This window comes from Beta vulgaris, chromosome 3, assembly GCF_026745355.1.
Source record: "Beta vulgaris subsp. vulgaris cultivar EL10 chromosome 3, EL10.2, whole genome shotgun sequence".
Classification (NCBI taxonomy): domain Eukaryota; kingdom Viridiplantae; phylum Streptophyta; class Magnoliopsida; order Caryophyllales; family Amaranthaceae; genus Beta; species Beta vulgaris.
This window is the reverse complement of record NC_079204.1, coordinates 32,306,861-32,378,949: the sequence shown is the minus strand read 5'-3', so window position 1 is coordinate 32,378,949 and position 72,089 is coordinate 32,306,861. Positions and strand designations below refer to the sequence as shown.

At 33.7% G+C, this 72,089-nt stretch overlaps 1 protein-coding gene across 1 annotated transcript; it reads right to left on the bottom strand.

Annotated features, from left to right (window-relative positions):
* Positions 1 to 61,874: 61,874 nt before the first annotated feature.
* On the bottom strand, positions 61,875 to 66,925 carry LOC104908110 (type IV inositol polyphosphate 5-phosphatase 7). Its single transcript, XM_010697190.4, has 13 exons — positions 66,324 to 66,925; positions 66,128 to 66,215; positions 65,690 to 65,758; positions 65,418 to 65,502; positions 65,218 to 65,322; positions 64,364 to 65,126; positions 64,052 to 64,245; positions 63,839 to 63,947; positions 63,591 to 63,739; positions 63,176 to 63,428; positions 63,006 to 63,057; positions 62,372 to 62,445; positions 61,875 to 62,289 (listed from the first exon to the last, which is right to left on the bottom strand). Exons 1-10 carry the CDS (start codon positions 66,351 to 66,353, stop codon positions 63,206 to 63,208), a joined length of 1,815 nt encoding a protein of 604 aa, XP_010695492.1. The 5' UTR covers positions 66,354 to 66,925; the 3' UTR covers positions 61,875 to 62,289; positions 62,372 to 62,445; positions 63,006 to 63,057; positions 63,176 to 63,205.
* Positions 66,926 to 72,089: the final 5,164 nt, after the last annotated feature.

Genomic DNA, 72,089 nt, shown 5'->3' with positions numbered 1-72,089 from the left:
ACTTAACAAAACCCCATTCCTTCTCATACTTGTGGTTACCCAAACCAAACCCCCTAAAACTCGTTCCCTCACTCCCGTCAAACCCTCAAACCCTCAAACCCTTCTATGTCTCCCAGTTAAACCCAAAGCCTAATTCTCTTCTCTCGCCTGATGTTGCCGGAATTTTCCCAATCTCGCCGGATTCCAATACCACCCCAACGCCTAGCTCCCCTCTTCCCTTCGCGCGGCGTTTGCTTTGTGTACTACTGCTGCTTCTATTCGGTACTCAAGTAGCTACTCGATCTGAAGCCGTCGCCTGCTGCCATCACCTCATCGAGTGCGCCCCACCACTAGACCGACAACCAGCCTTGCCGAAGCTTCGAGACCCTTCTGTCCCCCTGTTCTTCGCTGCTCTTGTGAGCAGAGGTAAATCATACCTCGCTATTAGTTTGTGATTTCTTTTTGAAATTTACAAATACCAAGCCTGAGTTTCTATTGTTTGTTGTTCTGTTGTGGTGGTTTATAGTTAATGGGTTGTGAATTGTTGCTGGTTTGGTGTTGTTATTGCTTTTATGACTGTTGGTGTGGTTGTAGCGTTGTTATTATTACTGCTTGTGTTATTGTTTTTGTTGTTGGTAGTTTTGTTTTGTTGTCGTTGGGAATGTTGTAGTGGTGGTGTTGAGTTGTTGTTGTTTGTTGTTGTTGCTGCCCTGTTGTTGTAGTTGTGGTGGCTGTTGTGGAGTTGTTGTGATGGATGTTGTTGGGTTGCTATTGTTATTGTTTGTTGTTTGTGTGTTCTTGTTGTTGTGGCAGTGCGTTGTTGTAGTTGTGGCAGTGCGTTGTTGTTGTTCTTGATTTAGGTGAAGGTTGTGAGTTTAATTTAGTTAGTTTGGCTCTATAATTAGAATTCTTATTATGAATTAAGGATTATGGAATTGGGATGCTAGTCGATGTAGCTAATGTCATCGAAGTTATATTTATTAATCAAGGATTAAGGAAATTAGAATGTTAAAGGTTGATAATATCTAAATTAGAATTGGTTATGGTTCCATTTTCTTAGATTAGTTAAGATTGATTATTGATTGGGTAATTCTTTTTCTGATGTATGGGATGTTTGAAGATGATGAGAAGTCTAGCATGAGTAGGAATTCAAGCTTCTCCAAAACAAATTGTACAGTTAACAAATTGGTTGTTTCAATTTCTTTTTGGCAAACTCTTAATGCATGTATAGTTGATTATTGGGATCATTAAGATTGTAGATTTTGTATTACTGAGGTTCAAGACCAATGTTGATTTCGTTCAACTTTGGTGTTTTTTGTTATCTTTGTGTTTTATTTGATTAATGTTGTACTGCGGTTTTTGAGCTTATACTACAGTTTATTCGCTTTTGGTTAATAATATTGCTTAGAGTAAAATAAATCTTTGATTTCCTTGAAATTTTTTGGTTCACATTTGCAATAATATTAAGGTTACTTCTTATGGGTTATCATCCTTGGAAATTTTAAAACAATGCACCAAATTGTTTTTGGTCATATTACATTTGAATATCAATAATTTGGAAAACAAGACATTGTCTCTAATTCTATTTTGAGTTAAAATAATATGGTTGTCCCTAAAAATATTGTTTTTCAGAAACAAATTTTTATATTGTCTCTAACTATATTTCGAGGCAAAATCATATAATTGCCCATAAACATAAATGGTTTTTAGAAGCAACTTATTATATTGCCTCTAATAATATTGCGAGGCAAAATTATATGGTTTCCCCTGAATATATGGTTTTTGGAAACAATGTTTCATATTGCCTCTAATTATATTTTGCGATAAGAATATATGGTTGCCTCTAATTATATTTTGAGGCAAGAATATATTGTTGCCTCTAAATAAAGAGCCATTTAGAGGCAACAAGTTATATCGCCTTAAAAGGGGACTTTTAGAGGCAACCATTAACTAGCGACGGAACTATTAGAAACAACCACTAATTTGCTTTAAAAAGTAATTTGAGGCTACATCTTTGTTTTTAGAGGCAAATTTACCTTGCCTCTATAGACGATTTTTCTTTTAGTGAAATTTAACTTTGACTAAGCCTTTTTCTACATTGTCCTTCAAAAAGTGATGTCTAATATGAATATGCTTGACCCTAGAATGATGTATTGGATCCTTGTAAATACATATTGCACTGCTATTATCACATAATATAGGAACACACTTATATTTTATGCCAAAGTCGCGTATCTGTTGTTTGATCCATAATGCCTGGGAACAACAAGCAGCTATTGCTACATACTCGGCCTCAGCTGTTGAAAGTGCAACAGTGTTTTGTTTCTTTGAGCTCCAAGACACTAAGCTTGTTCCTAGGAACTGAGCAATTCCAGAAGTGCTTTTGCGATTTACCAAGTCTCCAGCATAGTCAGCATCATAGTAGCTAACTAGATCAAAAATGTCACTCTATATAGTTTCTGATCTATAATTTTACCATTTCGATCCTCATCCAACCTTGTTTCTGTTTCTATAGGAGTATGTGTAATACCCCATATTTTTAGTATTTATTTAAATAATTAAATATTTGTTTTAAGGAAAGGGTATTTTAGTATTTTTATTGGGTTTTAAATTATATTGGCGGGAATATGGCGCCAAAATTGGATTTGTTAACTTTTTGGTATTAAATCCTAGTAAAAAAATTTCAGAAAACCAAAAAAAAATAAAATTTTTTTAGGGGCCATATATTCCTACGGGATTTATGGTGATTGGAGGGAGTTTTGTTTTCCTATAACTTCCAAATTTATGATGGAGGTTACAAATCTTGGTTTAATCCCCTAATTTATGGTGAAGGTTACAAACTATTTAATTTTTGAAATTAAGTACTACATATTCTACTCCTATAAATACTCCATACCTTAAGTCATCTTTTCCACACAAAAACTTTGAAAAATCCATAGTTTCTTACTTCAAAGTTCTTCTTTCTCTTCCTATCTATTCTAGTTTTATATTTCTTATTCAAGTTTCAATTTTCTTTAGTTTAAGAAAAAAATATTTTCATATTTTTTACTTAAAAATATCATGCTCATGATAGGTTATTCATGTTTAAATTCGTGATTAAGCTCATGTGGTGAATTGCTTATTGGTTGGTTATGAGAAAGCCCACGTATAAGAATAAGTGAATATATTAGTATACTTTTGTGCAAGATCAAGGTACGTTATGTAGCTAGATCTTTTGAAATATGGTTTTATGTGGTAAAGTTGTTTATTGATTTAATGGTTGGATTGGTTTAGAAATTTGATTTGAAATGGTTACAATATTTTATTATTCACTCTTGAAAGTGAAAAGAAGGAATTATTTTATCAATCATTTTCATATATAGAAGTTTTGTTATCCATTTTTGGAAAATTAAATTATTTTTACAAGGAAAGGTTGTTCAAAAGGTTATTTATGAGGAAAGGAGGTTTATTTATGACTTATAAGTCATATTATTATTTCCGCTTGATTAATATCAAGAGATTCAAAGTCCACTTTTTGGCAATTATAGTTACCCCTTGATATAGCTCCGTGATGGGATGACTAGCTTGGGGGGTGTGCACACTTAGCAAAATAGAAGGGGAGATAAGAAGAGGAATTGTTTTCAGGATTATTTTTCATCCAAAGAGTTTGTTCTTAAAATGTTATTCTTGAATTATTATTCAAGTGTTTGGAAAGAGTTTGTTCTTAAAAGGTTATTCTTGCTTGAATTATTTTTCAAGTGTTTGGAAAAAGTTTGTTCTTAAAAGGTTATTCTTGAATTATTTTTCAAGTGTTTGGAAAGAGTTTGTTCTTAAAATGTTATTCTTGAATAAGTGTTTGAAAATAGTTTATTATTAAAGAGTTATTCTTGAATTATTGGTGATGGAGTTTTCGTAATGAAAAATTGTTACGAACTAACAAACGTGTTACTTATCTACTACATTTCGTACTCAATTTTATACTGACGCGTATATCCTTTTTCCTATTTGGTTTTGCCCTGTTTACCTTTTTGGTAAGCAGGTTTGCAGGTGAATTTTGGATGTGCATGGGAGCATACTAGGAAGGGGATCTTCACCTAGATTAGAGTGTTTCATTTATATTGAGTTTTGAGACATTATTTACTTTTATTAATAAAGAAGTATTATTATCTTTGGTTAAAGTCTTCCGCTGCAAGTTATTTGTTAGTTAGTAGTTGGTTGCCGAAAGCGTGTTAGTCACGTGGTGGTAATACTCCTAAATTACTCAAATATTATTTACTAAATTATTTATTTAAAAGCAAGTAATTTAGGGGTGTTATAGTATGGTTGGTCTTTGCTTGTTCCAATCCATATTTTTTTCAGTAGTTTCTTCACAAAATTTTGCTGATGGATCATTGTTCCTCTTTCAGTTTGCTTGATTTGCAAACCAAGAAAGAAGTTTAACTCTCCCATCATGCTTATCTCAAATTCACTACTCATTAAATCAGCAAATTCCTTGCAAAGAGATTCGTTAGTAGCACCAAAAATTATATCATCTACATAAATATATACTACTAGAATGTTTGTTTCTTTAGATCGGAGGAACATAGTCCTATCAACTTTACCTCTTATGAAATCATGTGAAAGCAAGAATTTTGAGACTCTTTCATACCAAGATCTAGGTGCTTGTTTCAACCCATAAAGAGTTTTATCAAGCATATAGACATGGTTTGAAAGACCATGGTTTTCAAATCCGGGATGTTGTTCCACATAGACGTCTTCCATTAAATATCCATTTAAGAAAGCACATTTAACGTCCATTTGGTACAACCTAAACCTTGTAAATGCAGCAAATGCAATCAAAATTCTAATAGCTTATATCCTAGCAACAGGAGCAAAGGTCTCATCGAAATCAATTATACCTTCTTGTTGATTGTACCCTTTACCTACAAGTCTAGCTTTATTCCTTATGACTGTTCTATGCTTATCCAGCTTGTTCCTGAAGACCCATTTCGGCCCAATTACCTTTTGGTTCTTAGGCTTGGTCTCAAGATGCCAGATCTTGTTCCTTTGGAACTCATTCAGTTCCTCTTGCATGGCATCTATCCAGTCAGACTCTAGTAGGGATTCATTATGATCTCGAGGTTTTGTCATGGACAAAAAGGCTTGGAATGCACATAAGTTTTTGAGCTGAGATCTTGTCTGAGTCCCCTTCTCAATAGCACTTATGATCAACTCTAGTGGATGGGAGTTTTGGTCCTTTCAAGGCTTTGGATTAAACCTTCTTATTCTTGTTCCTTCACCTTGAGGTTCTTCAGTTGATTCATTCTCTGGATGTAATTCTTCTTCCTGTGCTTCTCCATCAGGAGTTCCCTCATCTGCCTGTTCCCCTTGAGGTATAGGATCGGGAACAATCATCTCGTTTCAGGAATACGCTTCTTATCAGTACCTGCAGGTGTTAGTTCCTCATCAAAGTTGGCTGACTCATCATAATGAGTAAATCCAATTTCAAAATCATTTTCATAACATGGTTCCTGCAGAGAGTTAATTTCATAAAAAATGATATGGACGCTTTCCTCAACACACATTATTATTTTGTTATAGACTCTATATGCTTTATTATTTAAAGCATATCCTATAAAAACTACTTCATCAGTTCTAGCACCAAATTTTCCTAGATTATCTTTACCATTGTTGCCTACAAAACATCTACAACCAAATACTCTAAAGTAAGAGATATTAGGCTTTCTTACTTTGAGTAGCTCATAGGGAGTCTTCAAGGTAATAGTTCTCAACATGACCCTATTGATGATATAGCAAGCGGTGTTCACTGTCTCTGCCCAAAAGTATTTGGAAGATTGCTGGCTATTAGCATTGTTCTAACCATGTCCTCCAGAGAACGATTTTTCCTTTCTACCACACCATTTTGTTGTAGGGTACTAGGAGTAGGGAAGTTGTGATCTAGTCCTTCATTGCTGCAAAAATCATCAAACTTGGAGTTATCGAACTCCTTACCATGGTCAAAACGTAAATGTTTCAATTTAAAACCACTTACCCTTGGAATTCTTTTAGCAAAGATCACAAACTCATCAAATGTTTCATCTTTACTATGAAGAAAAATAACCCAAGTGGAAGAGTAGGAATCACACATTGTGGAATGCAGCAGTGAAGCATCCCAGAAACGTGGTGGAAAACATTCAAGGGATATTTGTAGTAGACTTAAAAGCAGTGTGGATATTCACTGGAATATAGAGGATAGAAACTGGATAAATGAGCTTGTAAATAGATGTAATTAGTAGGTTGTCTTCTGGTTGGGTGTGTTTTTGTTGTTGGTGTTTTTGTTTTGTAAAGGTGATGCTTCCATGATTTGGTAATATATACTTACATTTTACCAAAAAAAAAAATAACCCAAGTGTATCTTGAAAAATCATCAACCATAACTAGTACATATCTTTAACTTGATATGCTTTGGATACGTGCAGGGCCACATAAGTCCATGTGAATCAATTCGAGTGGACTTTGTGTACTTAGCATGTTCTTTGGTTTGAACGAGGATCTAACATGTTTCCTTTTGCACACGCGCCACAAACTACATGATTTGAGACCTTGATTGTTGGAAGACCAACAACTAAGTCCTTACCACTTAGCTTATGGAGCAAGGTCATACTTGCATGACCACACCTTTTATGCCAAAGGAGTGGATCATTATCTATCACACTTAGACAAGTAAGATTATTTCTAGGAACCAGGTTCAGGTCAACAACATAATTGTTTTCCTTCCTAGTTTCTTCAGAATCTTGGTACCTGTACCTACATCACTTACTACACAACATGCATTAGTAAACTTCACATTTTTCCCTGTAACACCCCGATAATTCTCTCTTTCTAGAAAATACTTTTATAATAAACCTTAGAGAATTACCCAGGCATTATCGCCCGTGTGATAACGTTTCGTCTTACTCAGAATTTTGCAGCGGAAAACAACTTACTAAAAACAACTGTATTAAAACTTATGAAACCAATAACAATGTCTGAAACTAAAAAACACCAACTCAAAAACTAATGTCTGAAAACACAAGTTCCTACGAAAGCAACTTAAATAATACTAGTAATACAATGAGTCTCTCCATTCCAGATTCCCAATGAGATGCATCTGCAAACCTGTAATGTCAATGCTTTCTCGACTCTGCTCCCCCGAAGGATCACCACAGGGATCAATAGGCAAAGCCATGATCACACACACAACAAGCACGTAATCAGCAAAGCTGAGTACTACATATCAGACATAAGTAATCCTAAACATGATACTACAACAATAACTTGCAGGGATAAATAATAATATAAGCATATAATAATCTGCAGATAACTTTTACTGAACTAGACCCTAAACTTTATTTGTTTCTTTAAATGGAATAGTTATTGGACGAGTTGACTTATCTAAAAATAGGAAATATGGGAGCTACCACATATTCCAAAAATGATCTGCGATATCGAGGAACCTTTGAACTGAAAGAGGGATGGTGATCAATTCCTAGAAAAGCCATGGGCTACCACCATGTACTCCAACCCTTAGTATCCAACTCTAGACGTGCACCAGACTAAAGTCTATAACTTATTCTCGTTTCACTTTACTTTAAATATATTTTATTACTTGTGCTGACACAACAAACAAGCAACACATAACTAATACTTAAACAGTCATAGCAGAAACTCTTTTTATCTTTGGATTAACAAGTGATCACAACTCATCAATCAAGACTCCTTTAACTCCTTTTTATACTTTACTAACTTGCTTGTTGAACCTAGCCAACAATAAACTTTACCTTTATATAGGTAGAACTTGTAACTTACCAAATAAGGTCCACGGTCCTTATAAGATAATAAATAATACTCAAAGAATACATGTAAGACATGATTCACTCTAACTTATATTAATTCACTCACGAATTAATAAATAAATTTGACTTGTCCTGCTTGCATCAATCTTTCATACAAACATTTATAATCATAAACACTTCTAGTTCACATGTATCACACAGGCATATACATGTAAAAATAATTCCAGTAATAATATATATGAACAAATAGAGTCCTATACATGATACTAATAAATAAAATACTCTTAGAGCATGCTTCTAAATCACATAGCACGTAGACGATGTACGTACCTTGTATAAACTAATTGGTAGGCCACTTTTACTCGCTAAAATTCTCCTACAACGAAATCTCCGCCTAGAAAATAAAGTAATGAAATAAATATCTCAAACTAAAAATTTACAGCAACTTTAAAACAATCAAAACCCCATTAAACGTGTTTTAAAATTGTTTTTACGTACCAAACTTTCGTTATTTTCAATCCCTAGTATAGTACAACTATTCTAGTGATTAAAAATCATTTAAAACTCTTAAAATACTTATTTTCTGAAATTACAGCACTTATAATATTTAATAAATCTTCTGAAAATATATTCAATACCTATAAAATTATGTACCAACCAAATCTCATGATTTATACTTTATATATATAGTTTCTAGTAATTAAAAACCCTAAAAACTATAAATTTCATGATAAAAACTAAAATAAACTTAACATATTAAATCTGAAATTTATTATTGATACAGGAGTAGTTGATGCAGGTTTACTAGCTCTTGTACATAAAAGCATTTCATTAAACCTTGGCTCAATTGATGTACATGGAGGACTCTTCATGGGGATGACAACAAAGGTGGTAGCATGCTTGCTAACCAACCTAGGTGGCGTGTGACATGGCACAGAGCATGGAACAGTCATGAGAGTTCTAGTTCTGTTAGGACTCATATCTTTAATGTTTTTCTAGTTCTACTTGTCTTAGGATTCATGGTTTTTGCCTACGTTCTTAAAACGATGGATTTTACATGATTCAAGGAGTCTAGGGAGTATAGGACTTAGGGACTTGTCCTAAGCCTATTAGGGTTTGGTTTGTGTCTACTAGTAGGAGTAGTTGTTTGTTTCCTACTAGGATTAGTTTAATTAAACTAGTATAAATAAGGGTCTATGTAGTTCGAAATATTTACAGCTTTTAATAAGAATTTTGTGAGTTTAGTTTAAACTTGAGTGTTTATACAAATCCTCTTGAGTGTTGGTGGCTTTGCCTTTATGCATTCAAAACCCTTAGTTTTATTCCTTGTGGTGGCTTTGCCTTTATCATTGAATAATCTAAGTCCTATCCTGGTTACCTGGTTTGAATTTTGATTGAAATACTCAGCTTCCGCAAATTGTTATTTGATCTTAGAAGATTAAATACATCAATCATAATAATAATCATAATAACCGAAAATTATTTATATAAATAAAACAGCACTTTAATTCATAAACATGATAAATATCAATATAATAACATAAAAACTAGTATTTTAATGGAATCTTAGAGAGGAAGAAAGAAAACAACCACAACAATGGAGAGAAGGAAAGCGTCGGACAGCACAGCAGCAACAGGGCACCGGCGATCAATGGTCTCGCCTCTTGAAAAGGATTTGTGACGTTTCTTGTTGAACAAGAAACGTTACTTGAAGAAGAAGAAAAGAATTTTTGAGAGAGGAAGATGAAGAAAACGACGCACAAAGAGGAGAGAGAGAATGTCGAGTGAAAGAGAGGGAAATTACGTGAGTCTTGGAGAAAATAAGTGTGTAGGGTAAAAATAATTGGGTTTTTAGGATATTTATATAAAGGCTTTTACTTGTGGGCTTAGGAAAAGAGATTTTAATTAATGAAACTTGATGACTAATAAGATGGGCTATTTAAAACTTTAGTCATCAAATCATCTTTCCCTTTTTATCACTTTTGGGTTTCGATTCCATTAACTTATTTTCAAATATACTTTTAATATTTAAAACTCTTATTAAAACATGCTTAATTAAAACATTTCAAATTTTATTAAGCTATGAAAAATAATTTCAGTTGACTTTTAAAATAGTCAACCCTTTTTAAAAGTCAAATCATTTTCCAAACTCATTTGGATTTAAATATAACTACATAAATACTTTAATATATTTATGAAAATCTTTAAAATTGTGGGGATTACAGTCTACCCCCTTAAAAGAAGTTTCGTCCCGAAACTTAACACAAAACCTCGTACTTTCAAAATTTGAACTCAACATTTCGAAAACTTTTGGAAAAAGTAGTGCCTCTGTGCACTTTCCCATTTTTAAAACACTTGTGTTACTTATGAACACTTTTCTTATGCGGAGACTCTACTTCTTTTGCACTAACATGTGCAAATTGCCCAATAGGCATACATATGATGAAAATCTCATAAAAATAGACAAAACGCGAAATTTATCGCATTCTACCCCCCTTAAAGAAAACGAGTTACGCCCTCGTAACTCACCTCAAGGAATAGGTCTGGATACTTTTTCCATATCCTCTTCGGCTTCCCACGTTGCCTCTTCTGACTCGTGGTTAGACCAAAGAACTTTACAATATGAACATCCTTGTTCGCGTACTACGCACTTTCCTGTCGAGAATCTTGACAGGTCTTTCCTCATATGTGAGGCTACTATCTATCTGCACTCTTCAGGTCTAACACATGCGCTCATCAGGGATATAGCGCTTAAGTTGGGATAATGTGAATACATCATGCATCTTTTCAAACTCCATTGGCAATGCCAATCTATAAGCTACTTTCCCAATGCGCTCCAAAATCTCATATGGGCCTACATATTTAGCACTAGCTTGCCCTTTTTCCCAAATCTCATAACGCCTTTGTGGGTGATACTTTCAGAATACTTTATCACCTACACGCAAACTCATCTTCGCGCGTTTTAATCTGCATAACTTTTCTGCCTATCTTGCGCAGCTTGAATTCGAGCCTGAATCAATTGACATTCTTGACGGTCTCCTCAATAAATTCAGTCCCCAAATATATTTCACTAAAGTCATTCCAGCAAATGGGACTTCTACATTCCGTCCATATAATGCCTCAAAAGGTGCCATCTTATACTCGCATGGTAACTATTGTTGTAAGAAAACTCAATCAAATCTAATTGGTCCTCCCAACTTCCTTGAAAATCATGCACAAGCTCTCAACATATCCTCCATAGTTGATTAGTCCTCTCAGTCTGACCATCGGTCGCAGGGTGAAAGGCGGTACTCATTTTAATGTTGTCCCAAGGTTTATTGGACCTTTTTCCAAAACTTAGATAGAAATCTAGAGTCACGATCCGAGATAATGTCCTTTGGAACTCCATGCAATCTCACTACATGCTTGATATAGGTCTTAGCGAGTTGCTTCTTTTCCATGTCTCCTTAATAGGTATGAACACGGCGGACTTGGTCAGTCTATCCACAATAACCCAAATGGTATCATTTCCACTCCTCGTTTTGGGTAAGGCAGTCACAAAGTCCATAGAAATGAATCCCACTTCCATCCAGGAACCTCTAACGATTGAATTTCCCCATGGGTCTCTTATGGTCTATCTTCACTTTCTGACAGGTTAGACACTTAGACACTATTCAGCTACTCTCGCTTCATGTTGGCCACCAATAGATCACCTTAAGGTCTTTATACAACTTGTCACCCCAGGGTGCACAAAATGGAGTATTATGCCCTCGTCCATAAGACGTCTCTTAAGGTCATCGCACTTTTGTGGTACACACCACCTCCTTTTAAACCTTAGACTCCCATCATCATGAATATTGAAGTCTACTTCCTTTCCTTGCTTCATTTTCTCCTTTATCTTGTCTAATGCTCATCCCGACTTGACCCTCAATAATCTCATCGAAAACTGACACTCCCAAAGAAAGATTACTAAGTCTAGCCTCACTTTCCCCAGGATTTAAAATTTCTAGGTTCAACCTTTGCATATCTCTACACAACTCCTCAGGGACTATCAAAGACTCAGCTATGACTCGATTTCCTGCTCAAGGCGTCAGCAACCACATTTGCTTTCCCCTCATGATACTGGATGTCTGAATCGTAATCCTTAATCAATCTCCACATCTCTTTGCCTCATATTCAAGTCTTTTTGGGTAAATATGTACTTCAACTCTTATGGTCTGTAAATATCTTCAAGTTCGCTCCATAAAGATAATGTCTCCAAACTTCAATGCAAACACTATGGCAGCTAACTCTAGATCATGGGTAGGGTAATTAGCCTCATAAGGTTTCAATTGACGCGATGCATAAGCTATTACCTTACCATTCTGTTGCAACACACAACCCAAACCATTTTTCGAAGCATCACTATAACCTCAAATCCCTCATTCCCATCAGGTAGGGTTAAAGACAGGTGCAGTGGTTAACCGATCCTTCAAGATCTGAAAAGCTTCCTCACACTTCTCATTCCACTCAAACTTGGACTCCTTTTTCATTAAATTGGTCATAGGTCTTGCTATCTTTGAGAAATCTCTCACAAATCTCCTATAATAGCCAGCTAAACCCAAGAAATTCCTAATGTCTGACACACTCTTTGGAGTTGGCCACTCACTCACAGCTTGAATCTTAGCAGGATCTACTGAGACTCCTTCCTTAGACACAAAATGACCCAAAATGCTACTTTCTCCAAACGAAACTCACACTTAGAGAATTGGCATATAGTTGGTTCTTCCTCAAGTCTCCAAGATAATCCTAAATGTTCATCATGCTCGGTTTCATTCCTCGAAATATCAAAATGTCATCAATGAAAACCACTACGAACTTATTCAAAAACTCATGAAAGATCTATTCATCAAGTCCATAAATATAGCAGGAGCATTGGTTAACCCAAATGGCATTACAGTGAACTCGTAGTGACCATAACGCGTTCTAAAGGCAGTCTTAGGTACATCCTTATCAGCTACCCTCAATTGATGATCCTGAACGTAAGTCAATCTTCGAGAACACACTCGCTCCATTCAGTTGATCGAATAGGTCATCTATTCTAGGCAAAGGGTACTTGTTCTTAATGGTAACATTGTTCAACTCCCTATAGTCGATACATAACCTCATACTCCCATCCTTTTTCTTCACGAACAATACAGGAGCTCCCCAAGCGATGCACTAGGCCTGATATAACCTTATCCAAAAGTTCTTGCAATTGCGTCTTTAACTCACTCATCTCAGGAGGTGCCATTCATATAAGGTGCCTTAGATATAGGTGCAGTTCCAGGAACTAAGTCTATGGTAAACTCAACAGCTCTTGCAGGCGGCATACCAAATTCACTCGGAAATACATCCATAAACTCAGTTCATATTGGAACATCCTCAAGTTTTAGTTCAGCTTCCTTACTAACATCTTGCACGCTACAGAAAATAGCTCACACCCCTTTCTCATCAACTTCTGCACTTGCATAGCAGAGATACTCCAAACTTCTTGGTTTTCCCAAACGTCTATATGAGGTCAATTTTCCCAAAGGGTTTCTCAACACTACCTTTTGAACTTCACAATCAATGCTGGCCTTGTAAAGACTCAACCAGTTCATCCCAAGAATCACATCTAGGTCTCCTAAGTTAAACTCAATTAAGTCGGATGGAAAGACACTCCCTCCTATCTTCAAAGGCAGGTTTCCGAACAACTTAGTACACTTTATGACTTCTCCAGTAGGAATACTGATAGACAAGTCAATGGATTCATATTTTACTAACCCCAGACTTTTCAGGACAGAAGACGAAATAAAAGAATAAGTCACCCCCGAATCAAATAACGTTTTAACGAAAACTGAATTAATATAGAAATTACCAGTGACCATATCAGCGGACCTCTCCGCTTCGCTACGACTCATCACGGACATTTTTCCTGCAGGCTTATTCTGGGTAGGATTCTCATTTGCAGGCTTACTATAGTTTCCTTGGTTATTCTGACCTCCAGGCTTAGGACCCTGGTTCCCTGTCTGATTGGACCCTGATCTAACCTGATTACCACTCCCTTGAGTCTTCAGATCTTTCCCGTGCTTGGAGAAGCACTCATACTCTCTATGACCCTTCTTCTAGCAATAATTACAGGTCATTAACTCTCCTTTCACTAGTGGAAAAATAAGGAAGGGCTGTGCTAAAAAAGGCCCTTGAGCTGTGCTTTTTGACAGCAAAGAAGGGCTGCGCTTTTTAGGTAAAAGCGCAGCCCTTCCTACCAAAAAAAAAATTATATTTTTTTTACAATTTTTATATAGAGAAATATTACTAAAAACAACATAAAATTGACATTAAACATCGAATACAAATCAAACCAGAAGCCACAGCAGGAACCATCAACTCAGATTGCTTAAAATCAATCTTGTTTCATACAAACACCACTAAACTTCCAACGAAAATAAACGAAATGAAAATAAACGTCAATGGCAAAGTATCTACCTACTAGAAACGGAACCGCCATCACCATAGGAATTTTTTATATCTCGAGGTATTTACACAAAAAGAAATGAATACAAACCAAAAAACAGAAATTAATATCCTGAAAAGAAAAACCGAAAAGGAACAAAAATGAAAAAATGAACAAAAAATAAACGAAAATAAACGAAAATGAAAAAAATGAAAAAAAAAACCCTAAAATTATAGATCTGAAGTTGCTGCCAATGAACGAACAAAATAGAAAAAAAAGGAACGAAAATAGAACAAAAATGAAAAAAAAATGAACGAAAAATAAGAAAAATAAACGAAAATAAACAAAAATGAAAAAAAAACCTAAAATTATAGATCTGAAGACCAAAAGATAGAACGGCGAACGGGACAAGTTGCGCGGGACAGGTCAACGACGAACAAAGGTGGTTTTTGCGCGCGACGGTGGTGAGGAGACGAACGACGAGAGAGGTGAGTTGTTGCGCGCGACGGTTGTTAACTCGTCGGGATTGAAGAATCGTCAATAAAAATTATAGATCTGATTCATGATTTTCGGTGAGTTGGATTTTCATGGGCACTATAGCCTTTGGGTCGTCGATTATCCCATGCTTGCTCGCAAACCGAAAAGGACTCTACTACGGCTGCTATGCCGATTCTTTGGGTCGTCGATTATGATGATGATTTCGGTGAGTTGGATCCGACGAAGGTTGAGAGAGAAGAGAGAGGGTGAGAGAGAAGAGGGGGGGCGTGTGAGAGAGATAGGGGGCGTGTGAGAGAGAGAGAGGGCTGCATAATTATTTTTTTTTTAAAAAAGCCTATCAGCCCTTCTGTAACAGTAGGGTTGTGCTTTTTAAACAAGCGCATCCCTTCACAAAATAGGGCTGCGCTTTTCTATTAAAACGCAGCCCTACTGTATAGAAGGGCTGCGTAAAGAAGAAAGCGGAGCCCTTCTTTTTTTTCCCCTAGTGTTTGCAATCTTTCCCAGGATGGTTTTTGTCACAAAGCTTACAGTGATGCACTCTCTCAGGTTTCCCTTTGCGACTATCCTGGTTATTCCTCCCTTGGAAATTCCCATTTCTATTCCGGTTTTTCTTAAAGTTACCTTGGTTTCCTCCAGTGCTAACCTCTTTTCTCTTTTCGCCTATTACCACATTCCTCTTATCTCTCCTTGTTTGCAACCCATAAATATGTGAGGCTCTCCCATACACCACATCTAAAGATTAAAGGTTTCACCCCCTAATCCCAACTGGATTTCATCAGTCAACCCTTGTTCGAACCTCTGAGCCCTAAGCTCCTCAGTAGCTACCACCTCAGGTGCAAACCTAGACAGGGTTATGAATTTACTATAATATTTAGAGATAGTCATACTACCCATTCTAAGGTTGATGAACTCTTGAGCTTTCTGTTTTCTCATGAAGGCAGGGTAAAGCTTTCCCCTCAAAACAACCACAAAGGCTTCCCAATTGAATCCCTTAGCAACACTCAATCTAGCCCCGTTTTCTCTCCACCACAAATCGGCCTCATCCTTTAGATGTAATACAGCCTGGCCTACCCTCAACTCAGCAGGGCAATTTACTACTTCAAATAATTTCTCAAATTCCCTAATCCGGTTCTCTAGGAAGGTAGGGTCAGATTGTCCCTTAAAGTAAGGTGATTTCACTTTGGCCAGTCTTTCGAACATCTCTCCAGCAGTCTCTATATGTTCGACCTTGTCCTGATTCATTTTCTCCGCCAAGAGGCGAATTGCATCAGCTAATTCAGTATTGTTAGCCATTCTATTCCGGGACCTAAAATTTAGGTTCCAGAAAACTTACATAGTCATCTAACAAGGCAACACTTGATTTGATCATTAAAGATCGCATCAACATACAATTCCACTTGTTCCAATCATGAAATGTTCTCTAATATTCATATAATTGTTCACGTAAATAAATTCATATCAACATGAAATGGAATTGAGCAAGAAAATATAATCACGTAATGAAAATAAAATAAATAAAAATATTTCCCATCACGTGCCCAAAATAAATTCTTACTCCCTCCAATAAAATAAACAATATCTTTAATCTTCCATAGAAGGGAAAAAAATGTGAAATAAACAAAAATAACATAATAGTATCTATATTTTCCTAAAATGATAACTCTATAAAACACCTTTGTCCTTGTTGGCACACATCCAACATTATTCTTATAACTAATATCTTATGTATATCTATATATAAAAAAAAAAAGTATATAAGTATATATATAACCTATGGCACTACATTACCATCTTTATCCTTATCTTCCTTATACTGCTCAGGTATGAAGGTTTCATCACTAGCTTCATCCTCTTCTTCGTCCTCATAATAATCGATGAACTTTCTCTGGATCTTAGATCTTCTAATAGGTATGGTGTCTTCGTCCTCTTCAGGTTCAGATGCATACCTGAAACATGCATCATAGATATCCTCCCTAGTGGTACCTCTAGCACGGTCCATTTCTATGATGACTTCATCATCCCTAGCGAATTCCTTCCTCAAAATACAACGCATTGTCCAATGCAGGTCTTCATGCTCTCTATGGTAAATGGGTGCATGAAAGTCGTCGGCTTCATCGTCAGGCAGAACGATGGGGTTGAAATAATTTCCTAGATTAGCATCCATATTCGTAGAGCTACAACAGAATAAACCAGAAGGTTTAGCACTCTCTCTAACGTGTTCCCACAACTAACAAGGGGTAAACAAAAAAATAAAGGCATGTAAATATATACTTTGTAGGCAAGAATTATAAATAGTTAGCAGGGAAGAAAAATAAATATTCATGCATCATTAGCAGGGAAGTATAATAATAATGCACTTATCTGCAGGGAAGAAAATAATAATGATGCTGAACTAACTTTTTAATGCAGGCATATAATATTTCTTTTATGCCCTTCTTATACTACCCATTCTCACAATGCAATACTATAAAACTTAAAGGCATGAAAAATAATGCAGATACTTTTATAAATAACATTACTTAAGTGTCTAAAAAAAATTTGAACCTATGAATTTCCGAAAAAAATTTCGACTCAAATAAATAATATAAAAAAAATCCGGACTTAATATATTCGATGGAAAAAAAAAATTCGAAGCTTGTATTTTCCGAAAAAAAAAAATTTCGAACCCTCAATTTTCTAGAAAAAAAATAAATTCGGTGTCTAAAAAAAATTTCTGGTTCTAAAAAAAAATATTTTATGTCCAACTTTCGAAATGAAAACGTAGGAGCTATACTAAGGTTTCCTTCAAATAACTCATAAGCTAGGTAACTTAGTAATTAGTTAGGCGCCTATAAGTCTTAAACTAACCTAAAGCTCCCAGATACCACCTTGTAACACCCCGATAATTCTCTCTTTCTAGAAAATACTTTTATAATAAACCTTAGAGAATTACCCAGGCATTATCGCCCGTGTGATAACGTTTCGACTTACTCAGAATTTTGCAGCATAAAACAACTTACTAAAAACAACTTTATTAAAACTTATGAAACCAATAACAATGTCTGAAACTAAAACACACCAACTCAAAAACTAATGTCTAAAAACACAAAGTTCCTATGAAAGCAACTTAAATAATACAGTAATACAATGAGTTCTCCATTCCAGATTCCCAATGAGATGATCTGCGAACCTGTAATGTCAATGCTTTCTCGACTCTGCTCCCCCGAAGGATCACCACAGGTATCAATTGGCAAAGTCATGATCACACACACAACAAGCACGTAATCAGCAAAGCTGAGTACTACATATCAGACATAAGTAATCCTAAACATGATACTACAACAATAACTTGCAGGGATAAATAGTAATATAAGCATATAATAATCTGCAGACAACTTTTACTGAACTAGACCCTAAACTTTATTTCTTTCTTTAAATGGAATAGTTATTGGACGAGTTGACTTATCTAACAATAGGAAATATGGGAGCTACCACATATTCCAAAAATGACATGCGATATCGAGGAACCTTTGAACTGAAAGAGGGATGGTGATCAATCCATTCCTAGAAAAGCCATGGGCTACCACCATGTACTCCAACCCTTAGTGTCCAACTCTAGACGTGCACCAGTCTAAAGTCTATAACTTATTCTCGTTTCACTTTACGTTAAATATATTTTATTACTTGTGTTGACACAACAAACAAGCAACACATAACTAATACTTAAACAGTCATAGCATAAACTCTTTTTATCTTTGGATTAACAAGTGATCACAACTCATCAATCAAGACTCCTTTTTATACTTTACTAACTTGCTTGTTGAACCTAGCCAACAATAAACTTTACCTTTATATAGGTAGAACTTGTAACTTACCAAATAAGGTCATGGTCCTTATAAGATAATAAATAATACTCAAAGAATACATGTAAGACATGATTCACTCTAACTTATACTAATTCACTCACGAATTAATAAATAAACTTGACTTGTCCTGCTTGCATCAATCTTCCATACAAACATTTATAATCATAAACACTTCTAGTTCACATGTAGCACACAGGCATATACATGTAAATATAATTCCAGTAATCATATATATGAACAAATAGAGTCCTATACATGATACTGATAAATAAAATACTCTTAGAGCATGCTTCTAAATCACATAGCACGTAGACGATGTATGTACCTTGTATAAACCAATCGGTAGGCCACTTTTACTCGCTAAAAGTCTCCTACAATGAAATCTCCGCCTAGAAAATAAAGTAATGAAATAAATATCTCGAACTAAAAATTTACAGCAACTTTAAAACGATTAAAACCCCCTTAAATGTGTTTTAAAATCGTTTTTACGTACCAAACTTTCATTATTTTTAATCCCTAGTATAGTACAACTATTCTAGTGATTAAAATCATTTAAAACTCTTAAAATGCTTATTTTCTGAAATCACAACACTTATAATATTTAATAAATCTTATGAAAATATATTCAATACCTATAAAATTATGTACTAACCAAATCTCATGATTTATACTTTATATATATAGTTTCTAGTAATTAAAAACCCTAAAAACTATAAATTTCATGATAAAAACTAAAATAAATTCAACATATTAAATTTGAAATTTATTATAATAATAATCATAATAACCGAAAATTATTTATATAAATAAAACATCCCTTTAATTCATAAACATGATAAATATCAATATAATAACATAAAAACTAGTATTTTAATGGAATCTTAGAGAGGAAGAAAGAAAACAACCACAACTAACAATGGAAAGAAGGAAAGCGCCGGACAGCATAGCAGCAACAGGGCACCGGCGGTCAGTGGTCTCGACTCTTGAAAAGGATTTGTGACGTTTCTTGTTGAACAAGAAACGTTACTTGGAGCAGAAGAAACGAATTTTTGAGAGAGGAAGATGAAGAAAATGACGCACAAAGAGGAGAGAGAGAATGCCGAGTGAAAGAGAGGGAAATTACGTGAGTCTTGGAGAAAATAAGTGTGTAGGGTAAAAATAATTGGGTTTTAGGATATTTATACAAAGGATTTTACTTGTGGGCTTAGGAAAAGAGATTTTAATTAATGAAACTTGATGACTAATAAGATGGACTATTTAAAACTTTAGTCATTATATGACTCTTTCCCTTTTTATCACTTTTTGAGCTTTCGATTCCATTAACTACCTTTTCAATATACTTTTAATATTTAAAACTCTTATTAAAACATGCTTAATTAAAACATTTCAAATTTATTAAGCTATAAAATAATTTCAGTTGACTTTTAAAATAGTCAACCCTTTTTAAAAGTCAAATCATTTTCCAAACTCATTTGGATTTAAATATAACTACATTAATACTTTAATATATTTATGAAAATTCTTTAAAATTATGGGGGATTACATTCCCCTTGTCACAAAACTGAGAAATACTAAGTAAATTATGTTTCAAACCCTCGATCAAAAATACATTATGTTGACCCTTGAGTTTTGAAGATGACCTAACCACAAAAGACATAGTATATTTTATTTATGTTGTTGCAAGGAAATTCATGCTCGAGCTAAGAGAATAATTGATTGAAGATTAAAGCGGAGAATTAATCAAGATCGAAGTAAAGATGTTCGAGAAATGAAGAATCAAGCATGGAATGAAGATTAGAATACATTAGGGTATTTATTAATCTTCTTGTTAAGGTTGAGTAATAGCTTTATTAAGTTCGTGGTGAATTCTCAAAGGAACTTGGTTCTGTTCCCATGAAAAGAAAAAGACCTGGCACTATAGGAACAATGCTTAGGAACAAGACTTAATAATTAGGGAACAAGACTTTAAAACTAATTTAGGAACTACTAAGTGACTAATATTGTGCGCCAAAGATAATTATGTGCCCAATATAGTTGTTAGAGTTTTTAGGGATAATTTGACTAAGATCCATAATTTTAGGAAGTTAGTTTAAGTTTGTTAGGAAAAGATTTTAAATAGATTTTCTGATTTTAAAATAACTGATTTTCAAATCTTATCTTTTTAAAATATATATTTATCTTTTATATTTTATTTAAAAGATTTATTTTCGAAAATATATTATTTCCGGTTTTCAAAATGTTTCGGATTTTTGAAATACAAAAATGTTTCCGGTTTTTATAAAAGATTTTGAAAAAGATTTTTTCCTAAAAACTAGCTAAAGGATTTTTATTTATTTATTTCCTAAATTCTAGCTTGCTCTACATGTTTATGGAGTTAGTGGATTTAGTGGCCTAAGTTAATTATCCTCCAAGTATTTAATTAAATTAAATAAGATTAATTGTTCTCCAAGTTTGCAAAACCACGTACTTTGTTACTGCTTCTATGAAGTGAAGTAATGGATTAGTGGATGATGTACATCATGGAATAATTAATTTAATTTAATTAATTAATTAGAAATCATGGAGAACATGTGATAATGGTCTAAGTTAGTGGAAATCATGTCTTGTCTTAAAGGTCTATAAATAGGCGCCTAATTCATTTGAGAAAAATTGTGTCTGACTTTTATTAGTCACACCAAACTGTGTCTGACTTTTATTAGTCACACCAAAGTGTGTCTGACTTAGTTAATTTGTCTTAAGTTATCTAAAGTGTCAGTGCCTTTCCTTAAGAGAATTCATACTTACATTAATCGAGTTTTATTACTCTTCCATTGTTTTACAAAGTGTATTTTTGAGAAAAAGGGTTTGAGTGAACTCTTGTAAGTGTGAGAAAGCTTTGAGTGAAGAAAGAGAAAGAGAAAGAGAAAGAGAAAGGAACTTCGAGTGAAGTTTGAGAGAAAACGTCAGTTGTTGGGAACTGTCGTTGGGAACTTGAGTTGAGTGACTTAAGTTGAGAATCGAGAGAAAAGTAATAGGTTGTAATCAGAGTTGTTTTGGCCTATTATAGTGGAAAGTTGTTTAAAATCCCTTGTGGTCGAGGTTGTTTCTTCCTACTAGGCCTAGGAAGTTTTTCCTCGTAAAATCTCTCGTGTTCCCATTGTTTGTTCCCAAGTTTACTTTTAATTCCGCAAAAAGTAGTGTTTATTCTCTCACTATAATTCACCCCCCTCTTATAGTGCTCATATTATACAACAATTGGTATCAGAGCGGGAACTCTAATATTCAGGAAACCCTGTTGAGTTCAAGATCTTGAAAAATATGAATACTAGAGAGAAACTGGAAGAAGGGTACTCTACGCAGAGGCCACCAATGTTCAATGGTAAGTTTTACACTTACTGGAAGAACAGAATGGAGATCTTTATCAAAGCCGACAATTACCAGGTATGGAGAGTCATAGAGGTAGGTGATTTTGAAGTCACTACCACTAATGACAAGAATGAGGTAATTCCTAAATCTATATCTGATTTTGATAAAGCTGATTTCGAAAAGATGGAAATTAATGCTCTTGCTATAAAATTGCTTCATTGTGGTCTTGGCCTCATGAACACAATCGTGTCATGGGATGTAAAACCGCAAAACAAATTTGGGATCTTCTTGAAGTCACTCATGAAGGTACGAGTGAAGTTAAGAGATCAAAAATAGATCTTTTGATGAACCAATATGAACTTTTTCAAATGAAATCAAAAGAGTCTATCCAAGACATGTTTACACGCTTTACTAATATAATTAATGAGCTAACATCTCTTGGTAAAGTGATTACATCTGAGGAACAGGTACGAAAGGTCCTAAGGAGCCTTCCTAGGGATCGTTGGATGGCTAAGGTAACTGCCTTACAGGAAACTAAGGACTTTACTAAGTTCAATTTGGAACAACTTGCTGGTTCCCTCATGACTCATGAGTTGCAATTGGACAATGAGAATGGAGACATGTCCAAGCAAAAGTCGATTGCCTTAAAAGCTGATGAAAGTGAAGGCTCAGAAACAGATGAAGAAGAATCTGCTCTCATGGTCCGAAAATTCAAAAGAATGTTTAGGAACATGAAGAAAGGTGATTACAAAGGTAAGAATAAGAAATATTCTAACAAACTTGTTTGTCATAAGTGTGGCAGTTCTGAGCACTTCATCAAGGATTGTCCCCAATGGGAACAAGAAAAAGGCAAAGGAAGGGAACAGAGCAGAGATAGGAACAAAGAATACAAAAACTCCTATACTCGATCTGACATGAAGAAAGCTATGGTTGCTGCATGGGGAGACTCTGACTCTGAGGAAGAAGATGATCCTCAACCAAATGAGGAGACTGCAAACTTCTGTCTTATGGCTCTTGACAATTCCGAATCTGATGAAGAGATTGAATCTCTTGAGGCAAGTCTAGACACCATCAAAACTCGTCTTAATTCTTTAAGTAAAGAAAAATTATTTGAGTTTATTGTTGACGCTGTAAATGATTGCAAAGATGAAACCATTAAACTAAAACAATGTCAAAATGCTTTAAGTGTAGCAAAGGAACATACCTCTTGGCTTTCGAATTGGTTGACAAAAATCTTAAATTAAAAGAGGATTTCGAAAATCTTAAAAATGAGAACTATTGTTAATCTTGAGTTTCACAACTAAAAGAGTTTGTTCCTGAAGTAAGTTCATTTGACATTAAGTCAGTTCCCTTGCAAAGTTTCAAATCTGAAATAAACGAATTGAAAAATCATGTTTCATTTTTGGAAATTGAAAATAAGGAACTTGTAGGGGAACTGCACCAAATGAGAAATGAAAAGAAAATGCTACCTATTCCAAACTGGATTAAGAACCCTCAAACAAAACGAACTGAAGGTCTTGGTTTTAATCACAAAAAGAAATTTGAAAAACCTAAAAAGAGAGTTGATTTACCAAGTGATAAAGTTTGTATGTTTTGTGGGAACACTGGTCATTTTAGGAACTCTTGTCCTAAAAGACTTGGTCGCATCAATGAGAACTTGGAAACAAGTAAAGTAATTTGGAAAAAGAAATCTATTGTTCCTGAAGGAAAGGAACCCAAGAAAGATTGGGTTCCTAACTCTAACAATTATTTTCTTGCAGGTTGGAGTGAGGGGGAACAACACATGGTACCTAGACAGTGGTTGTTCTAAGCATATGACTGGAGATAAATCAAGATTTCTCTCACTCTCAGCCTACAATGGTGGAAGTGTGACTTTTGGTGACAACAAGAAAGGTAACATAGTTGCCATGGGCAAAGTTGGTAAGTCATCGTCACATTCCATAGAAAATGTGTTTCTAGTTGATGGATTAAAGCATAACTTGTTAAGTATTTCCCAATTCTGTGATAGAGGGAACTGTGTGAAGTTTAATAGTGAAAAATGTTTGATAGTCAACAATAGCACAAAGGATATCATTTTGGAAGGAACAAGGAAAGGGAACACATATGTTGTGGATCTCAACCTTGTTCCCAAAAACAAATTCACATGCCTTAGTGTTATTGATGATGATTCATTCTTTATGGCACAAGCGTCTAGGTCATGCTAGCTTTTCCTTGCTTGACAAACTGCGTTCTAAAGAACTAGTTTTAGGTTTACCCTCTACTAAGTTTCATTTAGATCATGTGTGTGATGCATGCGCAAAAGGCAAGCATGTTAGGTCCTCTTTCAAGTCCAAGATGTGGTAGTACCACAAGACCTTTAGAGTTAATACATATGGATTTATGTGGACCTATGAGGATACAAAGTGGAGTGGAAAGAAATATGTGTTAGTAATTGTAGATGACTTCTCTAGATTTACTTGGGTTATTTTTCTTTCTAGCAAGGACGAGACTTATGATGAGTTCCTTGTCTTTGCAAAGAAAGTACAAAATTTGAGTGGTCATAAGTTACTTCACCTTAGATCCGACCATGGTAAAGAGTTTGAAAATTATAAGTTCGATGACTTTAGCAGAGACAATGGATTAGATCACAATTTCTCAGCCCCTAGAACACCTCAACAAAATGGTGTTGTTGAAAGGAAGAATAGAACACTAGAAGAGATGGCTAGGACTATGTTGATAGCTAGTGGACTTCCAAAAACTTTTGGGCAGAAGCTGTGAATACTGCTTGTCACATTATAAATCGAGCCATGGTAAGACCTTTATTAAATAAAACGCCCTATGAGCTGTATTTTGGTAAAAAGCCCAATATTACATATTTCAGAACATTTGGATGTAAATGTTTTGTTCATAATAATGGGAAACAAAATATTGGAAAATTTGATGCTAGAAGTGAAGAAGCTGTATTCTTAGGATATTCTTCTAGTAGCAAGGCTTATAGAGTGTATAATAAAAGGTCTATGTGTGTAGAAGAAAGTGTGCATGTTATTTTTGATGAAACAGATAAATTTGATGCAAGCACACAGGTTGAAGATGACTTCGAAATAGGATTGACAAAAGACCTAAGTCTTATTGATGAGACTTTGGAAGACGAAGTCATGGGAACAAAGCCAAGGGAACAACATCCTGTTCCTGTTCCCAATGAGGAAGAAGAGGAACTAAGTGATGATGCACTAGTGAATGAATCCACTATTGTTGAACCTGGTTCCCAAGTACAGGAAATGAAGATGATCAAGGAAACCAAGTTTCCATCCAGGATTTCCAACCAAAGCCTTGGAAAACTCATCGTTCCCATCCTGTGGAACTAATAATCAGTGACATAAATAAGGGAACTCAAACGAGATCTCAATTGAAAAACTTTTGTGCTTTTCATGCTTTTCTTTCTATGTTGGAACCTAGGAATCATGAAGAAGCTCTCACTGATGCTGATTGGATCGTAGCAATGCAGGATGAACTTCATCAATTTGAAAGAAACAAAGTTTGGCACCTTGAACCTAAGCCTAAACATAACAAGGTTATTGGTTTAAAGTGGGTGTTTCGAAACAAATTAGATGAGTTCGGAACTATCATAAGAAACAAGGCCAGGTTAGTTGTGAAAGGATACAATCAACAGGAAGGCATTGATTATGAAGAAACTTTTGCTCCAGTTGCAAGATTGGAAGCAATTAGAATCTTCATAGCTTTTGCTGCCTTCATGGGTTTCAAATTGTATCAAATGGATGTAAAATGTGCTTTTCTAAATGGTTATCTTAATGAGGAGGTATTTGTAGAACAACCTCCAGGTTTGAAAATAAAGAATTTCCTAATCATGTCTTTAAGCTTGACAAAGCTCTTTATGGGTTAAAGCAAGCTCCAAGAGCATGGTATGAAAGACTTTCTAAGTTCCTTCTTGAAAATGAGTTTAAAAGAGGAAAATTGGATCGAACCTTGTTTTTAAAATCAAAAGGAAAACATTTATTAGTTGTTCAAATATATGTTGATGATATTATATTTGGTGCACTAATGAATCTTTGTGCAAGGACTTTGCTAATCTCATGAGTAAAGAATTTGAAATGAGTATGATGGGTGAGCTCAACTTCTTCTTGGGGTTGCAAATCAAGCAAACAGAAGAAGGAATCTACATCCATCAACAAAAATACATAAAGGAACTATTGAAAAAGTATGGTTTGGAAGCATCCAAAGTTAATCATACACCTATGGGAATCTCAACCAGATTGGATGAAGATTCTATAGGAACAAGTGTGGATCAAACCAAATATCGAGGTATGATTGGCTCATTACTATATCTAACTGCAAGTCGTCCTGATATTGCTTTCAGTGTAGGATTATGTGCAAGGTTTCAAGCCAATCCAAAGGAATCTCATCTCACAGCTGTGAAGAGAATCCTAAGATACCTCAAGGGAACAGATGATTTAAGCCTATTCTATTCGAAGTGATACCTTTGAATTGAAAGGATTTGCGGATGCTGACTATGCAGGAGATCTGGTCAATAGAAAGAGTACATCAGGTATGGTTCAGTTCCTTAGTCATAGTTTAGTTTCTTGGAGCACCAAGAAGCAAAACACAGTTGCTTTATCTACAGCAGAGGCTGAATATGTTGCAGCAGCAGCATGTTGTTCCCAAATGCTATGGATAAAACAACAACTACGTGACTATGGAATCTACTTTGAATGTGTTCCCATCTATTGTGATAATACTAGTGCTATTAGTATTTCTAAAGATCCCGTACACCATTCAAGAGTCAAACACATCCATATTAGGCATCACTTTCTGAAAGATAATGTTGAAAAGGGTCTTATTAAAATGGAATTCTGTGAGACTGAACGTCAAATTGCAGATATCTTGACAAACCCTTAAATAGAGATAGGTTTGAGAAATTGAGACTTGAACTTGGCTTTAAATTGAAATGATTGCTACATTATTCCCCTTTGTGTTAATTCTTTGGCATTATGTCTTGATGTGCATTTTTGATATTTTTATTTGCTTAAATACATCACAATTCTTATATGATTATTTCATATGTATAAGTAAAAATGTCTGAAAACTGCTCACCAATGTCCAATAATATTCCCCTTATTGTTCATAGGACAATTCTATGCCTTAAGTGATAACAAAGGATTAAAAGAATTAATGGAGTTCCAAAGTAGCAAAATTTCATTGTTCCATTCATGTTCCCAAACGCTGTTCCAATTCCCAGCGTATTAGAGTTAGTTTTTTTCTTTTCAAAATTCGAAAAACCAAAAATATTTGTTCAGATTTTATTTCCTAAAAATCTGATTTTTCCTTATATCTCTCAAGTTAGTTGAAGATATTTTTTTGAAGATTTTTTTTCTTAAAAAACGTGTAAATACACGGTTTTATATTATTCTTTCCTTAAAACAAAACAAATTTTTTTCCTTCCTTCTCATAAAACCGAAAATTACTCCACAAAACATGACTACCAAAAACACTTATCACTCTCTCTCCTCCCACAAAGCCGAAAAACCCTCTCCTTCATCCTCTAAAATTGAATCACCAACACCCATGGATATTTCTCCCAATTCTTCATCAAGAATTCTAAGGAAAAGGAAGAAACAAGAAGAATCGGTTGAAATGGAGGTTGAAGAAGCTCATGCAACTAGTGAGGGGGAATCAGATGTTCCCGAGAGAGGAACAACTCGGTTGTTCGAAAAAATTCCACGGCAACTAGGTATGTGCATGGACTTTTTATTGATGTTTCTTGGTGCAAAAGAGTAAACTTTCGTCAATTCTTAATATGATTAAGTTTCAAGGTTGGGAAAATCTTTTTGTGAAATGTTATGGAAATAGTTTGATTCCTAAATTGATGGACGAATTTTGTGAAAACTTTTCCATGGATGAAGAAGGAAATTGTTCCACCTTGGTGAAAGGAACTCAAATTGATTTTAATGCAAAATCTTTGGGTAAACTGCTTGGTGTTCCCGTGAGAGGAACAGATGTTTATTTCAAGAAACAACGTGGTTCATATCCATTTTCGGACATTTCCTTTGATCAATTGATTATTAAGTATGGTGTTAAAAGGGAAAAACTTTCTTGATCATAATCTTCTTTCCCCTTATCACAAAATTTTGTTCACATCCTCAAGAAAGCTTTATTGCCTCGTCTTTCCAAACGTGCTCAAGTTAGCATGTTGGATTTAATTTACATTCATTGTTAGCTTCTCACAAACACATAAACTTTCCTTCGTTAATGATTCAACATTTGAGTCATTGCATTGAAAATGGATTTGTTGTTGGCTATGGACCTTAGTAACCGAAATTTACTTAAGTTTAAAGTGAAAATTTCGGGAACTCAGTCCAAGTGTTCACGGGAAATATGTTGAATGTGCGTGCCTTGAATAACTTAAATGTTTGTGTTGTGAATGGAGAAGTTATTAAGGGACGTGCTAATCTTGTGATGATGATGATGATGATGATGTAGATGATGAAGTGGAGAAGAAGAAGAAGAAGAAAAAGAAGTTGAAGAGAAGAAAAACGAAAAAGAAAAGAAAAGAAAAATCAAAAAGAAAAGAAAATTGAAAAAGAAAAAGAAGAAACTAAGAAGAAAGGGAAGAAGGTGGTTGATGAGGTGGTGAAACCGGTTATGAAGAGCACTAGAGCTAGTCAAAGGGTTCAAAATATGAAAGTGCTTAATTTTCTATCTTGATGCCGAAGAAAGTTGTGAGGAAGATGAAGTAAAGGTGATTGATAGGGAAGATTATGAATCTAACCTACCTCCTTCTAGGGAACCGACTCCTGTTCCCATGGAAACCAATCCTCCTTTTCCTCCATCTCCACAAAAATCTGCCTCACCCTCTACCCTAGCACCACAAGATGATCTTATCCCTCCCTCTACCTCAAAACCCTCTGTTCTGTTCCTAAAGCTAAGGAAACAGTTGGTGTTCCCATTCTAGAGGAACAACCTGCTGTTCCCAAACCTAAGGAACAAACCGCAAACCCCAAGCCTTCTCAAGCTCCCTCGACTTCTCAAAATCCTACCATTGGTTCTACATATACTCTAGCTCATGCTAGAAGGTTGGATTCTTTGTTTTCCTTGGTTATGGGTCATTCGGAAGCAATGATGGAGTTTGCTACGGAAGCTAAGGATTTAAATGGGTTGGTAAAAGGGGTTATGAGCAAAGTTGACAAAGCCTTGGATGGACAACAAGAGATAATGGCTCGGCTTGGTGAACTTTCTTCCTCCATTCAAGCTATGAACTCGAGATTGTTGAAGTTGGAAGACATTGTGCTCAAGGGAAATGATACATTGGCCGAAAATCATCAAGAAGTGATGGCAAAGCTTCATGATGTGGTGGAAGAAGTAGAACAACCTCCCTCTCCTAAATCATAAACTTTTCTATTTAGCTTGTTTTATTTTGTGTGGGAACATGAACTTTGTTTAATATTTGTCTTTTCTATCCTTCTCCTTTAATCATGCTACAATGGAACTTCTTGGTTTGCTTAATTCTAAGTTTGATCTTTTTGCATGTGTGCGTCTAAATGAATGGCTAATATTCTTGGATTGCGGTTTTTGAGAGTTGAATGCTTTATTTGCTTATACTAACCAACTTATTTCTTACAAGTTTGGTGGTGTGATGTGTTTAGTGAATAATATTCATCTTTTTGAAATCGTGGACTATGTTTTTGAAGATGCCAAAGGGGGAAAGATAAGGCAAATCAGAGTAAATTTTTTTTGTCATGAATTATGTTCTCATATTTCGACTTTACAAAATAAAATAACGAGTCTATAATTTAATTTAACTTGGTTACATACTTTGTTAAAATTATTTTTATATGACTTATTGTATTATTTTTAGTATATGCCTTTTGTTGCCATCTTCAAAAAGGGGGAAATTGTTGACCCTTGAGTTTTGAAGATGACCTAACCACAAAAGACATAGTATATTTTATTTATGTTGTTGCAAGGTAATTCATGCTCGAGCTAAGAGAATACTTGATTGAAGATTAAAGCGGAGAATTAATCAAGATCGAAGTAAAGATGTTCGAGAAATGAAGAATCAAGCATGGAATGAAGATTAGAATACATTAGGGTATTTATTAATCTTCTTGTTAAGGTTGAGTAATAGCTTTATTAAGTTCGTGGTGAATTCTCAAAGGAACTTGGTTCTGTTCCCATGAAAGGAACAGACCTGGCACTATAGGAACAAGGCTTAGGAACAAGACTTAATAATTAGGGAACAAGACTTTAAAACTAATTTAGGAACTCTAAGTGACTAATATTGTGCGCCTAAGTAATTGTGTGCCCAATATAGTTGTTAGAGTTTTTAGGGATATATTTGACTAAGATCCATAATTTTAGGAAGTTAGTTTAAGTTTGTTAGGAAAAGATTTTAAATAGATTTTCTGATTTTAAATAACTGATTTTCAAATCTTATCTTTTTAAAATATTATTTTATCTTTTATATTTATTTAAAAGATTTATTTTCGAAAATATATTATTTCCGGTTTTAAAATGTTTCGGATTTTTGAAATAAAAACTGTTTTCCGGTTTTATTAAAAGATTTGAAAAAGATTTTTTCCTAAAAACTAGCTAAAGGATTTTTATTTATTTATTTCCTAAATTCTAGCTTACACGCCTAAATGATTTACTGCTACATGTTTATGGAGTTAGTGGATTTAGTGGCTAAGTTAATTATCCTCCAAGTATTTAATTAAATTAAATAAGATTAATTATTCTCCAAGTTTGCAAAACCACGTATTTGTTACTGCTTCTATGAAGTGAAGTAAGGATTAGTGGATGATGTACATGACATGGAATAATTAATTTAATTTAATTAATTAATTAGAAATCATGGAGAACATGTGATAATGGTCTAAGTTAGTGGAAATCATGTCTTGTCTTAAAGTCTAAAATAGGCGCCTAATTCATTTGAGAAAATTGTGTCTGACTATTAGTCACAATTCTGATATAGTAACAAAGTGTGTCTGACTTTAGTAATTTGTCTTAAGTTATCTAAAGTGTCAGTGCCTTTCCTTAAGAGAATTCATACTTACATTAATCGAGTTTTTATTACTCTTCCATTGTTTTACAAAGTGTATTTTTGAGAAAAAGGGTTTGAGTGAACTCTAGCTTGTAAGTGTGAGAAAGCTTTGAGTGAAGTAAGAGAAAGAGAAAGAGAAAGAGAAAGGAACTTCTAGTGAAGTTTGAGAGAAAACGTCAGTTGTTGGGAACTGTCGTTGGGAACTTGAGTTAAGTGACTTAAGTTGAGAATCGAGAGAAAAGTAATAGGTTGTAATCAGAGTTGTTTTGGCCTATTATAGTGGAAAGTTGTTTAAAATCCCTTGTGGTCGAGGTTGTTTCTTCCTACTAGGCCTAGGAAGTTTTTCCTCGTAAAATCTCTCGTGTTCCCATTGTCTGTTCCCAAGTTTACTTTTAATTCCGCAAAAAGTAGTGCTTATTCTCTCACTATAATTCACCCCCCCTCTTATAGTGCTCATATTATACAACACATTACCTCATTTGGTAAGTTACATGTACTTCAAATAATATGTTACATGTAAGATTGTCTTTAAATGTCACAGTTCCTCCTTCATAAATTTAAAGTGAGAGAAATTTGATTTTGTCTCCAGTCATGTGCTTAGAACAACCGTTATCGAGGTACCACAGGTTGGTCCCCCTCACTTTAGCTTGTATCCAGAACAATTAGTCAGTGGTAGGAACCCAGTCTGACTTGGGTTCCTTAGTCGGGATTGAGTTCCTTTTAACTTTCCACACTTGCTTAACTAAGCGAGTGTTCATTTCAATATGTTCTTCTCTGGTGGAACAGTCAGACACTAAGTGAACACTGTTCCCACATTAAGAACATATTCGGTTGCATGGCAGATCAAAATATTTCTTCATTTTGGTTTTCTTCGTATAATTGAAACCTAGTCCATTTCTTCCTACGATTTTATATTTTTGTATCCAGTTGACTAGATCAGGAAGTTTGGTTCTTGAAGATTCCAATTTCCCTTTAAGTACCAGATTTTCATTTAAAACAGATTCATAGTCAGATTTCAACTTCTCGAAATTTATTCTGGTATTTCTAGGGGAATTGGTTCCTTTAGGAACAACTAGTTTCAATTCTGCCAATTTCACAAGAAATAGTTTTCATTTTTAACCTTTTCATATGCTTCTTGAATACATCGGTTTTTATCAAACACTTCAAAGACGTTCTTCAATACTTGAGTTTAAAGTTTTTAACCAGTTTGAATGTGCTTTAGTGACTTCTAAGGCATTATTCTCCATATTCTCTTCTCTAATGCAGATTGCCTTGTAGTCATCCAAAGTTTTTAAAAGCAATTTAATAAGTTGGTTCTTTTTAAGTTCTGATAACTCTTCTTCGATAACATTAAAACATACCTTGGTGTTGGGCAAGTCACCTTCGTATAGCCTTTTTCCCGTAGTGTTCATATCTACCAGGTACTAACTCCTCGGTGTTAACATATTTTGGAGGAACCGGACTCTAATACCAATTGTTAGTCTAGTATAAACACGAGATCAAATACAAGAGGGGGGTGAATTGTAGTAGGGGAGATTTACAAACTTTTTACGTAATTAAAACAAACTCGAAATTAGAAAGAGACAAGCACACGAAATTAGATAAAGACAAGCACACGAGATTTTTACAAGGAAAACTTCCTAGGCCCAATAGGAAGAAAAACCTTGACCATGAGGGATTTTGACTCAAACTCTCTTTAATATACTAGGCCAAAAGACTCTCTTTTGTACAACCTAATATTGGACCTTCTCTGTTCCTCTAGGAACTTGTTCCCCATTCACCCTGTTCCCCCTAAACACGTGACTTTTCTCACTTGAGTTCACTCGAAGTCTTCTCTTTCTCTTTCTCTTTCTCTTTCTCTTTCTCTTTCTCTTTCTCTTTCTCTTTATCTTCTCTTTCTCTTTCTCTTTCTCTTTCTGATCTTTCTCTTTCTCTTTCTCACTCTTGATTACAAGATTTTGTTCTCTAAATCTCACTCACCTAACACTCGAAAGTATTACAAGAATAATCGCTTTGAAGAGTATTAAAATCGAAATAAACTTACTTACAAAGTAATACAATAAAATCTGGGAAGTTATTCGTTTATTATGGTTCATTGTTGAGCTATATATAGAAGACCACAGCAGCTCCTATTTTTGCTCCACTAAGCAGACATGGATGTTAGAAGTGACCCATGATTTATCCGTTGATGTAGCCATTTTATCCATGATCTTCTCCAACTAACTCCACATTCAAATCCACGTACATTCAGCCATTACTTCCATATTCAGGGTGAAGTTTGCTGTTGAGGCTAAATATTTGGGAGTTAATTAGATCTCTAGGACTCTAGGAACTGACTAGTCAGTCAGTTTCCAGTCTCCTAGATTGTAGGAACTGACTGGTCAGTCAGTTTCCAGTCTCCTGGATTATAGGAACTGCAGCCTGATGCGCTTCCTCCATTAGCTCGGTTTGTTATTTCTTGTTTTCAATAGAATAACTCTTTTAACCTGTAGAATAATAATAACAAGCGCATACTCCAACAAATATCATGAAAATTATGTTGCTCAAAATAATATTCCATGTTATTTGGTTAATTCAAAGCAATATATAACACATAATATTTCGAACAAGTTAACTAATTTATTTAAATAACTTGAATAGGTTAAACTCATAACATTTCTCCACAAGTTATAATTAAATAAATTATTCGCAAGATAATATGAATTTATGTAAAATAAATTCTAAGTTACATAATTAATTTCCTAGACTTAATTTATTTTCCTAGACTCAATAACATTATTTGTCATCATTAAAACCTTGAATACAACAATTGTTATTGTTAGTATTCATGTTCTTATTTGTATTACTATGACGATTGTTAGAATTGTTACTAATACTGTTATTATTTGTATTATTATTATTATCATCATCATCGCTTTATGTTTATTATTATTGTTATTCTCTCATTATCATTATAGCTATTTACAAACTTATATATCAATCATAATGCTGATAATAATAAATCATTTATATTTACCTTGTAATTGATCATATACTCGTTATTATTGTCGTTGGTTATAATATATAATATTAGAACATATGAAAGTCTATACTCTCTACTAGCCTAAAGCGCGCACCACGGCTGCCCACCACTGCCCATACAAGCCCACCACCACCACCACTCCGTCTAAGGTTTTAGTTTCATACCTTTTAATTGTAAATTTTGAATGGTGATAACATACTATATAGCTCTATAATTTCATACTTTCAATGGTAAATTTTGAATGGAATTTATTATGATTAAAGAGAATGCTCAATTTGAAGATATAATTTGAAGAAGTTGCTTATTTGATTTCCCTTCTTCATCTACTTTTTTTCTTTTCTTTCTCTGTATATTAAAAGAGAAAGCGTTGGTTGTAATGGGAAATATTTTTCATATTAATTTACAATTCGCAGGACTTGAATTCCCTTATGAAATTCTTAGGAATTCATTAGTAGTCATAAGAGAAATTGTAATTTAAAGGCATTTATTGAGAAATTGTGAGTGACCAAGGGGAGGGTAGATAAACTAGTTCTTACATAATTTCAAATTCTCATGAATTTTTCATTGCCCTTATTTTTCCTATTTCATGTTGACCAAACAACTTTCCAAATCATAAAGTAATGAAAATTTCTATTGCCTGCATTATTTCTTTTATACCAACCACCACTAAGGTTGTACTCAACATTGTATTTAGAACAGATAGAGAATATATATAGAATATTCTCTTCCTAGATTTAGGATATATGTTTTGTAAAATGTTACTTTTACGAATCTTGTTAGTCTTCCTAATATGATTAGGACGAGTTAACTACCTTTTAAGGATCTAAAATATTCATCTTCTTTCTATTAAGGACCTAAAATCCTAAGGGATTAACACTAACTGATGTTAACCTATTTGCTTAAACTAACGACAAACCTAATACAATATTCTGAAAATAAAGCGGGGAAACCTAAACTTTCCTTTACCATTTTCTATTCACTATGTGAAAAGATCAGTCACAAGAAGATTAAAAGAAACTTATTCTCTTTTGTGTTTATGCTAATCAAAGCCCATCTGTGAAGGTGAGAAATTCAATTCCTTTGCTATCTTATTTTTTTTGTTTGATTTTTGCTTATATTTTTGTTATCTCTTCGTGGATTAATTTTTTTTCATCTGTCAAAATTGTATGTGTGCGCCATTAAATTGACTGAAAAACATGATTAATTAATATGTTACTTTGTGCTTAGATCCAAAAATAATTGATTTGGATTTAATCTTGAAATTTTGGTGAGAATTCTGGATCCTTGCCGAAAGAAAGAGAATACCTAGATTTAAAACTAAAGCAAGTATGATGCTCATGAATAAGATTGAAAAAAAACAGGATGAAGACGACTTAGTACACTAGACAAACGGAAAAATAAAAATTCGGTTGGTTTAAAGGAGCTTTATAACTTTTTATATAATAGAACATTCATGTTTAATTAGTTTCATGTTGTACGGGGCCATTTTTTAGATTCTTGTGGCCTTGTTCTTAAAACAAAATGAGGCCCCTATTATAATTAGAAGTAGAGGTGTCAATCTGGGTCACTGGCTGGGTTTGGGTTGACCCAAGCTGAGTCGGAATGAGTTGGGTCGGAATAATCTGGGTGACAGTGTGTCATGGGTCGGAACTGGGTGGGTCGGGTGACCTTGAGTCGGGTGAAACCGGGTGGGGGGGATCTCGGAACTGGGTCGGGTGAGACTGGGTCGGTCGGTATCTGGGTTGGGTGAATTTGGGTCGGGATGGAATAAGGTGAAGTCGGTCCAAATCGGCTTTCGGAATGACTTGGGTCGGAAGAAATCGGGTATCGGAATGACTTAGGTCGGAAGAAATCGGCTTTCGGAATGACTTGGGTCAGAAGAAATCGCGTTTCGGAATGACTTGGGTCGGAAAAAATCGGCTTTCGGATTACTTGGGTCGGAATAAATCGATATTGGAATAACTTGGGTCGAAATAAATCGATATCGGAATAACTTGGGTCGGAATAAATCGGCTTCGGAATGACTTGGGTCAGAATAATTCGGCTTTCGGAATTACTTAGGTCGAAAGAAATCGGCTTTCAGGTTACTTGGGTCAGAAGAAATCGATATCGGAATAGCTTGGGTCGGAATAATTCGACGTATTGATTAGGGTCGAGATTGTTATAAACTTATAACATGTGGTATTGTGATTTTATGGTATAGATTATACTTTATAGTGATATATTATAGTAATTATACTGATATTGTGAATTGTGATTGAGTCATTGTGAATTTTTTAATAACACATTGAATCATTAATAGTTGGATACTTATATTACTAATTTGAAATGTTACTAAAGTAAGACTTATAAGTTATACTTATATTATAGGGCCATTCACCATTGGGCATTGGCTATTGGCCTATTGCCTAAGTATCGCCTATTGGTTATTCACTTATTATTCTTATTCATGATTGCATAAGTATTCAAGTAACAAGTAACAACTAACAACTAACAACCATAAGGATTAAGCATTTAAGTTGTTAAGGGCTTAAGGCATAAGTCCATACTCCATAGTCCATACTGATTATTGATTATAGACTTATAGTGTTGGAGTCAATAGACTATTAAACTTAAACATTTTGTTAGGTAGTGACTTACTCACTCTCAAGTCTTAATCAGTCACTATATAGCAACAAAAAGAGTTATACTTTCATCGTTCATGGAACAACTCAACAAGTAGTGAAGTAACAATGATCAACGTTAATCACTTATCACTTGATCGAATATGTCAATATGTCATATGAAGATGATACACAATCAAACACTATATTAGTAGAGGATGAACATGATTGAATTTCGGGAAGTTAAGGTTCACAATCTTGGCATAAATTAATTAATGAAATGATCATAAGATTGATTGTCTTCGACATTAATCAAAAGTCAAAACCATCAAATGATCATAAGATTGATCATCGATGTTATTACACGGTTTTAAGAATAATCAAAGCATCATTAGAAATTTAGAATAGATTGATCGACTTTCATCGTTGATGTTTCAGTTTTGGATCTAAAAAGCGAGTATCTTACTAAGTTGTTATAAGTATCGTCGTATAGCAACTTAATCATATGTATCGTTGTGAATCTTAATCAAAAGTCATACTAGGAATCCGTCTATTTCATTACTTAAATAATTATACATTCATATTTCATACTTAACACTTAACAGTTTCTACTTTCACTGTTTCACATCAATACATCATTATTCATTCATAATAATTTTTATATTAATGATATTGTTTATAATTAAAAATAGTAATTAAACTTCTAGTGTTTGTAATTTTTATTAATTTACAATATTACTAATTAGTAATTACTAATTACTAAACAAATTTACAAATCAATACTATAATTACAATCAGTATAAAAAATGTATAATGATAAATATAAAAACTAGAAAAAAGCATTGCTTGTCTTAACAACTCTTAAGACTTAACTATTTGATTTGATAAAGAGTAAATAATTGTAAGAGTGTGTATCAATATATATTATAAGTTAATTCAAGATAATAATACGCTATTTTAGCTAATAGTCTTCATGTGAAATGCATTTTGAAACTTAAAAGCATGTATTTGATTGAAAAAGGTTGTTAATAGACGAGATCAATAAAGTAGTATATCATTGTAAGTCGATAATCTAAGTCAATATAATAGTAGATTTAAGTTCACTCAAATAAATATAATAATACTATTACTTAATTGAGTAATAAATTAATACTTGTATAAGCAACAATATGATGACTAATTAAAATTTAGAAATCCAATTCATAACTCTAATTAAATAATAATAATGGTTATATTATGCTAATTAATAAATGATAGTTATACTTAAATACTAATCATAATAACTTCAATAAAAATAACCAAAATTTTAAATCACAATAATATAATTGACTAATTATTAAAGTTAGTAAGTTACTAAACCAAAATAAGAATTAGTAAGATTACAAAAATATAAGATTACTCATTATATTAGGTCATCAATCCATGTGCTAGATCATTCTCTTTTCCTATTGGTCAAATAATAATATCTTGGATCATGAATTAGAACCCTTGATTTGAGAAGGATCAAAATCTAACCGTCAATCTCTCAAACACATGTCCCATTTCCATCTCTCTCTTCCATCTTTCCTCTCTACAACCCTAATCCCCATTCCTTCTCCTTAGTCTTCTGCCACACAATCTTTCGTCGTTGCTACCACTTTGTGAGATTTCTTTACACCTCGTACTAAATAAGCTCAGCATTGCAAGCACTTTATCCCTCTTCATTTCAACCACATATTCTCTCTCTCCTAATCTTTTTTCACTAAATTCTTTGTAATTAGGCTCAACTTTTTCACATTACTCACTACTGAAGAAATCTTACTTTTCACAGTAGCAACATTGTGCCTCCAAGTAACACAATCACTACTAAACCCAGAATTTTCCCCACTTTCTAACACTTTTTCTAAACAAAATATCTTTTATAATGATGAAATGAGTTCACACCCAAAAAATCCCAAAAGATGAGTTTGAAATCCCACAATTCTTTGGGAAATTCCGAGAAAATGGAAGCCTAAGAGTTTTACTGCCATAATTTTCAGCTTTCATTGTTAGGTTTTTCAAGAACAAGAACACTGTTAATATTTCTGAAAAAAAAAATAGGAAAGAATGGGTATGAATTTTAAGTAAAATGTGGGTAAGATTATTAGAAACTTGAAGCTAGGATTGAGAAAAAATGGCAAGAGTGTGTAATTTGTGTAATTTTTAATGTGTGTAATTTTTTTTTTTGAGAATTTTTTAGTTTAATTTGTGTAATTGCTTTTATAATTATTGGTTATTAATTAGTGTAATTTCAGTTTCATATTTATTTGGATTTAGATCTTTGTATGTAAGTTAGAATTGAGTTGGAATGATAGAGTTGTAATGGAGTTGTCAATGTCAATTTATTTGGATGTCTTATTTGTAATGGAGTTGTGTATATGTCTAATTTTTATTAGGACATAATGATTTCTTAAATGCAATAATGTATTTGTTGGAACATGAACAAATATACTTTATTGATGTTATGTATATACATATATGAGCCAACGTGTTATGGCAATAAAATACCTATAACTTTCTATTAAATTATTTATTGTCCGAAAACAAAATTCAATGTTTCAATATATTGGTGAGGTAATATAAAGAATCAATGATGATGAGACTGACATGATAATAATATGTTTTTAGCGTACAATGGAGAACTTAACAAAAAACAACCGTGTGTGGTCGTAGGGGTTGAATATTGCGGGTTTCAAATTTAAACGAGGTGGTTATAAATGATAGAGATCATAATTATGTGTTTATGTCTTGATAAATAATATTTGTCAATTATTGTGCCAAAAATAGTTACGAAATATTTTCCGTTCAAAAATTATATAAATTGACCAAAAAGAGTACACTCATAAACTCATTTACTCATTACCGGATTGTATTGGGTCGGAATGGTGTTGGGTCGAGTTTACTTGGGTCGGAATGGTGTTGGGTCGGGTCGGGTTTACTTGGGTCGTGTTTAGTTGGGTTGGGTGGTAACTCGGTTGGGTCATAACTGGGTTGGGTCAGAACTGGGTCAGTGATAGCTGGGTTGGGTCACAACTGGGTTGGGTGATAACTGGGTGGGTTTAACTGGGTCATTGGCGGGTGAAGTTGGGTGCGGGTTATGTTGGGTCGGAAACAGGTTGGGTCTGGGTCGTTGTTCACGGGTGCAATTGGGTACGGGTCAAACTGGGTCGGCCCAACTCAGGTTGGGTTACCAATTCCACGGGTTAAACTAGGCACGGTGAACGCTGGGTCGGAATGGGTCGGCTTTCCAACCGCCCACTCTCGGCTCGGAACAGGTTGGATCTAGGTCGCATGCGGGTTCACCCGTGGGTCGGCCCAGTTTTTGACACCCCTAATTAGAAGTGTGACTTAGGAAATCGAATTTAACCTTAATATTGGCCCCTAAAAATTGTGGCCTTATGTTGTAGACCTTTATGCACATGCCAAAATTCAGCCGCGATGTTCTAATCGTATACTCTTAAACTTTATTTTCATGTCATTTAATTCAGATGATAGTTGATAAACCTGAAATAGTGATACATCATGGAGGGTATTGGCAGAAGCTTTACAAAATGGATTGTGTAAATTTTTGTTGCTCCATATCAGGTTTTGGTTAATAGTGTTCTTTTATTTTTCAGGAAATTATAGCTTAATAATTGATTTTTTTTTATTAAATTAATTTTTCTATTTTTGGTGTGTAACAATGTTAATGGTGTTAGCTTATGTTTTCAAATAATCCTTTGGAGGAGCAAAAAATTACTTTAGGTCCTTAAGAAAAAAAAGATCAATACTTTAGGTCCGTGGGAGGTAGTTAACTCATGATTAGGACTATCAATGTAATCCTATAAAATATTGATTAATGGAATACAATAGAACCAAAAAGTTTAGCTTATCATCAAGAGCACATTGAGATCTTGGGTTCAATCTCGAAAAATTGTTCTCATACAAGTGGGTTTGAGTTTTAAACTCACCCGGCGGATCTTTCCCCTCCAAATTGAGTTTTTTTCATGGTAGTATTGCTCTGCATACGGTCATCCGCTGGTGGTATTTAGTTCGCGTGGCAATTTTTTTGGTGGTTGTGTTGATTATACAGGCTTGATGACACTATTTTTTGGTTATCTTTGCCCTTCCTGGCCATAGACACATCCACCCAAGAAGGTTTCTTTGACCATGTTTTGCTAATTGTTGCTGCCATCATTATTTCATTAATGAGGGTTTGTAGTTTTAGTTTGTGTTTTACCGCAACATACGTTGCTATTGTTTGCTTCAGCCGCTGCACTTTTATGTTGGTTTGGTATGGGGTTGTTTCGTATTACACAACTCAATCGCTATGGCTCAGTTTTTTTGGAAATTTATTTTGATAATATTAGTATATTGTTTTTTCTAGACCAACACACCATTGTTTACCAACGTTGCCTACCACACCCCCAACCACCTCCACTGTTGGATAGACCTTGAACTCATCATAGTAGTTGAAGTTGTATTTCTCGTGGGTGCAACAATGAGGTTTTCAATCATGTGTTCTGCTAATTGGAGTTCTCTAAACGTATTGTTCCTCCGTAGTAACACAAGTTTTACTTCTTGTGCCCTTTCTGTCATCTTCTCGCCATTTGCAACTATCATCAGCACAAGGCTTGTTAATCGAAGTTTTTTGCAATTCATATATGACATTTTTTTTTCCTTTTGACTATCCAAGAGGGACATTTGGTGTTTTAATTGTTTCCTATTAGAAATATATTTAGTGGTTGCCTATTTTAGTGGTACCCTCTACTTTTGTCTCTCCGAAAACAACAATGCCTCCTCGACAATAGCCTTATCTTCGGCTCCGCAACTTAGCCCAAATCCGCAACTCGTGCTCGCTTCTCGTTTGGCCAGCAATGTTCTCATCTCCTTTGCATAGATTGTGATTGTTGCTTTCGTCGTCATTATTAGGTTACTGCTTCTCCATTTGATCTTGGGTTCTCATACTATTCTTAATCATTTGATGCATGATCCGAATCAAGTCCGAGCATCCAACTTTTTCCCTCTCCGACTGCGGGGGTGTGATAGAGAATATACACAGAATGTTCTCTTCCTATATTTAGGATATATTTTTGTTAAATATTATTTTTACGAATCTTATTAGTTTTCCTAATATGATTAATACCATCATTGTAACCCTATAAATATTGATCAATATAATACAATAAAAATAGAGAGTACATTATCTGACAAGAACCACAATTGATGAGCAGTGGTAAGACAAGGAAGATTTTGGTAAAAACGTTAGAAATTGTAGTGTTAAGAGACAAAGTAAAATTGTGGAAGCGAATTTTGGTTGTGTTGGGACTACAAACCCTTTGTTGTGCCGTAAAGCTATATTGGGAAGATTAGGAAAAAAAACATCAGGTCAACACGATTGTATTACATTAGCTGTCACGTCAGAGAGTTGGCAACCCTAAGGTCGGCCTATCACTTTCCTAATCTTAATGAACATATATTTATTGCATACACTGCACTTAAATGTTACATTTGCATTCCTCATTGCGCCTGAAGTAGCCATTCAAGTAGTTGCAATCAATTATATTTTAACCAATTAAATAAATGATGTTCATTATTGATGTTCCTTTTCCGTGATTCTTCTTGATGATTTTTACTTTTCAGATCTCTCATTTTTATTATAAGAAATAAGAAACAGTATGAGAAGGTTGTGGTTCTAACATCGTGACTTGTGAGTCTAAATTTTAACATATATATTCTTGCCTATTTTCAACGAAAAAATGCTGCTTTAAGCCCATATACCCAAAAAATTCTGGAACATTTTTAGCCTTTTTTATGTAACAAAACTCCAAATGTAATCATATATAATATTAAAGGAAGAAAAATTCTGCCTACGTGTCAAGCCACCATTATTCAAAGCCTCACATTGCTCCTCGATTTCTCCTTTACATTTCATCAATCTGCCACGTGTCATTAGCCTCAAGATCTCTCATTTTGAGCTCATTATTTTAGGCGTAATTGAATTCCTTTTATCCATGATTCTAGCATTTTAGGCAGCAAATCAATTAGATGTTAGGATTTTAAAATTAAATCAATTACTTGCCACATAAGTGTAACCTTTAAGGAAATAAAATCAATGATATCCCTTAACACACTGGTCATAAGCCAGTTTTAAAAATATATTTTAATTACACGATATGATAATAAAAAATTAAATCATGAGCTAATATTCAACCATGATTTTAAGAGAAACATCCTAAAATCTTAAATTTATAAAATATTCTCCCGTATTTTAATGTGTTTTTTATTTCATTTACGTACCTATTTATAGATGTATATATCACGATTAAAAAGATTGTTTAAAATGTTGTAAAAAATGATTTGTGTATATCATGAAATATAATTTTATATTTTATATTATTTCAACCTTAAATGCATGAAATCTGATTATTATGGATTTAATAAATTTGGAACAAAAAACTACTTAAAAAAAAACAATTCCCGTGCATTATGCACAAGTCCAAATCATATCTCAAACGTATAACTTCTTGCCATAAAGTAGAAGGGACAGGCAAAAAAATAGAAATAAGAAAAATTATTTTGTTGGGAAAAAATTATAGTACGAAGTGACATGTGTTTCTGGTGTAACTTTTAGTAATATAATATAGATCGTAATCTACATAATATATATGACTTTACACAAGATACCATGAAGTACAAAAACAACTATTAGATGTAATTAAGTATACCTAAAATAGTATTGAACTTCAAACATATTGAAAAAAAAATGAAAATTATGCGTACAATCTACAAGGGTCTAAAGCAATATGTTCAAAATGTAATTTTTCGACAAGTTAAACTAATTGTTTCCAACTATTATATCTAGATGAATAATAAAATTTATTGGTAAAAGCGGTAACTTTTAATCTTAAATGGATCACTTCTAGATTGAGAAAACTGATGTATTTGTGACAAAAAGTTACCCTCAAGTAACAATAACTTAGTGCCTGTTCTCTTCGGCATAAAACAGCTGGACTGAACTGAACTGAATTGAACTGAACTGAACTAATCTGAACTGAACTGAACTGATCTGAACTGAACTGAATTGAACTGAACTGAACTGAATTGAACTGAACTGAACTGAACTGAACTGAACTGAATTGAACTGAACTGAACTGAACTGAAATGAATAGTGATATGTGAGAGAAAAAATATTGTCAAGAGCTGAACTGAACTGAACCGATCTGAACTGAACCGATCTGAACTGAACTGAAAATAAGCTGGGGAGAACAGGCCCTAAGGGTATATTTGTGGTACTAAAGAATTTGTATAAATAAAAAAGTCAATCGATATTTTTTTTAGTTTTCTAATCAACAAAAAACTTCCCGTGCATTTTATCATGACATTAGTTACATCAATCACTGAACACACGAGTCATAAGTCGGTTGTAAAATATATTTTTAATTACACGATATTATTATAATAATTCATGAGCTACTATTCAACCATGATTTTATGAGAAACATCCTAAAATCTTTAATTTATAAAATATGCCCCCAAGGTGGAGTGTTGGAGTATTTTTATTGATCGGTCATATGGGCCCGGGTTGGACATCCAATTGCTTTGATTTGAATTATCCGGAGGATACCTTATACTTAAGATGTAAAAAGTAGGTCCGATTTTATTGCCAAATAAGAAATAAAAAGATGTTTTGTTAAAAAATATATATGTCACACCATGACTATGATCAGAGGTTACATATAATAAAAACACTAACAACTTAATCTTTAGTCCGGAAGTGGTCTAAGGTGGGCTAATATGAATCATCTTAACAAATAATATCCATGACCAATACATACTAATTTTTTTTTAAAAAAAAAAAACAGAGTTAGGGGCTGTTCTCTTTAGCATAAACAACTGAAATGAATTGAACTAAACTGAATTAAATTATAACTAATAATAATGATAATAATTTAGGAATTGAATTAAACTGAAAATAAGTTGGGGAGAACAGTACCTTAAAGTGAGAGAAGTAAGACAAGAGACAATATATGAAACAAGAAATTAAATAAGGTAAAAAAAAGTGAAAACCAACATAGAGGGTCGGTTCACTTCAACTTATTTTGACAAAACTATGACGATATAAATTCAAAAAATTTAGATGATTAGGTGATCCAACGGGCTGTCAGCCCTCTAATTATTGAAATTTCCTTGGCCAATAGTACATTCAGACATTAATTTTATGATTGTTCTCTCTCCAATTTATTGTATATATATTAATATTATTATTTTATTGTGTATAAGAGGGTTTAACCTTAGGATCACTCAAAATTTTCCCACGCTCTTACATTCAAATGAAACAAAAATTATAAATACATCCACTTATGAACTTACGCTTGATATTAATATCATTTTTTAAAAAAATGTACACTTTGAATTTGGCCCATTTTATATAAATATTCTAAAATAAAGGATTAGCATAGAAAGTGAAACATGGCCCATGTGCTTAAATTATAAAATATAGCTTTCTTTAATGAGCTTCGAGACACTAATTGAGAAGGTGAATCAACAAAATGAGTTAATTATATATCAAAAGATAGATTTATAAGTATTCAATTTTAGTTGGTCTATAAGAGAGTAAAATTGTCGTTGAAAGATCATAAGTTATCGAATTAGAAAAGTTGTTAATTTGCCTATGCACTTTATTTTGACAACTTCTTTTTTTTTGATGTAAAAGATAATATTGAAATGTAAATCATATGGAGAACTTATAAAAACACACATACATTATACAAGTACTGTATATTATATTTGTTTACTATCAAAATTATCATTTTCTAAACCATTCTTAATATTAAATTGTGGTGGCTTAATATATTTTAAAATTGTTTTTAGGAAGAAACTAATGAGTAAGGATTATTTCGAGTAGCAACGGAGAATAAGGTATTTAGGCAAAAAAGTAAAGTAAGAAACCCCGTATGATACTCATTATGTCAGATGGAACGGGGAATAAGGTATGATACAATATATCATCGAAATTGTGGTAATTTCAGGTAGCAACGGGGAATAAGGTATTTATACCCCATATGTTATTTATTCCGTCAGTTGGAAAAAAATTTCTTATGATGTTTCAAAAAAGATAGTTTTTTCAGCCATGTGTTAAAAGTCAAGGACAATCCGTATCACATGATAGGTTTATATCTCCCGAGACCAGTTCTTAGTCATGGCTAATTTTATGTAGCCATTTATCAGTCACGAGTAAAAATTGCCTAATAATAGTACTAATTTATGAGAAACATGGGAAGTCTGACACTTTAAGGCCATTTCGAGTAAAAAATGAAGACTGTAGTGTGGAGAGGGTTTCTAAGACAATTGACCCCTAAGTGGTTAGTGGGATAAGACCAAGTTCGTGCAACTTTTCTCCCTTTTTGAAGCAGTTGAGATCATTAATTTACCTTTGTCATCTCAACCCTTAGATGATGGCTTTGTGGGGCTACGCCAAAATTGGTATATTATATTCAATTATGTCATCACTTTATTAATTTTTCAAAGAATTCCCATACATAAGTTATTAGCGGTTCAATTGTATCGAAAGTGTGAGAAAATATGGAATTTCAAAGTCTCTAAGGTGTCGTTGGCTTTGCTTATGACTATGTTATACAACCTCCGTTTTTTTCTACTGCAACAATTAAGTAATTTTCACGTTTGCCAATGCACTATTTTAACTATAATATCTTTAATTACTTTTTAGTAAAATTATACAAAATTGATATTCTGAAAGTATATATCGAGACGAATCTAACAAGACCCCAAATGACAATATTTTTCCTTACATAAAAATCATAATGCGTAGTGAAAGGTTATGATGGTGAATGGATAGTGTAAAAATCTCATTTTGCAATATTATAAAAATAGAATGGAGGGAGTATCTTCTTAATAAATTTTGTTTTTGCACTAAAAAGAAGTCTTCCAAAACATATGAGTATTATTTATATGCTAAACAACTTTATTTAATAATAAAAGGTGTTATCTCTTAAACACAGTTTTTTTTATCAATTAACGTAAGAATCGTTTACAAGTTTTCATTATAGCTGATACATATACATTGTTATTATACTAAATAGTTCCCGTGCATTATGCACGGGCCTAAAACCTAGTAAAAATTACATTTGTGGTCAAATTAGGTTCAAATGAGTACAAAGGAGAATTAGTTAGCACTTATCACCGTGTTTGTCGCAGGAAGAGATAGAAAGAGAGTGCTTACGGTGGCATAAACTACCTCCCTTTTACATTGAATATTATTTATTAACTAATTTTGACGATCTTTCTCTCACCATTATGTAGAAAAAACGTAGTAAATTGGGATCTTGTTAAAATCGTCGCAATGTCAAGATTCCAAATATCAATTTTTCTTATAATTTTTAGTTATACACAATTTGGAATATTAATGTCCAAAGAAGCGTGTTGTAGTATGTGAAAAAACAAATGATACGCTTATTGTGAAATGAAGTATGTTATTTCCCTAGGAACACTACAAGAGGGGGGGTGAATTGTAGGTATAGAAATAAACGTAACTTTTTGCGGAAATTAAAACTTAAACGAATAAACAAGCTAGATGAACAAGAGGGATTTTACGAGGAAAAAATTCTTGGGCCAACAAGAAGAACAACCTCGACCACTAGGGATTTTAAACTCAACTCTTTCACTACTTAGGCCAAACAACTTTGTTACAACCTAATTCAACTCGAGCCACACCTTGAGTTCCTAAACTCAAGTTCCTGAGCCACTGTTCCTTAACAGCAGTTCCTCTCAACTTCACTCGAAGTTTCCTCACTCATACAAGCTTCACTCAAAGCCTTTCTCTTACAGAACTTCACTCAAAGTTCCTTACCCCAAAAACCAAAATACAATTTGATCGAAATAAGCTTAGTGGAATTAGAGTAAGAAAGCAAAGAACAAATGGCTATTATGAGAGAATGAAGGCACTGACACTTAATTAGTTAAACTCACTTAATTACTTAGTCAGACACAAATTGGAACTTATCTAGACTTCTATATTTATAGTAATACTCATAAAGAACGTGGGATTAAAACTTGATTACATGTTAAGTCCATTAACCCATGATGTTCCTTCCCAAGGAGCACGTTTCACATCATGTCCCATGATCCCATGATCTAAAAATGAAACGTGGATATATTTTAGCCATTACTCCTAAGTAATAGGAGTTCCTTGAGCTTATCGAAAATCAGTTTTATAAAACAGTTTTTATCTTTAAAACTGAATTTTTATCTTTAAGAAAATAATATCTTTTAAACAAATTCTTTCTTAAAAACCGGATATTTTATTTTCTTTCTTTTTTCGAAAAACAAAATCTTTTACTCAAACGGATTTTCTTTTTAAACTGATTTTATCATTTGAAATCAGTTATAATTTAGGTATGACTTACTCAATTGTACTTTTAACCGTTATACTTTTGCACGCCTAAGTCTAGTTCCTTTTATTAACTAAGTTCCTTTAACATATTCGTTTAGTGCCACTTAGTTTGTTCCTTACATAGGAACAAACTCTCATTCTCAAATAAAGCTGCCACTGTTCCTTACCATTCTTACTTTGTTCCTTTACATTGGAACTAGAAATAAAACGCCTAGCTTCTATTCTTCTTGATCCAATGCTTTCTCCAGTATAAACTTATAGAAACTTCTTTACTTAGCCTTTGAAATCCTCTCTTGACTTCTTCCTTGACTTTGTATTCTCCCAGTTCCTTTCATTGATACCTTAAACACCATACACTTAAATAACTCATTAGTTCACTACTTAGTTTGTATCTTTGTTTCTTTGTCATCATCAAAACTAGGGTCAACAATTTCCCCCTTTTTGATGATGACAACAAAGGTACAAACTAAGGAAAATAACAAATAATATGAGTGAATGATAATGACAAAAACATAAAGAAGAAAATGAAAAATAAAACACAATTATGTGAGTAACTGAATTTTGATTTTTCATTTACCTTAACCTATTTTTGATTTAGCACTTGTTCCATAGCAAGACAAAGAAAGAAAAGAAAAAGGATTAAACAAAAGATGTGTTCCTTAAAGAAAGAAACAGATACACACAAAAAAAAAACTAAGACTGGAAGGGGAATGGTGTTCCTCTACAACTTCTTCTTCCACCACATCCTCTAATTTCTTCATCACCACCCCATGTTTGAATCCAACTTGTTCCTTCAACTCCTCCAAGGAACGGGCCATAGAGTACATCTTCTTTTGTTGCGCAACAACTGTATCACTCAAGCTCTTCATAAGACGCACCATTGTATCAGTTTTAGCGTCTAAAGTCCAATGAAGATGATTATAAAATGATCATATGTTGAGCAGGAAGACAAACATCATTTACCCAGCTAGCATCATCCGAATTTCCTGTTCCTTACCCTTGGAACCTGAGGCAGATGGTGGATTTTGTGGAGGAACTGGAGGGTTAGAATGGAAGGTTCATCTGTTCCGGGAATAGAAACAGAAGGTGAAGGGTGATAAATGGGAGGAAGGAATGGTGGTGTGGGTGGAAGAGTTGTGTAGGTGGAAGCAAAAGGATTTGGGCCTTTTATTTCATCCTTCAGCTGCTCAAAGCTGGAAGGAACAGAGAAGGATGAGGGAGAAATGGAAGGCAGTGTGGTGAAAGGAACAGAAAGTTTAGGAGATGGAGGTGGAGTAGGTTCCTTGAGAGTTGAGGGTTCCTTCCTATTATCGTGAAAGGACTAAAGGAGAGTCCTTGTTGGAAGGAACAGAAACATTGGGAGCAATTTTTAAGCGATTGCTCTTCCTCGCCCTCTGAGGAACAGAAACTTTAGGCTTGGTAGCAATGTGTTTGCGCCTCTTAGGTTTTGGTTCCTCCGGTTTAGGAACAGGTTCCTCCAAGATAACATCATTGTCTTCCTCCTCTATGTCAACCTTAGGCAATTTTCTTTTAATTGAGGAACTTGGAACTATCCTCCCTTGAGTGAGGACGCCTTCTTGGACAGACAAACCAAGTCCATTTAAAGTCTTTTCATTTAAAATGTTCCCTTGTTTTACACCTACTGTAGTCCAACCAGTAAGTCTCACTTCAAAGTGATGAAGTAGAGAAGTTATCAAAGCACCGTAACCAATCACACAGTTGTTCTCAATACAGTGAGTTAGATGTTGAATGAAGAGGGAAGGGAAATTGATTTGAATGTGGTGGTCCAAGCAAAACATGTAACACATATCCAGGAGACCCACTTCATTCCTCTTTTCAGTTCGAGGAATGAGTGCTCTCCATACCAAATTAAATAGTACTTTGTGAAGGGGAGAGAGTAGGTTATGGTTTAGTTTGTTTTGACCAGCAGTTCCTCCAAAATATTCTAAAATTTTGTCTTGAGGAAAATTGGAAAAGAAACAGTTCCTTTCCGTTTAAAGTACAAATCAGTTCCTTTGCAAGGAACTTCCCAAACTTTCCCCAATGTGGCTTGATTAAACCTAATTTTCTTTCCTCTAACCTCAGTTGTGCAAAAACCATTAGTGTTGACAAAATTAGCACAGAATTCATCCATGGCTAAGGAACAAGAGCGTTTATTAAAGGCGAATTAAACAAGAATTCCATGCCTTGTTCCTTTAGAATGGAAGTTAATTCTTGAAATTCAACTTTATTTGCCCATTCTAAATCGACGCAAAAACCCAAAACATACCTAGATTCACTTCGTTCGACCCGTTTCTTGGAAGATGAAGAAACAGTTCCCTTGGAAGGAACAGGTGTGATTTCTTCTTCTTCCCCTGAGATTGTTCCGGGGTTTCTTCTTCATCATCTTCCCCAATTAACTTTCTTCTACGCATACTCCTTCTGGGAGATTCTAATTGTTGTTCCTCTACGGGGGTTTCTTGAATTGAGTCGGTTTCAAGGGTTTTGGTTGGAGATGAAGTATTTTCCATATTTGAAGTGTTGGTAGTTTTTGATGTGGGAAAGGGAGAATTTCGTGAAGTTTTTGCCATGATTTGAGAGGATTTGAGGTTTTTATGGGGTATCAAGAGGTGTGATTAAGGTTTCGGCTATGGTGAAGATGAAGAGATTGAGGAACACGGTTTCTAATAAAGAGAATTGGAGGGAGTTTTGCATGTAATAGTGATTATTACACGCGGGAAAAATAAAGCAAATAAAAAGAAAAAGAAAACGAAAAGGTGATAAATAAGAATCAAGATTTAATTAAATCTGATTCCTTTTATTTTGGGATTTTTCATTTTCGGATTTTTATGAGTTTTAAATTTTTGAAAGAAAATAAACTAAGGAACTTGTGCTATAGGAACAACTAATGCTACATATCAATGTCCTTCATATCATGCATGTTTCTTAACCTTAGGAACAGTAAGGGGAGTATTATGTGACATTTGTGAGTTGTTTAATTTCTTTGAATTCATGTTTATGTTTTGCAACATTCCATTTGCAATGGTCTTAGGCAATTAAACACAATTATTTTAACACACAAAGTCACTCAAATTGATTCAAACATGGGGGAATGATATAGGAACAATCACTTAATTTTTATTAACCCTAACTCAAGCCTTAATTTTTCATATCTATCCCTTTGTAAAGGCTTAGTTAGTATATCAGCAATCTGATTTTCAGTTTGACAAAACTCAAGTTTTATCAAACCTTTTTCAACATTTTCTCTTAAAAAGTGATGTCTGATATGTATATGCTTAACTCTAGAATGATGCACTGGATCTTTAGAAAATATGCACTTGTATTGTCGTAATAAATAGGACCACAATTAAAGTTTATTCCATAGTCACTAGTTGTTGTTTTATCCAAAGCATTTGAGAGCAACATGCAGCAGCTGCTACATATTCTGCTTCAGCAGTGGATAAAGCAACTGTGTTTTGTTTCTTGGTACTCCAAGAAACTAAACTATGACTAAGGAATTGTGCCATACCTGAGGTGCTTTTCCTATTTACAAGATCTCCAGCATAATCTGCATCTGCATATCCTTTTAGTTCGAATGTATCACTTCTTGGATAGTAGAGTCCAATCATCTGTTCCTTTAAGATATCTAAGAATTCTCTTACAGCATTGGGTGAGACTCCTTTGGATTTGCTTGAAATCTAGCACACAAACCAACACTGAAAGCTATGTCTGGACGACTAGCAGTTAGATACAAAAGTGAACCAATCATTCCTCTATATTTTGTTTGATCAACACTTGTTCCTATGGAGTCTTCATCTAATCTAGTTGAAGTTCCCATAGGAGTGTGATTTATCTTTGAATTTTCGAGGCCATATTTCTTTAATAGTTCCTTTATGTATTTTTGTTGGTGAACAATTATTCCCTTTTCAGTTTGTTTGATTTGTATCCAAGAAAGAAATTTAACTCACCCATCATACTCATTTCAAATTCATTACTCATGAGACTTGAGAATTCTTTGCACAATGTTTCATTAGTAGCTCCGAATATGATGTCATCAACATATATTTGAACAAGCAAAATGTCAGTTCCTTTAGATTTTAGGAACAAGGTTTTATCAACCTTTCCTCTTTTAAAATTGTTTTCTAAAAGGAACTTTGATAATCTCTCATACCATGATCTAGGTGCTTGTTTTAACCCATAAAGAGCTTTATCAAGCTTGTAGACATGATTTGGGAGATTATTATTTTCAAACCAGGGGGTTGTTCAACATATACATCTTCGTTTAGATAGCCATTTAAAAATGCACACTTAACATCCATTTGATATAGTTTAAATCCCATGTAAGCAGCAAATGCAATTAAAATTCTAATGGCTTCTAATCTAGCTACAGGAGCAAAGGTTTCTTCATAATCTATTCCTTCTTGTTGATTATAACCTTTTACTACAAGTCTAGCTTTGTTTCTTACAATGGTTCCATATTCATCTAGTTTGTTTCTAAACACCCATTTTAAGCCAATTACTTTTGTTGTTTAGATGAGGGAACTAGATGCCATACCTTGTTTCTTTCAAACTCATTTAATTCAGCTTGCATTGCAGTAATCCAATCAGAGTCAGTTAAGGCTTCTTCATGATTTCTTGGTTCCATCATTGATAGGAACGCATGAAATGCACAAAAGTTCCTTAACTGAGATCTAGTTTGCGTACCTTTGGATATGTCGCTGATTATGAGTTCCACAGGATGTGATTTTCTCCAAGGTTTTGGTTGAAACTCTCTTATAGGAACATGTTGTTCCTCATGAGTTCCTTGAGTAGATGAGGAACTCTGCTCAGTTGTTCCTCGTTATGCCTCGTGGACTCAGTTCCTCATTTTGAGGAACAGGAGCATCTTCTCCTCCTTGAGGAACAGGAACATCATTGATGTCTATTATTTTCAAATTCCTCGTTCCTTTCCTCTTTCACTTCTTCTTCTTCTTGTGAATCTGCGTTCCTTGTACTTGGTTGTGCTAACCCTATCTCATAGTCATCAACCTGTATCTTGGATTATATTTGTCAGATTCATCAAAGATTCATGAATGCTTTCTTCAACACACATAGTTCTTTGTTATATACTCTATAAGCTTTACTATGTGAGGAGTATCCTAAAAATGTTGCTTCATCACTCCTCTTGCATCAAATTTTCCAAGATTATCTTTTCCATTATTATGCACATAACATTTGCACCAAATGTTCTAAAATATGGTATATTTGGTTTCTTTCCAAAATAAAGTTCATAAGGAGTTTTATTAATGATAGGTCTCATCATGGCACGATTAATTATGTGACAAGCAGTATTAACAGCTTCAGCCCAAAAGTTCCTTGGAAGTTCACTAGCAATTAACATGGTTCTAGACATTTCCTCCAAAGTTCTATTTTTCCTTTCTACAACACCATTTTGTTGTGGTGTTCTAGGGGCAGAAAAATTATGATCTAGGCCATTATCTCTGCTTAAGTCATCAAATTTATAATTTTCGAATTCCTTGCCATGATCTGATCTAATGTGCATTATTTTATGATCCACTTAAGTTTTGAACTCTTTTAGCAAAGACAAGGAACTCATCATAAGTTTCATCTTTACTAGTGAGAAAAATAACCCAAGTGTACCTAGAGTAGTCATCTACAAGTACAAGTACATACCTCTTTCCACTTCTGCTTTGAATTCTCATGGGTCCACATAAGTCCATATGAATTAATTCTAATGGTTTAGTGGTACTTACAATCGTTTTAGATTTGAAAGAGGATCTTACTTGCTTCCTCGTGCACATGCATCACAAACTTGATCAATATGAAATTTTATGGATGGTAATCCTAAAACAAGATCTTTTGATCTAAGTTTCTCAAGTAATGAAAAGCTAGCATGTCCTAGACGCTTGTGCCAAAGAAGTGAATCATCTTCAATAACACTAAGACAAGTTAAATTGATTTGAGGAACAAGGTCTAGATCCACAATGATGTGTTCCCTTTCCTTGTTCCTTCCAAGATAACCTTCTTAGTTTTAATGTTGATGATCAAGCATTTTTCTTTATCAAATTTTACAGTATTTCCTTTGTCACAGAATTGAGAAATGCTTAATAGATTATGTTTTAGACCTTCAACTATCAATGGAGTGTAGTGGTGACTTACCGACCTTACCCATAGCAACTATGTTACCTTTCTTATTATCACCAAATGTTACACTTCCACCTTCATAGGTTGTGAGTGAGAGAAACTTCGTTTTGTCTCCTGTCATGTGCTTGGAACAACCACTATCGAGATACCATGTGTTGTTCCCCCTCACTCCAACCTGCAAAAATCAACTAGGTGTTAGTTGTAGGAACCCCATCTTTCGTGGGTTCCTGTTCTTGACTAGGATTTGTTTTGACAACCCATTTTTTCTTACTTATTGTCACGTTTTTCCCAATCATTTCAGATTTTAATTGACATTGATTTATGTAATGACCTACCTTGCCACAATACATACAAAACTTATCACTAGGTAGATCAACATATTTCTTTGTCTTGTTCCTTTTCTTGTAGTTTTCAAAACTAAGACTTCCTTCTCTCTTGGTCTGTGGTTTCTCAATCCACTTAGGAACTTTCATGATTTTGCCTCTGTTCCTTGGACACACCAGTTCCTTTTTAAGATTACAGATCTGTTCCTTTAAAATATTTTTCTCTTTATTCATTTTTCAATCTCAGATCTGTATCCTTTCAAAGGGTTGATCTTATCAAAGGAACTCAGAACAGGGACAAACTCCTTCAAGTGTGAAATCTCTAAATTAATTAGATAATTTTCATTTTTCAAACTTTCATATATTCTTTGATTTTCAGTTTTTTATCAAATAAATCAAAGAATCTTGTTTCAACATCTGTTCTCATTTTCTTAAGCCATTCTATGTGTTCCTTGCAGACTTTTAAGTTTCTGTTTGTTCACGTTTTTCACGTTCATCTCTACATTCAAGAATTGCATCATAAAGAAGATCATATATTTCAGGCCTAGTTTTACCATCTAAGTCTGACTCAAGTCCATGTTGACTTACCTCAATTTTTCTTCATCTTCTTTTCTGTCAGTATGTTTGCCATTGAGGGCAAAGGTTTCTGTTTTCTTCAGTTGGTTGTTCCTCTTCTCTCGTCTCCAAGCACCAGCTATCATAGCTTTGCGCACATTTGCCTTAGAGAAAGGTGCTTTTGATTCTTTGTTCCTTTCAGCAAAGCGTTCCTTGTTCCTTTCTTTTGTTTTGTCATTTTCCCAAAGAGGACATTCCTTGATGAAGTGATCTACTACCACATTTATGACAAGCAGCTTTGTTAGAAAATTTCTTAGTTTTACCTTTGAAGTTTCCATTCTTCATGTTCCTGTACATCTTTCGAAATTTTCGAACCATGAGGGCTGCTTCTTCTTCTTCTGAGTCCGAATCATCTTCATCATCTGCTTTGAGAGCAATTGATTTTGATTTGGAGCTTTCACCATATTCAGTATCAAGGTGAAGCTCAGTCAAAAGTGACCCTGCCAGCTGTTCTAAGTTGAACTTAGTGAAGTCTTTTGTTTCTTGAAGAGCAGTGACTTTAGCCATCCATCTGTCCTTAGGAAGACTCCTAAGAACCTTTCGAACTGTTTCAGATGAAATAAACTTTCCAAGAGAAGCCAACTCATTTAATAATGTTAGTAAAACGAGTAACATGTCTCGGATGCTTTCCTTAGATTTCATGCAGAACAGTTCATATTGATTCATAAGTAAATCAATTTTCGATCTTTTAACTTCATTAGTTCCTTCGTGGGTTACTTCTAGTAAATCCCATATTTGCTTTGCGGATTTGCATCCCATGATCCTATTATGTCATGGGTCCAAGTCCACAATGCAATACAGTTTAATAGCCATGGCATTTACTTCCATTTTTTAAAATCAGATTTGTCATAATCAGAGAGGGGTTTTAGAGTTACCTCATTTTTGTCATTTGTAGTTGTGACTTCGAAATCACCAACTTCAATGACTCTCCATACCTGATAGTTTTGATGAATATCTCCATGCGGTTCTTCCAATAGTTGTAGTACTTCCCATTGAACATAGGAGGCCTTTGAGTGGAATAACCTTCTTCAAGTTTCTCGGTGGTATTCATTGTTCCTTGGATCTTTTTCTCAATAGGGTTTCCTATCTTACGTGAGTTCTGCTCTGATACCAATTGTTATTTCCCTAGGAACACTACAAGAGGGGGGTGAATTGTAGGTGTAGAAATAAACGTAACTTTTTGCGGAAATTAAAACTTAAACGAATAAACAAGCTAGAGAACACAAGGGATTTTTACGAGGAAAAACTTCTTGGGCCCAACAAGAAGAAACAACCTCGACCACTAGGGATTTTAAACCTAACTCTCACTAATTAGGCCAAACAACTTTGTTACAACCTAATTCTAACTCGAGCCACACCTTGAGTTCCTAAACTCAAGTTCCTGAGCCACTGTTCCCTTAACAGCAGTTCCTCTCAACTTCACTCGAAGTTTTCTCACTCATACAAGCTTCACTCAAAGCCTTTCTCTTACAGAACTTCACTCAAAGTTCCCTTACCCCAAAAACCAAAATACAATTGATCGAAATAAGCTTAGTGGAATTAGAGTAAGAAAGCAAAGAACAAATGGCTATTATGAGAGAATGAAGGCACTGACACTTAATTAGTTAAACTCACTTAATTACTTAGTCAGACAAATTTTGAACTTATCTAGACTTCTATATTTATAGTAATATCATAAAGAACGTGGGATTAAAACTTACATGTTTAAGTCCATTAACCCATGATGTTCCTTCCCCTAAGGAACACGTTTCACATCATGTCCCATGATCCCATGATCTAAAATGAACGTGGATATATTTTAGCCATTACTCCTAAGTAATAGGAGTTCCTTGAGCTTTATCCGAAAATCAGTTTTATAAAAACAGTTTTTATCTTTAAAACTGAATTTTTAATCTTTAAGAAAATAATATCTTTTAAACAAATTTTTCTAAAAATCGGATATTTATTTCTTCTTTTTTCCGAAAAACAAAATCTTTTCTCAAACGATTTTCTTTTTAAAACTGATTTTATCATTTGAAATAACTAATTTCCTATAATTTAGGCATGACTTACTCAATTGTACTTTAACCGTTAACTATTTGCACGCCTAAGTCTAGTTTCTTTTATTAACTAAGTTCCTTTAACATATTCGTTTAGTGCCACTTAGTTTGTTCCTTACAAAGGAACAAACTCTCATTCTCAAATAAAGCTGCCACTGTTCCTTACCATTCTTACTTTGTTCCTTTACATTGGAACTAGAAAATAAAACGCCTAGCTTCTATTCTTCTTGATCCAATGCTTGCTCCAGTATCAACTTATAGAAACTTCTTTACTTAGCCTTTGAAATCCTCTCTTGACTTCTTCCTTGACTTTGTATTCTCCCAGTTCCTTTCATTTTAGTTCACTACTTAGTTTGTATCTTTGTTTCTTTGTCATCATCAAAACTAGGGTTCAACAAAGTACTAGTATATTCTTCGTCTTAATATATACTCGCTTCGTTTGTTTTTAATATACACATGACACACTTTTCTTTTGGTTTTGTTTCATTTTAATCTGCACACGGTTGGTTTTTCTGTTTTTGGTAACATGTTACATCTAGTTCTCCACTTTTTCCACCCATGTCATCCACTTTTTAATATTTTAACCCACTTTTTTTACTTTTCCTATCTCACTTTTCATTTTCTCTCTTCACCTTTTCAGTTTTTCTCTCTCATACTTTTGTACATATTTCCTCTATTTCTTTTTAAGTTAACCACTTTAATTTTAGCACTATTCGCATATCTCACTTTGACCATATTTTTTTGGTAATATATTAAAAACAAAAATATTCATATAGAATGTTGTTAGTTTTGTTTCAATAAGTATCTTCATAATATCAACTTTTTATAACTTTTACAAATACATAATTAGAAATATAATTGTTAAAGTTGTATGTTGACAAGCGTAAATGTCAAACTGTTACATTTATGTAGAACAAATGTTTCTATTTTTATAGATAAAAATAAATCCTCTCAAACTCTAAGCAAATACTTGAAATAAAAATTAAACCTAGGATTTTACCAAATTCTGATGCATTTTTGTTTCGAATACTACTACTTACAGTCCCTGATGGACCATTCATATATTAATGATCTACTGATTTACCTAGATGTTGGAATTTGACGTATCAAATTTAATCATTGTTCAGTTCAACTTATTTTACATTATTTAAGATCTTATAAAATCATATCAGGTCAAATCAAATAAGATATTATGTTCAACTTATTTCTAATCATTTCCAACAAAAAAAGATAAAACAAGATAAATTCAAATAAAACAAAATAAGACAAAATAAGTTAAATCAAACAGACCCTTGGTGTTATTACCCAAATTATTAGCTCAAGTTTATATGATGAGCTATGGTCCTGTGAGTTAGGATAAGTTATTATTTATATAGTTTTCATATTACTAGCAAATAATAAGAATAATGATAGATCCGTTATGTTAATCAATTATATGTTAGACAGCCAAAAATTCTAATACCCAAAAATTCTAAGCCCCAAAAAAGAATTTCATACGATTCATTTGGTACTTGGTTATAAATAGTAGTATTGGGAATGAATTAATATGTAAATTTGCAAGAAAATCATTATTCAGTCCTATGGTAATGTTAAATTATCCTAAGGTGTCTATATTTCTTCTTAAAATTCCATTTCCATCCAATACCACCTTGTAAGTGGTAATGAGAAATATTCCCCCTTTGGAAAAGAAAACAGAAGTTTAGGGGTAGCTTCCTCTCCATAAAAATTTAAGGGTACTTCCCTTGAAACATTACACTTAAAATTTATTCCCATTACCATCATTTGTTAACAATTATCAAATGAGCAGATAATGTCATCGATATTCCAAAACACCCCTGTGAGAAACATGTTTACTTGACTCGAAAGAAGTGTATAATCTCTATTACATAAGGGAAGGGGGGAGCTGCGTTGTCCTCTTTTGAACTAACTATTTTGCCCTCCTTCCCTTTCTAAATTACAAAAGGAATACCAAAATGGAGGTTCAAACAAAGTCAGTGGAAATTAATTTTCAACAATCACTCAGAAATCACTTATATGAGGAAACATTACAAAATCACTCATAGAATTGAGAAAATCACGTTGTAAAAATCACGCAAATCACTCAAATGATCAGGAAACTTTACAAAAACTAAAAATTAACTTACAAACTAAAACTAATATACTAGGATGTCAATACATACAAAAACATTCACAAAATTCACTTACAAATCATTATTCTCAATAACCATTCACAATTACATACTCAGAAAAATTACCTATAAACATAAATCTGAGAAAAACATAAGATTTTCACAGTGATATCACACATTCGTCCATCAGCGATTTGTGAACTTTCAAACAGGTAAATAATTCTTTTAATCTTCAAAGTTATTTCACATTAGTCGACTGTTATGTAGTTGAAAAATGGAGATAATAGTAATTAGTTGAAAAGGGCTTTTATATAATTAGACTTAAATTTAATTCATTTTCATATAAAATCAAAAAACAAGATGTGTATGAAATTTGATTCATTTATGACACTGATGAAAAAGTTACAAATTTAGTTCTTTTTTTTAAAATTCCAATATAAAATTTTTGCCCAAAACTTTTGCAAAATATCCATGTTCTGAAATAAATTTTGAAAAACAAAATAACATCAAACCTTTTTGCGAACAACTTTTGCAAAAATTCATTTTTAGCAAAAAAAAAAGTTACATTAATTTGCGAAATCACATTGTGTATGAAAATTTTAAATTTTCATTTCAAATATAATTGAAACTCAAAGTGTTAAAATTTAGAAAAGGAGAAAGATTAAAAATGACCATTTCATGCGAAATCAGATTGTGTATGAAAAACTTAAAATTTCATTTCAAATATAATTGAAACTCAAAGTCTTAAAATTTAGAAAAGGAGAAAAATTAAAATGACCATTTCATGCAAAATCAGATTGTGTATGAAAAATTTAAAATTTTATTTCAAATATAATTGAAACTCAAAGTGTTAACATCTAGAAAAGTAGAAAAATTAAAAAATGATGAAAATTTTAAATATCAATTTGTGAAATCAGAATTTAGAAGTTATACAAGGAAGAAAAAAACTGAAATTGTATTATACTTTTCGTACAATTTTGGGATCATAGAGAAATTACTGAAATCTATGATTTAAGAAATGACCTTTCTTTGTTACAAAATCGACCCATTAGATCTACTGCTGCTTAAGACTTGAATTGAAATGCTTGATTTTTTTTTTGATGTTGTTCTTTGACGTTGAATTGAAAATCTATTGTTGCATGTATTTCTTTGACGTTGTTCGCAAATTAGACCTACTGCTTAAGACTTGAAACGCTTGATTTTGTTATTGTATATTGCATATTTTGATGAACTGGGTTCCTTCAAATATGAACTAGGTTCCTTCAAAATATAGGTTATAGATTTGTAGTGAGAGGAAAGAGAGAATGAATAGTTAGAAAAGTACTGAAATTGTAGTTTATAATGTCATTCGTACTCGAATATCTAAATTACTTACTATAAAGAGTGTAAATAACTACAAACCTTTTCAATTTGTTTATTAGTGGAATTATCAATAAAAAACAAAATAACGTATATTTTGTTGTTTCCTATGATAGGTTCATTATTGTCGATTAGTCGCTCTGTGAGGCGTATTGAGTCGCAACCTGATGAAATTGTTTACGCATGTAACTGTTGTCTAAGAAAAATTGTCGTCACCTAAACGGTCTATAAATGTGTACGATGCAATCTAACAAATGTTGCAACTATTCCAAGGTATAAACTTTACAACAATAATCTAAATATGTTACAAATATTCACAAATGTTATTAATTGTGTTTTCCCGTTAACAAATTAATGCTTCGATTCATTATTTCTGACAAGAATGGTGGAATGAAAATAACATTGATGAATGACCTAACTCAACACATGTTGCGGTGTACTCCGACTGAAATCAAATCACTACTTCAACAGGTTTATCAAGTGTTCGAAACTTTTTTTTCATATCGTTTTATAACTAAAAACTAATATCTCTATTAATTGCAGCCTAATGGAAGAGTAACAGTTTTCAATAAAGTTATGAAAGTTTTCGATTTTAAAGAATACTCACGGTTTTTACATCCACCAAGTAAAACCATGGAGATTAACCAGATCCACACTATTGATTACATATTTGAAATTAACTAGGCTGATGAGTGTGCGTGGATTTTCAAGAAAATTAGTTAAGGTCAACAAAAAAGTAGTTAGAAATGCAATTTCATTATTTATACTTATTTATTAAAGTGTTTTTAAATACTATTAAAATTGTATTTCAAAGAACCTTATTCACAAAATAGAGGTGAATTTAAATACTAACTTGCATTTTCAGTTTGTTTACTACTTAGTAATAATTAGGCCTAAACATATCATCACACGCATCGCATGCACAAAAAGCTAGTCTTCTAATAACAAAAGGAGGGTGTTTGTAATTGACCATTTAATTGATATCGATATAGAACATAAAATAAAGAACTAAAATTAAATGAGTTAATCACAATACAAAAGAAAAGTTAAAGAGTAGTGACTAATGAATCATTGATTCCAATTGTAATATATACAGATAAACTTTCTTCTAAGAAAATCAACTTAGGACTAAAAAGAATGGATTAGAACGATAAAGGAAATAATGAGTTTTGTCCAGATTTTGGTGCCAAAACCTGTAACGTTGTCTAGTGCTTTTCAAGGCTGTTGGGGACACCTCGCGGGAAAAGTTAAAGGCAAAGCAAACACAGAAGCAGTGGACTTTGGGGGATAATCAAGGGAAAACCCACCTTTTTCAGAGAAATAATTAGCTAGCAACACAGTATATATATTTATATAATATACTTTTTCTATAAAAATTAAATCACTATCATAAACAATGTAGTAGTAGCTAATATTTCTATTGCTTTTTTCATCACTTTCACAACCAATGCCTAATCAAATCTCTAAACTTCTCTAATTTTCTAATAAAAAAAGGGGAATCTTGGCCCCCTTAAATGATTGTCATCCAAAAAAAAGATTCACCCAAAAAAAAAAAGAAAATTAAAAAAATTAAAATAAAGAAATACCCTAAATGATTATGCAAGTCAGCAAAAACTGGTCCATGTTGGTTCTTTGTTAGCTTTTTTCTCCATATTGAATATTAATCCCATGCTTTTATGTACACTTTGAGTGGAGATCTTGTTAAGAATATAAGGTAACCAAAATTCCAAAATTTACACCTGTAAAAAAAATTACAAGCAGATTAGGTACTTAGTTTATATTACTCCGTAGATAAGCCAAAAAGAGAGGCACAAGTCGGACCTTTTTCGATGTGTGAGCAAGGAAATGTCTGCATCATGTCAAGGATTTGAGTTTGTTCAAAGCTATTTACCCGCCTGCAAATGGGGACCATTTTCAAAGATGTTAATGGAAACGTGCAACAACTTCTGCAATATTGTCTCTCAAAGAGGAAAGAACATGCCTATCAATACTACTTCTCATGTTTTGCTACCTCTACTTTTCTAGTAAGCTACAACTATATCAGTTTGGTAATTGCTGCTAATATGCCGAGCTAGAGCTAGCTTACTCAGACTCTTCGTTTTCGATTCAAGCTACAATATTACATGAGAAAAGACACTTGTGAGTTGTGACTTGACACTTCATCTTTCACAAAGGATGGACATTTTTTGCATATACATCATGGCTGAGTAGCTAATCGGAACATGAGTTTATGGGCATTTCAATATATATATTGGATGTGAAACCCACCCGCCGTTTATCGCTATCTCAAATTGGATATCTAGCAATTAAATGTTTGGCCTTGCTTTTCATAAGTCCTATACTTAGAAATGTACCAGTGTTTTACTGAGTACGCGAGTCCGAATAACATACGTAGGTGGCAAGGGCAGAATAATGAGGTTAAAAAAAAAGCACCTGTACATATAAGGAATCTTACCAGCACATTGTCCAAAATGGTAGTAATGGAGAAACCTCTGAGCTTGATCATTCTGTCAGTGGGAAAAACACAGTTAACAAGATAATATAAGAATATGCGAGACAGGCATCTCTTGTCTCAGAATTTAAAAGTAAATGCCGATGACTTAGAAGGGGAAAGAAAAAGAATACTTGATGATGAAGCGCCCTCTACCCAATTCCTCAGAAAAAGCAAAGTTCGGTGTAACCATGCGAATATGGTAATAAATCGGCAACTTCGATCCTGGAACTAGAACAACTCATGCTTCTTCTCAATCTGGCAGGGATGGATTCCACCTCGGCCCAAAATATACCGTAAACTGGCCTATGATCAGAAAACCTTGACTCAGCGCGGACATAAGACAACTGGTGGAGGCCACTTCCGTACCACAAAATTCGATCGCACCTTGATGTATATAGAAGCACAAATCAGACTGTAAACTCATAGCTAAGTCGAACTAACCCAGCTTGACAATCAATTTTCTTATCCTTGCTTTTATTGAACTTTTGTTTCTATTTTGGAATAAGTTTGCTTGAATAGAGATTCTTGTTAGACAATTGAACTTACCAAGCAGGTGTTCTTCTTTTCTCCTTTGGGTGAAGATCATCCCCTGCATATCTGTCTGAGTTGTGAGAATATTTGTAAGTCGGTGGGAAGTATATACTTCCCTCCTTCCACTCAGTAAAGACACGGCCTTTTCTTTGTTCGGTACGCAGCTGCAAATGAGACGAAATATTAGTTGCATTAGAATGGGATGTTAAAAATTATTATATTAACTATCATCGATCTAAAAATAAATAATGTAAGTACCATACCTGATCCCTCTCCAACAAAGCCCTCCAATTATGCATCTCAACAAGTGCCCTTACTGATCGATAAGGGAGAGTCAACCGATAATTCAGATCCCCAAGCCAAATGACTCGACTGCAAACACCAGAAGTAAAGGAATTTTGTTAATTAATATGTGAGCCTATATACGTCCATGGAACCAAACAACATAAATTAAGGTCGTTAAAAGAGGATCTTACTCATGCTCAACAATCGTTTCAGGGGACTTCTCATCAGCCATGGTACTGACACGTGGAAACCTTGTCTTCTTCAGGATCTCCATAACATCAGCATTTCTGCGTAGTTCATCGCCTTCTTTCTGTCCTGAGGTTAAATGACTACAGACAAAGCAGAAGCTGGTCTGGTGCAACAACATGCTGACTGAAATGGAACCCTGCAGAAGATGATCAGGACATCACTTCTTTGTACTTTATCTCCTTTGAAAAGTATACAAATTATCAATCTGGATAAGACAAGTGTGTAGAATAGCAATTAGTTACAACGGTTAGTACCTTATTTCCAAGGTAACCCATCAACCCTCTACCAACACAAGAGACCTTCACATTGCGTACATGTTCTCTTAAATCTTTCCTGACCCACACTGTGAGAAATATGCCCACCATTTGCTTGCTTACCACCAAGCAGTACCTTGATTGCTTCGGCTGTCTGTAGTAAATATCACTATGAGTGGATCCACCACACGACATCGGTGAAAAAAGCACCGTACTGGGTGAATCACCTGGACCATAATCATCATCAGATGAACCCCATCTAGAGAAATCACTTGGCCTGACATCGCTTGGCCTGAAGTCACTAGGCCTATAGTCACTTGGTCTGTAATCACTGGGCCTATAGTCACTAGGCCTATAATCGCTGGGCCTATAATCGCTCGGCCTGTAGTCACTCGGCCTATAATCACTCGGTCTATAGTTGCTTGGCCTATGACCAAATATGACTCGGTCACAAACACTGTAACGCCTTTCAAGACGGGGCTGTGACGTGGAAGGGTCATTGTCCATCCTCCGACTTCCTGTGGCTTGAAATGATCGACGAGGGAGGAAAGATGCAGCTCTTTGGCGGCTGGACCCTTCAAAATCTGCATTCATTTCTACAATTGGATTAGGAACAGGGGATGGTGTATGATTGCCACTGCTTCCACATATTCCAGGACGGTTATTTAATGTCTTTCTGATAAGAGAGACCCATTTCTTCGCGGGACCATTATCTTCCGCACCTAATATGTTGCTTGGATTTAAGGGCACTATTTCCTGAAATCTGGTTTAACAAATTCAAGTATACATCAACAACAAGAACACGTGTTACAATAAATTTACCAACTGATATGCAACATAAACACATAACATACCCAAGAACATATATATCAGCAGCGGGTGAAGCATGAAGCCAATCATCAAGGTTCATGTTACTTGGTGGAGTTCTCCCAGCCACATTCCATGTTGCTACAAAAACACTGAACCCAATTGAGCAAACACCCAATTAGCAACCAGCAATATAAATTCTTAGGCTTAAGAAAAACAATAAAAATATGCATATAACTTCATGTACCTATGATTTTGGACATCTATGATCCTTGGATGCTCCAGATATTCTCGGCCTAGTCGAGTCCGATCAGAGTTGATGTTGAATTTCTCTGCACCACCAACAATGAAAAACAAGGTGACAATTTGCCTAAAGGGGTGGAACAAGTTTGTGTTGATTTTTTTACCCAAGGTGTTTTGGCTTGTTTGTCACTAGAAAATAAAGTAACCATGAAATTTAATTACACCACAACTTTAATTTGTTATGTAATTGTAAAAATGAATATATATTTCTTTCACCTGTTTTGCTTTTCTTGATAGTACATGGCTCCCTCTCTGAGAAGCTGCTTCTCCACTCAACTTCACCTCCTGAAATTACCCATCATCACTTTCTCATTATATAGCTCACATCACATTTTCAACAACGCATGACATGTAACAGTAACATACTCAATATTATCTAACTAATCACATCTGAATTCAATCCAAAAAACCCAATAGTGATAATTGACCGAGGACAAAATAGACAAATTTTCAGAACTTAAGTCATTAGCAATCATTAACTTTTTTAACTTTACTTAGTACCAAGTAACACTACCAACCCCCCCTCCCCCCCAAAAAAAGTATACATGTAGTATCCTTAACGTTACTAATTTGAATTAACTCTAATTGAGGCTTAATTTGAAATTATACTGAGTGAAAAAAAAGAGTAAAATGAAGGAAAACCAAATAACCTACCTCCAAAAGGAAGATCAACAACAGGAATTTCCTCGCACTTACTCTTGATATTGAACCATTTCCTAATCAAAGATTTAGACCAGGAAAGCTTTTTCCCCAGAATATAAAAAAAGTAATTCAGTCAGTAAAATCATAATACCACAATTCTTTTTTTTTATTTAAACAATTACTACATAAGAAAAATAAAAATAAAAACCTTGGTTTTCTTGGGTTTTCCATCTCTCATTGTTTCAACACTTCTTCATACAGTTCTTTCTTCAGCTACTACACCCACTCTTTCACTCCTCTGAAAAAGAACAACTTTTTTATTTTCTTTTTCTCATAAATGTAGAAATATAAGAAGTACAAATCTCCCCTCTAACATTTCTTAAGGTATTGATGAAATGAGAAGAAGCTTGAAAAACCCAGAATAATAAAGGAGAGGTTTTTTTTTGGGGGGGGGTAATTTTCTACTTGGTTGAAGTGTTGAGAAAGTGAAGGAAAATATGGAGCCAGGAAAAATAAAGAGAGAGGCAATTAACAGACTTTAATGCGTGGAAGCAAGATGCGGAAGATCTTGATGGTTAAAACAAGACAATGCCGCAAAAATATTAGTACTAGTAGTAGTAGAATCAAGTGTAGAGAGAGAAAGTAAAGGAAGAGGAGAGAGAAAGAGAGAGGGACAAAGCAAAGAAAGCCTCGTTATTGGTAACATCAAAGCATTTTGAACAGAATAAAGTGCAGGGAGGAAGAACATATTTTTGCAAGCTTTTCATTTTTTTGATTTGCGCAAATCCTAAAACTAAGGGGATATTCATTTTAATTGATTTTGGTTGTGTTTGGAAAAGTATTTTAGTTTGTTTAAATGATAAGGTTAAGGTACAAACATATTAAATAATAAGTTTTGTTGGTGGAGTACTTAATACTTCCTCTTTTTTTTTTTATATGCAACAGTTTGACTTTCACGCTTGCCAATGAATAATTTTAACCATCAATAAATTTGATTACCGATAAATAAAAATTATAAAAAGTATATATTTGGAAAATGTATTATCATACGAATCAAACAAGATCTCACATGAATATGTTTTTCCTTAACTATAAATCACCAAACATAAATTAAGCAGAGTTGGTGAATAGTGTAAAAGTCGAACCAATGCAAGTAAAAAGAAACGGAGGAAGTATAAAATATAAGGGGGCTACAATGACTTAAATTATAAGTTAAAAATTTTTACCTCTTCAAAATTAAGTGATTGAATTTTGGAAAATATTTTTGAAATATGGATAATAATTAATTTTATCAAAATAATTTATTAACTTAGGGTATGTTTTCCCCAATTTATTTCCAATTCAGTTCAATTTAGTTCAGTTCAATACTTTCAGTTAAAATGAATATAAATTAATCAGCTACCTTATAAATTTCAATTTATCTTTTCAGTTTCAATTAACTTCTCAGTTTAAGTTTATTTTTAGTTAATATTCAAACATAGTATTTTAAAATAATAGAAGTATTATATAAAGTTATATGAACTTATTTCATCAAAATTAATTTTGTACGAACTTATTTAAACTTATTTTGTCAAAATAAATTGACGTGAACAACCCATAAGGCTATGGTTTTAACTTGTTGCGCATTCTTACTATAATCAAATCAGAGTAACCATTATGAAAGTTGAATTTGAAAGGTAAATATTAAAATCAATCTAACAAAATATTGTACGACTCAGATAAAAAAAACAAAATGTCGTATGATAATATTATTCCTTATAAAGTAGCGTTAAAATATGGTAAAATTTTAATTAGATCATAAGATCAAACAAGTTAAACCACATCTTATAAAATTCAAACCAAAATATCTTATTTTAGGCGAATCAAACATGTCGCCTAAATTCTTATACAAAATGCAAATATAGCATATTATAAGAACATCTTTGTAAATATTAAGAAAAATAAAGTCAAACTTCTCCAAACACCCAGTATCTCTTAGAGGAATTAATTTCCATAATACTCGTGATTTTTGTCAAAATTATGCAAAATACCCTTGTCATATATGCTAATGGTACTATTTCAACTTAGCATGATAAATTAGGACAAGATCAGGGAAGGGGGCAAGGGCCCAGGCATAATAAAGAAACGGGCAATGTCGTTTTGCTTTAGATCTTTAAAGATAAACGACCAGGTCAGCGAGACAAACACCTGCCCGCTGGTCAGCAAAGAGAGAGGGGGATGGGAGGGGGGGTGTTGAAGGAATGAAGGGTGAAGATTCTATAAGAATGACTAGTCTTTGTAGTCTGTACTCTGTAGTAGCTCTTCTTGACAATTAGTCTACGAGGCAAAGTTAAAGTGGTGGTGGCCTGGTGGGAGTGGTAGGAATTGCTCTCTAAAAGCAAAAGTTCATCTTCTGTACTGATTTTTTTTTATCTTTCTTTCTTTCTTTGTTTTGTTTCCCTTTTTTTTGGGATATATCACCCTAGTTTGTCTCCTTTTTCTCTCTTTTGCTACAAATCTTCTTTTCTTGGGTTGTGTTTGTAAGGAATGTTTTACTGAATTGGAATGTGTAAGGAGAAAGGGATTCCCATTGGTAATTGTTTTAATAATAAATTTTTTTGGATTATCTCATTTGAAATTATTATTTTCTCAATAGAGATCACACTTAGGGTAGACATGAAAAGACGTGGAAAATTGATTTAGTCTAATGATTGATCGAAATCTTGCCTTATGATAGAGAAAGTTTCTTCTAATATAGCAATCTGACTTGTGTGTATCTGGTTCACAGTAAAATTAGTGTGCACCAAACTCACGTACGTGAATCGGAACACACACTACTATAATACACATAAACCTAATATATTACAAATGGATACACTATATAAGAGATATATATATACACTATATCACAAACAAATACACTATAATACAAAGAAACACTATCACAAATAAAAACTATAGCTCTTGCAAAAAAAAATACTATATCACAGATAAACACACTATACAACACAAAAACATACTATATCAAAACTGACAATATTATCTTATATAACAGGTTCAGTTATGCAATCAACTATAATACACAGAAACAACATTATATCACAAACAAACACACTATAGCACAAATAAACACCATCACAACATACTATAACACAGAGAAAGACAATATACCACACAAAACACACTATATCGAAACTGACAATATAATCCTAATCTTTTATAATAGGTTTGATTTTACAATCAACTATATCACAAAAACTAGAAAACACAGTAAGAACTTGAAAAGAGAGAAAATGAAGTAATTATGAGAGAGAGATTGAAAAGACAAGGAAATATGAGGAGACAACAAGACAAAATAGCAAAAATTGTAATTATTACAATCTACATAACATCTATTGGGTGTACACTAACTAGTATGCACTGGGTTCATATGATTTTTTTCTAATATAAATCTTGGTATTTCATGAGAAAGATAGAAATTTATGTACCAATTGTTTCAAGCCATAATCCATTTGGATCAACATATTTGAATTTAAATAAAATATATTTACTGAAAGTTGAGATTTTTTTTATGGTAAATTGACTTTAATTGAAACCTATTCTAACATTATTCTCACTTATTCAAGATTCTCTAGAACCACCTCTATTTTATACTAATTGCATTTGTAGACACATAAGTATGTCTCCCCATTTAAGGATCCAATGATGAAATATATTGTAGTCTTAATTGGTCCAACCCAAGGGAAGAGCAGTCCGAAGAGCCCAAAACTATTTAAAAATTGTTAAAAGTGTATTTTTAATAAAATCGAAATCCTATTTTTAAAGCCCAATTAATTATTGCTGATAATTAGTTGTATATTGAGCCCATAAAATAATATTTTAAGCCCCATCTTTTGAAAATGCCCAATTGATTGTTTAATAATAAGTAATTATTTTATTTAAAATAAATAAATATATTTCAACCATATTTTTATAATTAAAGTTGAATTTTATCCCGTAAAATTGAATTTTTGTATTTAAATATAAAAGAAAATTATTTATAACGAGTTTTATTAAAAGGTTGTCAAAGTGTGTTAGGCACAAGGCAGTGCGCCAGCACACAGGTCCAGCTGTGTCAGGTGCACTTATGTACGCCTAACATGTGGATCTGTGCGTCACACAGAGACTTGCGCTTGGCGCACTCCCTGCATGACGCGCATACTACTTTTTCTATATTTTTTTCAAGATTTTCCTACAAATCCACGACAATTTTCCGAATTAAAAAAACACTTTAATACACTTCGACATTTTTACGAATACACTCACAAATTCTCTTTAAAAACTTTCATATATTTTTCAAATCTACATACAAACTAACACAAACATGTATTTTTTGATCGAACACATACATACAGACGTCCAAATTACTCTTCAAGCTTCACGATTGTTCGTCTCGAAAGTTTTCATTCTCTCTGACCTAATCCATGGTATAATCCTGAGGGTCATTGAATAAATTCTTTATCTTTATATTTAAGTTACTAACTATTTCCTTCATGATGTAGATTTTAAATATAAAAATCGTTCTTTTCAACATTCTAACATCTTCTTTTCTTGTTTCATTTATTTGTCATATATATGCATGCCATGTGATTGTCTTGTTATGATTTTATCACCACACATATTATTTTTGCTAATCAAGACCTAAATAACTGTTCTAGCATTAATCGGTTGTTAGGTTCCCTGTAATATTGATTGCTTAGTAACATATCACTAAAAAAAATAGTCTTTTTATGTTTTTCCAGAACCAACCTAGACTAATATTTTTAGGGCGTACGAAAATATTCTCTGGTTATTCTTTTGCATAAAAATGACATGAATCGATATTAAGTAGATGCCAGCAATGGGCGAATGTGGTTACTGACCCTGTTCGTACCCTCACCCCCGAACTCAATTTATGGTTCATTGACCATCTATGGAGTTAGGACGGAGAATTCTATATTGAATGAGTTCCTAATTTGTCCCTATAATTTTCCAATATCCAATTAGGTTTATGAGTTTTCCTTTAAAGACTTGTTGGCGCCTTCGAAATATTTTCAATACAAACCCTCTGTAATGAGGTAGTCAAACTCGTAGGCGAAATAATAACACGCCTACAATTTGGCGACTTCACTCAGGAGGATTTTTTAAAAAATTAATTTGTTAAATGAGATGGTGAAACTCGAAAAATACAATTCATACTATTTCTATGCATTAGAATGACATACAGTTTTGCATGTGCATGGCTATTATTTAATCCACCATACAGACAATCTTCCTTGCCTCATTAGCGCGGGTTTTATGCGTGAGGCCACCTCGGGGGGTTTGCGCTTTGTTTTTTTCGAAAGCTTCCTGAGCGATAGTATTGAATCTTAGTCATAAGCAAACCTACTCAACCATAACATTGTTCTCTTGTTCCTGACTTGAGAAATGGAGTGCCACTTACACGTTGCCACCTTTTTTAATCAAAGGTATGAAGTGTGGGATAAATATAATTTCTTAGTCATGGAACCTTTTAAGCCTTAACCTAAACTTGACCATAGTTTCAAACATAGAACTGGATTTTAGGTTGGAACTTTTGCATCTATGTTACATCACATTTGCTTGTGAATACAATTTTTGCGTGTTATTAACTTGTCAATTTTCGATGTTATGCATTGCGTCTAAAAACAAAAAAAGAGATCGTCAAAATTAGCAAAAACCTCGCCCAGATCTTTGAAAAACATGTTGAAGGAACAATGCGCCATACACATCAAGTTTTGTCCGGCGCATCGCTCTAAGCGCTAAACGCACGGCTGTGCGCTGCACGTAGCATGTTGTGTGGCATGTAGTCTGTGCGTAACATGTTTTTGTCGATTTAGTTGTTGTGGTGGTCGATCATATGTTCTTTCTATCAGCATTCACGTAAAATCATGGTCATCTAGGAGTCTTTTTGTTTAAAAATAAAACTCACCTTAAAAAAAAGCAGTCCTTTCATGCA

What these genes read in the sequence shown, in the direction of transcription:
- LOC104908110 (XM_010697190.4), bottom strand. Translation starts at nt 66,353, where the DNA reads ATGAGAGATGGAAAACCCAAGAAAACCAAG. An exon ending in GCTGATATATATGTTCTTGG is followed by an intron (nt 65,127 to 65,217) that starts GTATGTTATGTG and finishes TTGTTAAACCAG; the next exon opens with ATTTCAGGAAATAGTGCCCT. An exon ending in TGGGTTACCTTGGAAATAAG is followed by an intron (nt 64,246 to 64,363) that starts GTACTAACCGTT and finishes CATCTTCTGCAG; the next exon opens with GGTTCCATTTCAGTCAGCAT.